General features: G+C 47.5%; 1 protein-coding gene across 2 annotated transcripts; it reads left to right on the top strand.

Annotated features, from left to right (window-relative positions):
• Nucleotides 1-8166: 8166 nt before the first annotated feature.
• Nucleotides 8167-23241, top strand: LOC123344099. Of its 2 annotated transcripts, none has more exons than XM_044979890.1 (8): nucleotides 8167-8221; nucleotides 13859-13926; nucleotides 15980-16070; nucleotides 18088-18225; nucleotides 18899-19596; nucleotides 21287-21377; nucleotides 21499-21645; nucleotides 21813-23241. In XM_044979890.1, exons 4-8 carry the CDS (start codon nucleotides 18159-18161, stop codon nucleotides 22025-22027), a joined length of 1218 nt encoding a protein of 405 aa, XP_044835825.1. In that variant the 5' UTR covers nucleotides 8167-8221; nucleotides 13859-13926; nucleotides 15980-16070; nucleotides 18088-18158; the 3' UTR covers nucleotides 22028-23241. The 2 variants fall into 2 exon arrangements, with proteins under 2 accessions (XP_044835825.1, XP_044835824.1); XM_044979889.1 differs by lacking the exon at nucleotides 8167-8221 and adding an exon at nucleotides 11093-11213.
• The last annotated feature ends 37707 nt before the right edge of the window (nucleotides 23242-60948 follow it).

The raw sequence follows: 60948 nt of genomic DNA, 5'->3' as shown, positions 1-60948 counted from the left end.
TTTCAATGCCCTTACAAACTTAGATGCTTCTCACCACAGGCTGGCTGGTTGCCCTTCAGCCAGGCTCTCCCCTTTGATCAGTGCTTCAGTCGCTTAGTGGTAATGTCTATAGATGGAGGTGGAAGAGAGAGGAAGAGCATGGCAAACCTCTCTCCCCTTTATCAAGTCCTTTCTTCCCTCTTGGCTTTTCTTCCCCCACTTCCCCTTCAGCGTCAGGTGAGCCTTACCTCATTGCACTCCCAAACTGACCAAAGGAAGGGGGTGACTCACTTGCGAGTCCAACAGATCCTCTGTTGTTGCCTAGGCCAGTGTCCTTTGTTCCTGTGAGGCCGGGCTGGGTTTGTCCCATGCATGCCCTGATGAGGTGTGAACTGTCCCGCTGCTTCTGCCTGGGCTTGCTTTAAGCCATGAGGACACATTTTCAGCCTCTTAATTATATACATGAAATTACAACCTATAACATTATTATAACCACGATTGCTATAATATTATCATAACAACAATGTTCAGTGCATCATGAGCCTTCTGAATTGACATGACAAACTTTGCATTAGCTACCACACGATCATATTATAAGGATGAACATGAGTGTGCTGGGTGTTCCCCCGAGGTACAGAACGTGACAGTATACACTACCATGGTAAGTCGACCTAAGTTACGCTACTCCAGTTATGTGATACATGCAAAGAGGGGTGACAAAGGAGCGCACCTCAGTCAGTAGGACCCAGCTGCTGCAGCACATGCAGGGGGGTGGGGGGCAAGCCCACACCCTGCACAAAATGCTGCTTTTGCTTGACACCCCCCTTTACCCTGGCACCCACAATGGACACCCTGCCTGGCTGGCCTCCAGCACAGGCCCTGACTCGGCCCCATCCACACCCCGCGTCTCACCTGCAACTTATGCCTGGTAAGTAACCCCCTAGGAGCCCAATGTTCCCCAGCAGACCCCAGCTTGCGCCAGGTGTAGTGAAGGATACTGCTCTGTGTAGGAATGTGCTACTGATACATATAGATTGTAGTAAACTGCTACCTGATGTAGCAAATGCCTACAGGCAGCAGTTTCTTGCACTATAATGTATGTGAAATTGCTACGTGTAGAAATGTGCTATCTGTAGCAGTTAGTGATATGTATAGATTGTAAGAAACACCTTTTGTAAAAAGATGCTACTTTATTTGTACATGCATGAAAACTTATCATATTTCAATCTTCCCTCATAGATCATGTTTTCTAGACCTTAAATTTTCACAAACTTTATAAGTGTACTCTCTGTGCCATTATCTCAGTCATTAAGATTTTGAATAGAAACATATCCACAACTGATCCCTGGAGACCCCCCACTCATGCCCATCTTCTTTATCATGATGTCCATCTAGGTTTCGTTTTCATAGTTTGTTTATGAGAAGGTCATGGGAGACAGTATCAAAAGCCTTACTAAAGGCTAAAGATATACCACATCTACCATTTGTAGGCTTGTTATACTGTTAAAGAAAGCTATCAGGCTGGTTTTACATGTGAGACTGCTTGAAATACCTTTTTTAGAAAAGTTGGACCTGTTGCTGCTGCACCATTGGTATGTGAGACTGCTATCTGTAGGAATCAGCTACATCAGATGGCCTTTTTTTTTTTAGCAAAGTTGGACCTCTCGCTGCTGCGGGTAGCATGTTCCTACAGGTAGCATTTTCACACACACATACATGCATGAAACTGCAAACTATAGGGATGTGCTACCTGTAACACTGCAATGTGATGAAGCTAATTCCTACAGACAGCAGTTTCTCACACGGTCGGTATGTGAGACTGCGATCTGTAGGAATCAGCTACATCAGATGGCCCTTTTTAAGCAAAGTTGGACCTCTCGCTGCTGCGGGTAGTGAATTCTTACCATTAGCAGTTCCTGAGAGCTGCAAAGGGCTGTGCCTCTTAGCCTTGTGGTGTTCTGAACAACAAGTATTGGCTATTATGCTAACAGAAAGTGAGATGGATTGGGTATGAGCTAAAGATATGACAGTCTTAACTCCTCGGCTGACAAAACATGAAAATAACCTTTTCCTTACTTATGTTTCTGGATGGTACACAGCTGTGGCTGTGCTCAGTTAGGGCCCAGCTGGCCCTGATAAGAGGGCTGTGAGCCAGAAGCTGGAGAAGTCTCACTCTAGCCGTGGAGTGAGTGGGAAGGGGAGTAAGGTACCGGAAGCGGAGCAGTGCTGGGGAAGGGCGAGGGGAGCTGGGGAGCACCAGCCTTTTAAACCCCCAGACTGCAGGCCTTGGTGAAGTCCTATGAAAAGGTACTGGGGCTGCAGAGGGGCAGCCCAGGGATAGGCAAAGGCAGCAGGTCCTAACCCCTTGCTAATTATGAGTGTCCATTACACTACAGTCTGCCCCAGTGAGCGGGGGCTAGATGATGACTGGCAGTAGCCACTGAGGCAAGGTGGGTTTAGGGGGTTACTGCGGGGGCAGCACCCCGAGGTAAAGGGCACCGGGGTCCAGCAGGGATATGGGTGCCAGCGGCAGGCGAGACACTAGCCAGTAGGAGGTGCTCTGTACACTGGCCAGTAGGAGGCGCTCTGTACACTGGAGAGCTAATTCCCTAGACGACCGGCAGGAGGCACTGCACTGGTGAGTCTTGACCTCGCTACAGTGCCATTGGATTAGAGGAAATTTTGTGGCAAGAACCACCAGTAGAGCAATGTATGTGTAATATAACTACATTAAAAACTCCCACCTTAACCTGTTACTTCCCAACTCATGAGGATAAAAGAACTAACGCTGGATACCAGTATATTCTAAACTTTAACTTTTCTTTGTGGGTCAGTTGGACAAGTCTGTACAAACTAATGAAGAAAAATAACCAAATTATCCAACTGACTGAAATCACACAGGCCCAGGTTCAGACATGCAGTTTGGCTATTTTACATCAGGGATCTGAAATATAAAGAGTATCTGCACAAGCAGAACAAATTATAAGGAACCATTGGATCTAACTCTGAGTTGTGAAGAATATGTATTAAGGCTGTAACAACCAACAGAAATGCACTTTTATTTAGAAAACCATGATTACATCGAGTCTTCATGACTAGTGATTTAAATTATTATTTAAATCATATTGATTTAAATCAAATCCACCATGGTTTATGGCCAGTATCACAGCCTTATTTACATGTTTATTACTCAAGAAATCTTAATTGACACTTTCACTGTATGACAAGATGCTTAGTCACCATTCTCAAAATACCCATTAGACAAACCCCAAAAATGTATTTGGTATTGAAAGAACCAAGCCAACATTCCTATATTTTCAGGACTGTTTAAAAAACCTTTTGCAAGTGGAATTTAATGGCTATTGCATTAAACACCCTTAATGAAAACCCTTTTAATATTTAAAAAATATTTATTAGTCCCGTTCCACTGCATAGTAGGTCATACAGTCTATTAATTAAAAAAAACAACTGAATGCACACAAAACATTGAGAGTAGTGAAAAACATTATACATAGTATGTGAAATACTTAATTCCTTTGTAAAGCAAGATCATAGGCAGAAAATCTACCATTGTGCTTTATACAGACTTCCACTTCTGTCACTGTTATGCACACACAAGGAGCAAAGAGGATCACCACCAAAATTACACTCAGAACTGCGGTACTCAGATGTCACCTCATAGCTCTCTCATTTAATTTTTGAGACATTTTTTTAGCCTTTGTCTCCACTGTTAAAACTTAACTTGTCTTGTGTTGTTTTCATTAGTTTTATTAGCAGTGAGAAAAAGGCCTACATCTGCATAATGGGGACACAAGATATATTGTACACACGTGGATTATTCTTCAGTGGTTGATAATATCAGATCCTTCTCGTTCTCAGTATGCTGAGGTGAGCTGAAGTGTCTGTCTTCCCATCATCCATATTGCTAGGTCAATCATTTCTCACTGTTCAGTCCTTGTACCTCAGGTGTTCTGGTTGTTCTTGTAGGTTATCATTGTCCACCTTTTCTTTCTTCCCCCCAGTTTCTGGAAGGCTCTTTTGCTGTCACCTGGGTCAAACGGCACCCACTGCATAGAGGTATCTGATCTTGGTCAAGTAGTCCCCATTGTATAGCACAATCGTTCAGAGGCACAGTTCCTGGGATAATCTTTGTGTGTTTGTGCATTCCTTCAATAAGCCATTAACATTGTCTGGCCTTATCCAACAGAGCACATTTTAAATACAGAGACATGGTCAATATTTTTAGCCTCAGATACAAATGTTACATGCATACAGGTTGGATAAACACAGTCAATAGGTCTTAAGTTTTTCAATGATACCCCACATCAGCCATCTTGCATAAAGTATATATTAGCTATGTCATATCCATATCATAAGCATATTTTCATAAAGAATGTAGAATAGAGTCAGACCCCACATGTATGTTTACTGATCTGCAAATACTAAAGGAGCATGCACCTTTGGGTGCAAATGCTCATGACAATAGTGCAGAGCCATGCAAGCTCCATGATTCTGTGTGAGATGGCAGACAGTGAGGAGGGCCAGGCAAGTTAGTGAGTTTAGAAAAAAAGGTGTAAACATTATGTATACGTTTATGTATGGGATACATATAAAATTAGTGGATGGTTAACAATGCATTATAAGAAGTTTGATCCCATGGCCACAACCATCCGTGTGACCTGTTTGGTACCCAGTATACACTGCCAAACAAAAGCTTCCCAAAATACAGTGGGTAGACAGTGGAATATCTATTCATGGTGCACCTCACTCTGGATCTATACAAGTTCTGCTGAGGCAAGGAGCGCAGGAGGCATGCACACAAGTTACATAGTAACTTTAGTGACTCCATGGTGACATTACTTGAGTTAACCCACACTTAAACTGTAGATATGGCCTTAGGTATATTAAATGTTTGGGAGTATGAGGGTAGACTAAGATTCATTCAGGTGTTTAGGCTCAAGGCATTGGAACTGGCCTTACTGCACCCTACAGGCTCAGGAACAAAGAGGCAAAAAAAATTATTAAAATTTCTTGACTCGAGGGTGTATAACCCATGATTTTAGAATTCTTGTGGTTATAAAGGTATCTTGGGGTTGTAGATGCGTGTTCATTAAATTTTGAAAGGAAAAACTATGAATGCGTTGAACAAAGAATTAGATCAGTCCCTCAGGATAAGTAGATTGGCTATTAGCCAAGATAATCAGGGATGCAGGCCCATGCTCTGCATGTCCCTAAAACCGTCTTTGACTGCCAGATGATGGGAGTGGACAATGGGATGGTTCAATGAGTCATTGACTGTGTCATAAACATCTGGTTTCCACCTTAGGGCTTGGAACCACCGACGGGCATGCTCAGGTGTTAGCCCCATTCTGATTCTGGCCTTGGTTTGAAAAAGTTTATAATTGTTCAGGCGTTCCTTAGGCATTTCAGCCACCACCTCTGCTAAGGGTCCACTGAGCTATGGCCTCAGTTCTATCATGTACTGGTCTGTAGAGATGCTGTACCCAAGGCAGGCCCTTTCGAAATTTTCTAAGAAGGCCTCAGTATCATCACCTGCCTTGTAGGTGGGGAATTTTCTGGGATGGGAAGCAGTACCTGGAGAAGGGTTGTTAGGGTTGGCTGGTACATCCTGCTTAGCCCTTGCTAACTCCAGTGCATGCTTCTGGATCTCCAAAGCCCTCTGGTGGTCAGCCTCTTTGGCTTTTTCTTCTTTTTCCCTCTCCTCCATAGCTCTTTTGTGTGCAGCCTCAGCCCTGACCATCTCTTTATGTTCCTTTTGGCTCTCCTCAGCCTGGAGTTTGGCTAATTCTAGCTGCTGTTGTATGTTTTTTTTTTCTTTGCCTGACATTTTCCCCCTGGTCTACCTTAGCTATCTGAGGGTGGGGGGAACAGCTTGGGATTTTTGGTTACTGTAATGTGACTCTTTAGGAAAAAAAAAACAAGTAAAACAGGTTTTTGTGACTTGCCTTGGCAATATGTTAATGACCCTCCAGTGATCACAGCTGGACAAAAATCCCTTTGTTAGAATCTCTTATCTGTTTGCCTTCAGGGTCTCTCTCCTTCACTGCTTCCCCAGCATCTCAAAGGAGGGGGAAAAATCTGGCTTTTGGTTCCTAAAAAATCCCTCACCGCTGCTCACCATGTCAAGGTTCCTTCCCCACTCTGAACTTTAGGGTACAGATGTGGGGGACCTGCATGAGAAGCTCTAAGCTCAATTACCAGCTTAGATTTGGTCTGGCTGCCACTATTCACAAGCACTCCCTTCCTTGGGTAGCCTTGAGAAACTTCACCAATTTCCTGGTGAACACAGATCCAAACCCCTTGGATCTTAAAACAAAGAGAAATTAACCATCCCCTTTCCTTTTTCCCACCAACTCCTGGTGGATCCAGATCCAACTCACTTGGATCTAAAAACAAGGAAAAATCAATCAGGTATTAAGAAAAAGGCTTTTTATTAAAGAAAAGAAAAGTAAAAGAAAACTCTCTGGGAGAGATTAGCATACCAGCTACTCTCACAGACAACAGATTCAAAACACAGAGGATGTTCCCCTGGGCAAAAACTTAGTACACCAATGAAAATACCCAAATACCCAATTTGATTCTACCTCTAATTGCACAAGACAGGTTACAAAGAAATAAACATAAACCTATTTATTCCTTTCTAAAACTTACTACTCTGATAAGAGGCTGGTTCCTTTATCTTTTTCACTCCGGCTGAAACTGAAAACTAACAAAGGAAAAAACCCTCCTTCCTTTTGAAACATCTTGTTCGGACTATTGGTCTGACCACCAATATTTACACCATTGGTGGATTGACTCAAAACAAAGTTTTGACAATAGGCCAGTAATTCAGTCAGAGTGGAAGTCAGATGATCCAAGAATAAATATCTGCTCTAAAAATTAGAAGAAAAAATTATAATTAAAAACTCAGGGAATTCAGGGAATCCCAGCAGCAGATAAGACAACTTGGGAAACTGCTCGGAGACTCTGTGCTTTCAGATACAGTGATAGGGGATTCTTTGTTTCTGAGGGGATATATGTAAAATGTTTCACTAAATTAAGTCTAAGGGATTATCTACACTGGCAAATTGAAGTGCTCTAACTTGTTGGCTCAGGTGTGAAAAATCACACACACAGAGCCCCCAAATGCAGCAAGTTTGAGTGCTTTAAAGCGCTAGTGTGGACAGGCTCGGTTCCCAGTGCTTGGAGCTAATCCCCTCGTCGAAGTGGATTACCAGCAGCACTGGCACCCGCAACAGCGCTTTGAAATTTGTAGTGTAGACATAGCCTCAGTAGGTTAGATCAGACAAAGAGGAGATGCATTGACTAGGCATTGGGTGCCTGTGCCTTTAAGAGCCCAGCCTGGGAAGCTGATGCTGAGAGGTGCTGTCTGTGAGAGGGGAAATAAGCCCCTCTGCCCCCCACCCATTTTTGCAAACACTGGTGTCTCAGTCACACTGGGGTAACTGTTACCCCTGTGCCCCTGACTGTGCTGAGTTTTGCCCTCTGCCAGCTCCTCACCCCGAGCTTAACTCCAGCTCCTCCCCCCACCCCTGATTTTGCCCTTTAGCCCCTGTCCTAAGCCTGCCTCCAGCTGCTTGACCCCCCCGACCAGTCAATTTCCACCCCCTGCTCGATTCGCCCCCTTTGCCCCTTTTTAACGCCTGTAAATAGCAGTCAGCAGATTTTTTACTAATAAGGGCAGGGTGAAGGGAAATGGCTTCAGCAGATGTTACTGAGCATGCTCAGTTCGTGTGAACATACCAAAAAGACACTTTGCTCAAATAAAAAAGCCTCTCGCCCCCCTCCCAACAAACTATTTTGCAAAGCAGTGGTGTCTCCGTGCCACTGGGGTAACTGTTATCCCCTGTGTCCCTGCCTGTGCTGGGTTTTACTCTCTGCCAGTGCCTCACGCCTGGGCTTAACTCCGCCGCCTCACCCCTGTTTTCCCTTTAGCCCCTTTCCCACTGCTGCCTCCAGCTGCTTGACTCCCCCCAGACCAGTAAATTTCCACCCCCTGCTCCGATTCGGCCGCTTTGCCACTTTTTAACTCCTGTCAAAAGCAGTCAGCAGAATCCTACCGGTATAAGGGCAGAGCGAAGGGCGGTGGCCTCAGAAGATGAACTGAGCATGCTCAATACACCTTAAGCAGCACATTTCTAGCAGAGCGGAGCCTGCGGGAAAGGAGCGTGGTGGGGGAAGAAGGTCGGGACGGACCACCCCTCCCCCACGCCATCGACAGGTGGGGCGCAGAGGCGGCCTCGGGGGATCTGTCTGCAGAGCTGGGGGGAGGGGCTGTTCCGGTGCTGAGCCCCCGCCCGTGTCTGTCTGCAGAATTGCGGGGGGGGGGCTGCCCTGGTGCTGAGCCCTCCCCCACGCGGCTGTCTGTCTGCGGAGCGGGGAGAGCTCTCCCGGTGCCGAACTCCCTCCCCGCCCCCCCAGGGTGTCTGTCTGCAGAGCTGGGGGGAGGGGCTGTCCTGGTGCTCATGGGGGCTGAGGCTGGCAGGGAGTAGGTTACAGCTTTGACAGCCATCACCAGTCTGACAGTGGTACTGGTTCATCTCTTGCGTCACTAAACAGACCAAGGGGTCTCAGTACCCAGCTCTGCCAACTGGGCTGTGGGCTGTTGACCCTTTACTGTATAGCACTTTGCACACTTGATCAGTACTCAGTTGTAGCCCCATTGCAGGGGGGGGGGGGGTGCATTCAGTAAGGATTCCTTGGTTGTGAACTCTACTCTCTTCCCCCTTCTCCCCAGAGCCCAGATTTGTTGATCAGAACAAAGCTTATCTACTTCCCGGACTCACCCTGAGTAGGTTGAATGGGGCATGAATGATTGGGGAGGAGAAGTGGGGTACTGAATTTGTGGAGGGCTGGGTGGTCGTTTTGTGGATATGGCTGTGACAGAGTAGGGAGTGCGGCAGATTGACCTGGGAATGTTGCATGGAAGGTTTACTGGGACTGTCTGCACTGGTGATCGAGCCCTTCCTCTGTCTCCTCCGCAGGAGGTTGACGGGGTTGGTGCTTCGGGAGCCGGAGCTGCGGCTGGTCCTGTCGGCGTACGCCGACGATGTGCTCCTCGTGGTCCAGGACCCGGGCGACTTGGCGCGGGTGGAGGCCTGCCAAGCCGTGTACTCGGCGGCCTCCTCCGCCCGGGTCAACTGGGTCAAGAGCTGGTGGTCGGGGACGGGTGGCAGGCGAGCTCCCTCCCACCCGCGCTTCAGGCCATCCGGTGGAGCATGGGTCCGCTGCTCTATCTTGGCGTTTACCTTTCTGCCACGCAGCCCTCTCTGCCGGAGAACTGGCGAGGTTTGCAGGGCAGGGTGGCGGAGCGGCTCCGGAAATTGACAGGACTCCTCCGGTGCCTTTCCCTCCGAGGGAGGGCACTGGTGCTCAATCAACTGGTCCTGTCCATGCTCTGGTACCGGCTCAACACCCTGGTCCCGGCCCCGGTGTTCCTGACCAACCTCCGGCGGGTGGTGCTGGAGTTCTTTTGGCCAGGACTGCACTGGGTCCCTGCAGGGGTACTCCACCTGCCCCTGGAGGAGGGAGGGCAGGGCCTGAAGTGCCTCCGCACTCAGGTCCACGTCTTCCGCCTCCAGGCACTGCAGAGGCTCCTTTATGGTGCGGGTAGTCCGGCATGGAGAGCCCTGGCGCACGCCTTCCTGCGCCGCTTCCGAGGGCTCCGATACGACCGGCAGCTCCTTTATCTCGACCCGAGGGGCCTTCCGCGAGACCTCTCCGGGCTGCCGGTCTTCTACCAGGACCTCCTCCGGACCTGGAAGCTGTTCTCTGCGACCAGGTCCGTGGCGGCCACCGAGGGGGCAGACCTCCTCGTGGAGCCCCTGCTACACAACCCTCAGCTCCGTGTGCAGGTGGCGGAGTCCCCCGCGGTGCGCCAGAGGTTGGTCCTGGCAGATGCCACCAGGGTCGGAGACCTCCTGGACTACGACCGGGGAGACTGGCTGGATCCCCTGACGCTCGCTCGGCGGATGGGGCTCTCCAGACCTTGTACTCCCCAGCGCGTACTACAGGAGGTGAAGGCCGCTTTGCCGCCCGCTGCTCGGGCTTACCTCGACCGGGTCCTGCGTGAGGGCACGCCCCGCCCACCCCCCACCCCGAGCCCTCCGGACCTCTTCATCGGGCCCCTGCCCCGTGGACCCGACCGGCCCCCCTGCCCCTTCTCTGCCAGCCGGCTGCACGATCTGCAGCCGGTCCGTTTCCAAACCGCGCCAAGGAAACAACTCTACGCGCTCGTGCTCCATACCGTTCACTTCCTCACCCTCGTGTCCCGCCCCGACACCAAGTGGCGGGACCTCTTGCCACCTGTGGAGGGTGAGGAGCCCCGGTGGGCCAGCCTGTACTCCACCCTGGTCCCGAGGCCCGCCGGGGATATCAGCTGGCGGCTCCTTCACGGGGCCGTGAGCACGGGCGTGTACTTGGCGCGGTTCACCCCCGTCCCGGACACCTGCCCCTTCTGCGGCGTGAGGGAGACCCTGGCGCATGTTTACCTAGAGTGCGCCAGGTTGCAGCCCCTATACCGGCTCCTCACCGACATTCTGTTACGTTTCTGGCTGCACTTTTCCCCTCACCTCCTTATCCATGCACTCCCTATCCGTGGCCCCACAAAGTCGCGGGACCTCCTGGTCAACCTCCTCCTCGCCCTGGCTAAAAAGGCCATCCACGCGACCAGGGAGAGGAGGTTGGCCGACGGGGACTCCTGCGACTGTGGGGCCTGTTTCCGGTCCCTCGTCCGCTCACGTCTCCGGGCGGAGTTCCTCTGGGCGGCGTCCGCTGGCTCCCTTGATGCCTTCGAGGAGCAGTGGGCGCTGTCCGGGGTTCTCTGCTCGGTGTCCCCATCAGGCTCCCTCCTTATGACCCTTTGACCTCACTCCTGTCCCTGTTCTTTTATTAGTTGTCCCCCGCACTTAGTGGGTTTCCGTGGCCCTGTGGATCCTCCCCTTAGGCTGGGGGGGGATCCGTTAGGATGGGGCGGGCTTCCGCCCGCCCCCTCTCCCGGATAACCCAATAGTACTTTTTAACTCCTGTCAAAAGCAGTCAGCAGAATCCTACCGGTATAAGGGCAGAGCGAAGGGCGGTGGCCTCAGAAGATGAACTGAGCATGCTCAATACACCTTAAGCAGCACATTTCTAGCAGAGCGGAGCCTGCGGGAAAGGAGCGTGGTGGGGGAAGAAGGTCGGGACGGACCACCCCTCCCCCACGCCATCGACAGGTGGGGCGCAGAGGCGGCCTCGGGGGATCTGTCTGCAGAGCTGGGGGGAGGGGCTGTTCCGGTGCTGAGCCCCCGCCCGTGTCTGTCTGCAGAACTGGGGGGGGGGGCTGCCCTGGTGCTGAGCCCTCCCCCACGCGGCTGTCTGTCTGCGGAGCGGGGAGAGCTGTCCCGGTGCCGAACTCCCTCCCCGCCCCCCCAGGGTGTCTGTCTGCAGAGCTGGGGGGAGGGGCTGTCCTGGTGCTCATGGGGGCTGAGGCTGGCAGGGAGTAGGTTACAGCTTTGACAGCCATCACCAGTCTGACAGTGGTACTGGTTCATCTCTTGCGTCACTAAACAGACCAAGGGGTCTCAGTACCCAGCTCTGCCAACTGGGCTGTGGGCTGTTGACCCTTTACTGTATAGCACTTTGCACACTTGATCAGTACTCAGTTGTAGCCCCATTGCAGGGGGGGGGTGCATTCAGTAAGGATTCCTTGGTTGGGAACTCTACTCTCTTCCCCCTGCTCCCCAGAGCCCTGATTTGTTGATCAGAACAAAGCTTATCTACTTCCCGGACTCACCCTGAGTAGGTTGAATGGGGCATGAATGATTGGGGAGGAGAAGTGGGGTACTGAATTTGTGGAGGGCTGGGTGGTCGTTTTGTGGATATGGCTGTGACAGAGTAGGGAGTGCGGCAGATTGACCTGGGAATGTTGCATGGAAGGTTTACTGGGACTGTCTGCACTGGTGATGGGGATATCAGGGTGTGACTTCACTTGAGGGAGATACCTGTGCCCAGGAGGGGGGTTGGGGCCAGGTGACACCTTTGCCTGGGAAACTGGACAAAGGCTGGAGGAGGAGCTGGCGGGGAAGGCTGGGTAAGACTGCTGGAGTGGGTTTCAGTTGGGAGTTGACTGGGGAAATGGAGGGAGCCTCTGGGCTGGGGTCTAAGCTCCCCGTCCCCCAGATGGACCTGACTGAGGGGGTTCTGTGATCTGTACCTACAAGCTCTGATTTGGACTGTGTTCCTGTTGTCTAATACACCTTCTGTTTTACTGGCTGGCTGAGAGTCACGGTGAATTGCAAGATGTGATGAACTGGGACTGTTCTTAATGTGGTCTTTGAATGCTGAGTGGGGATTGTTGGCCTGGGAGGACGATCTGCATCAGGGCCGGCTCCAGACCCCAGCGCGGCAAGCATGCGCGTGGGGCGGCCCTTTCCCGGGGGGGCGGCAGGCTGGGCCGGCGGACCTGCCGCAGTCATGCCTGCGGGAGGTCCACCGGAGCCCCGGGACGACCGGACCTGCCGCAGGCATGACTGCGGAGGGGGCGCTCGTCCCGCGGCTCCAGTGGACCTCCCGCAGGCATGACTGCGGACGGTTCGCTGGTCCCGCGGCTCGGCTGGACCTCCCGCAGTCATGCCTGCGGCAGCTCAAGCAGAGCTGCCGGACCTGCGAACCGTCCGCAGCTGCGGGAGGTCCAGCCGAGCCGCGCGACCAGCGGACCCTCCGCAGTCATGCCCGCTGGAGGTCCGCTGCTCCCGCGGCTCCGGGGCGCCTCCCGCGCATGACTGCTTGGGGCGGCCAAAAAGGTAGAGCCGCCCCTGATCTGCATTGGGGGATGGGAGACTGGCCTTGAGGAAAGATACCTGAGCATGTAACATGAGAACCCAGGAAGGTGTTAGAGGCCAGGTGACACCTCTGCCCTGGAAGCTGAACAAAGGGTGGGAGAGGAGATGCTGGTGGGAGAGAGGGAGTTTTTCAGGAGGTGGCTGGGGAATGGAGGGAAGCGCAAACGGGGCTCTGATTACCCAATGGGGCTGTGTTGCCCCTGGGACCCCAGGATGGACCTAATTGGGGAGGATCCTGTTGTCCGTGTCTGCAAGACCTTGGACTGTGTTCCTGTCATCTAAATAAACCTTCTGCTTTACTGGCTGGCTGAGAGTCATGGTGAATCGCAGGAAGCCGGGGGTGTAGGGCTTTGTGTCCCCCACACTCCGTGACACAAGAAGTGGGGGGTGCAGGGCCCTGACTCCCTCACACTCTGTGACAGTGGCTCCAGTGGGATCTGTTAATAAAGAAATGTGCAAGCTCTTAGAGTTTGGTAGGACACATTATTGCACTAGACATAATTAAATCATGATGGTGGCTTGGGTCAATAGTCACTGGCAGCATCCTTTATTCTGTTGGGCCTTTACCCTCAGTCGTGAGCATACGGTTGCCAGGTGTCCGGTTTTTGACCGGAACATCCGGTCAAAAAGGGACACTGGCAGCTCTGGCTGCTAAATGTCTGGTTGGCCACGTTAGGTGCGCAGCCAATCATTAAAAGACAAAAACAATCACTTTGCATTCTGCAGCCTCCCATAATGACATCAGTGATTGGTTGCTGAAGAAGTTGGAGTCTGTCAGGGATGGAGCACCAATTGAAAGTAGCCATCTTAGTTTTGATTCCATTCTTGCCTCCCACCCTTAGAAATCCTCCACAATAGGGAGCTTTCTGAAACAAGCAGCTAGATAGAAAGGTTTTACTTCTTTCCCACTCCTGAAATGTTACTTTGAAGTACTCTGAGGGGTGCTTCCATCATCGCCTCCTGCTGCCTCTGGATTTCTTCATTCCTTCCTATGATATAAAGGAAGCAAAAGCTCACTTACTGTCTTGTGATTCTAGGTAACAGGAGCGATGTAAGAGGATTCCAGAGCTGCTCATCAGCAACGCCAGCTTTCCTAATGGAAGAGGTAAAAACTCAGTGTGCTCTTCTCTGCCTTCTGCACTCAAGTTGATTGATACAATTAAAACTGCCACCTCTCCTGATCTTTCAAGGCGTCTTCCTGCTGCCCCGTGCAGAGAGCTCCCTGCAATTCTCCACATATCAACAGGCTGACCATATGTCCATCCAGGGCCGCCCAGAGGGGGGGGCAAAGGGGGCAATTTGCCCCGGGCCCCGGGCTCCGCAGGGGCCCCCAAGAGAAGAGCGGAGGCTCCCGCCTCCGCCCCTCTCCTGGAGCCTCAGCGCATCAAGCGCCGAGTCTCCAGCCGAGCCCCTGAGCCCCGCCCCGCTCAGAGCCGCATGGTGAGGGGGCGGGGCTGGGAGCTCCAACGGGGCCTGAGCCCCGCCCCGCTCAGAGCGGCGTGGGGAGGGGGCGGGGCAGCTGCCTCGGCTCGGCGTGGAGCTCACAGCCCCGCCTCCTCACCATGCGGCTCTGAGCGGGACGGAGCTCAGGCCCCGCCGGAGACGCGCTCGGGTAAGAGGCTGAGGCTGAGGCGGGGGGAGGGGGAAGCGGGACCCGCCGCCGCCGCCGAAGCACAGCCCGGTCTTCGGCGGCGGGGGGCCCCTTCTGTTCCGGGACCCGCCGCCGAAGTGCCCCGAAGGCCCGCGGCGGGGACCCCCCCCGCCACCGAATTACCGCTGAAGACCGGGCTGCGCTTCGGCGGCGGGTCCCGCTTCGGTGGTAATTCGGCGGCGGGGGGCTCCCGCCGCGGGTCTTCGGGGCACTTTGGCGGCGGGTCCCGGAACGGAAGGGCCCCCCGCCGCCGAAGGCCCCGGGCCCCCGGAATCCTCTGGGCGGCCCTGTGTCCATCTGTTAATATTTGTAATGTCTTTTTTTAAGCTTTCATATTTTTGTAGTGATAAATGCAATGGAACATATTGTTCAGAGTACAGCACTTTGCCAACAGTATACATTCAGGTAAAAAATCCCCAAATATATGCGATTGCAAAATGAAACCCTAATTTTAATTTTTCAAAAAATTAAAAAGGGACCAATTTCTAACTCATCTTTAAACTTGTCATCTTTAAACCTACACAAACTATTTTCATTTTAACTTTTTCCTATGGTATATTCTTGAGGAGTAGAAGTAGTCTTGGAAATCATCTATGGTCAATCAATCCTAAAGTCTACCACATTTGTAGTAATAATGAAAAAGAATCCAGGTCAAAGTTTTAAAAACTGACTAGTGATTTTGGGAGCCCAACTTGAGACATCTCAAAGAAGCCTGATTTTCTGAAAATGATGAGCACCTGGCATCTTGCATTCACGCCCCGTTGAGGTATCTCAAGTTGGGCCCCCAAAAATTATTAGTCAGTTTTGAAAATCTTAGCTCTAATCTTTTGGGTTTAGTGAGTCTTCTGTTTGTTCAATGTAACTCAATTATGTATGTTCAAATATATTTAATTATCTGTTTGATTTTGATTGATACACTTTGCTCTTTCCATTGTAACATAGATACAAGTTATTTAATGCAACCAAGAGAGAGTGGTTGGGGATGGGGTATAAGTTATAGAAGGGAGATAATTTCCTGACCGAGACATCTATTAGACTGGAGACTGTTTTGCAAAGAGGATTGGTGGGAATCCATCACATAGGACCTTTAAATTAGACACTGCATCAAACTAGAAAAATCCTGTAGGGAAAATCCTGACCGCATAGAAATGGACAGGATGACAGACAATGTACACATCTTTTCTGTCACTAATTTCTATGATACAGGGGCTTCATTCAATAGGCTTTTAACAATTTAACCATAAAACCACCACCACTCTCACTCTGAGCCTGGATTAATACAGGGCCCATAGTACTTTTATTCTTCATTGCTTTGCAGCTGATGTGCAACATTCATAGAATTTAAGGCCAAAAGTGACCATTGTGATCATCTTATCATAGCTCAGGCCAGAGAATTTTAGAACAACCTTTTTTTGGTGTCAGCTACAAGGGTGTGGGGTTGGTATATGTACACATCCACACTTTAAAAATAAACGTTGTCTCATCTGTGCACTTCCCAATATCCCAGACTCCCCAAGGAACGTTCCAAGATGAGCTGGAGTAGTGTATTTTGCAGCTGGAAACAGGCCTCCTTCGTCTCAACCCAACCCCAAAACAAGGTATGTTGCCTCCCCCAAGATTTCTGGTTAAAATCTAAGCTCAGTGCTGGTTCAGTTAACCCAGAAGCCTTTCTAATTTCTCTGTCTATTGAATTATAATTGGAATTCATTCTAAATGTAAAATGTAATGAAACATTTTGTACTTATTTAACATCTGTTCTACTTTGAACTCCATCTGCCTATCCGCTCTTAATCCTGTGACCTGGACTGTCTCCTTCCTTATGCATTTTTTCTTCTCTCCTCATTTTCCTTTTAGCCCATATGCCTCATTCCTTTCTTCCCCTTAGTTGTGCCCTTCCACTTACATGTTGCTTAGCTAATTCAGGCTTCCTACAGTGCTTTGCAGCTCAGAAGGTGGTTTCACCCCCCCTCAGTGCTTTGATTACTCACATTCTGTATCTGATACTTTATCTGTGGTATAATCCCACAATCTCAAGTGACTGCTGCTGCATAGTATCAATAGAGATGCCTCTTTAATGCTTGTAGCTTTATTTTTTTAAGCATGTTCCTCATTGTCCCTGGAAAAAGATGAAATCACTTAAAAGAGAAACTTTACTGCCCATTAAAATACTGGCTTCAGGTATATTCAGGAACGTTTTAAGAGTTCATACCTGTTGATCCACCAGGCCCAGTATCATGCCTCCAGCAGTGACCACTACTTAGAGGTCCAAAGGAAAGTGAAACTTCCCTTGTAAGGCATCTGGCTGATTATGTCATGGTGCACATGAGGATACAAAATTCCTTACTGAACATTGCAGCCATTGGTTTATGCAGAAGCATGAGATTTGATCATTTATATATTAGAGCATTGTTTCATATGCTATTGGTCATACAAGCATCCTGCAGTCCAGCAGTTTTCAAACTGGGGGTTGGGACCCCAAAGTGGGTCCCAACCCCCTTTGAATGAAGTCGCCAGGGCTGGCTTAGACTTGCTTGGGTCCAGGGCTGAAGCCCGGGCCCCACTACCCAGGGCTGAAGCCAAAGTCCCAGGGCTTCAGCCCTGGGCAGCAGGACTCAGGTTACAGGCCCCCTGCCTGGGGCTGAAGCCGCTAAGCTTCAGCTTTGGCCCCCCTGCCCGGTGCGATGGGGCTTGAGCGGGCTCAGGCTTTGGTCCCCCTCCTGAGGTCGTAAAGTAACTTTTGTTGTCAGAAGGGGGGCACGATGCAGTGAAGTTTGAGAACTGCTGCTCTGTTCAATGCCCACCTACTATGGGGACAGGTACTATAGAAAGATGTATGCAATAATACTATAGAAAGATGTATGCAATAATAATAAGCTATGGAGGAAAACAAAGTCCTCACTCTGAGTTTAAAGCAACATGCCAGAGGCAGCTTTATTATGAGCAATTGCAATATGCACAGGAGAGTGCACACGGTCAGGGATTCCCCCTCCCAAGGCAGGTCTCTGTCAGATAAATACTTAAGGCAAGCATTTATACCTTTTTGTTACAGACAATAATGATCAACAACCACATCTTGTTTATACATATTCCTTCCTGATATCTTACTTTTCTCAGCAATTTTCTGCTACAGTCTGCATTCCATTCTTATCTAACACAAGGTCAAAATAACTTCTCAGTTTTTTCCACTCATCCAGGCTCTGTATTAAAGTCTCACATTATTAAATAGAAGAGTTAGTCTGACTCTTGCTCTTCCTGGAAGACTAAGATGTCTGTGCTTTTCCCAACTTCCACAAAGTACATAAGAGTGCTCCCCCGAAAAGCATTACATGGTGTTGCACCCATTTGTAGAAATCCCTATCTCTGAACCATTGATAAGGGACTAATTCTGTATGTGGTGTAAATATCCAGTGTCCCAACCAGTAGCCATTCCAGTCCCCATGCAGTCAAAGAATAGCGATTGGGACATATCTGTAGTACTGCCGCTTTGAGACTTTTCTCTGATCCGAGTACCTGGCAGAGGGAAGATGCACCATTGTTTCCCTCCCTGACTATGGTTCGTAGGACTCCCTGTGATCCCATTTCTTGTCTTTGTGTCGGTTGGTTTCTCAAATGCAGCAGAGGAGACACAGCACATCCTCAAAGTCCTGCGCTCCCGCAAGGCTGCCTTTGTGAAGAAGCGGCAGGTGATGAACCGCGTGTTTGGGGATTACCGACTGAAGATGGCCGAGGAGCAGAAGAGGACAGAGAAAGCAGGTGAGGCTGGGGCCATCCCTGGAGTCTACGGAACCATTTGTTTTCCTCTGATGTGGTGTCCAGGTGTTAGCAAATGGCCTTTCTTGAGGCTTCTTGCTCAGCCATTCCCATGAGAAATAAACCTTCTTTCCCTCATCCTGTTCTTTAAGGGGCCAGCCAGAAGCCATTAAAATCGAAGGGCTTTTAAGCATATCTAATCCCAGGGCTGAAGGGGATTTTGAGGGTGAAGTAAAGGCTGTATCTGTCTGAACTTCATGGCATCGTTGTGGGGTGGGGTCCAGTGTTAATGAGAAGTTTCATAGTTTTGGAAGCTCTACTAGTGACAGCTAGAGTAAGGCCTAACATGGCACTAAGCAGGATGAAATAGCAGAAGATGGAACTCCTCCAAGAATCCATTCTGGATCTGTGTGTGTGAGATTGGTGTGATGGTGGTGCACAAAGCCTGAATAAATAGAAGCGAGTCCTCCATTCCCTCTGCATGTCAGGCAGTCCCATATGGAAATGCTGCACTTGGTATTTTGCCCACAATACCTTGCTGGTACCAAAATACAATAGCATTCTGCATACACATGGGTTGGGTATCCCTTATAGAAGTGAATTGTTCTAAATGTGGCGCCAACATGGTGGTAAATCAGAGAATTAATAGAAACACAAATCTTCCTCTTTCCTCTAGCCATGAAACCTGGGAAAGCACAAATACAGCAAGGGAATGTGCAGGCTTCAGGGAGCGTGGTGTATAGGAAGCGATCTGGACAGACCTCCGAGTCAACAACAAATTGGTTCACACCATCTGATAATAGCTTCCGATTCAGCTTTGCACTTCCTGAGATGGATCCACAAGCAACCAATGGAACTATGGAAGAGGCCCAGGGGGTAGGTGGCTCTGAACAGAGGCCCTCAGAACTAGAAGATTTGAGTGGAGTGTTGAACTTTTCCACCCCTGGACAACAGCCCAAGTTTGCTTTCAATTTTGTCATCCCAGATAAAGATGGCCCCCTGATGCCATCTGTTGTTACAGGCCAAAGAGCGGAGAGTATAGCAGAAAATGTGACATCAGATGGCTTGTCATCTGCAGGACTAATGACTCATTCAACCCTGTTGGAGGCTAACATGCCTGAGGTTGTGGGCTGTGTGGGTGGAGGATTAGGGAGAGAGGCTCTCATTTTAGAGACCCCAAAACCAGAGATTGCCGCTGAAGATGAGGTTAAGACAGAGAAGACAGCAGCAGCTGGAGCACCCAAGAAGAAGAAGAAAAAGAAATCATCAAATAGTAAGAAGGAGATGGCGGAAGCTGAGGTCAGCAAGAAGGTGAAGGTGGGAGCCAGTAGGTGTGAAGACACAGATTTGTCCCTCCAGGACAAGACCACACAGGTATGTGAATTAATTTCTGGCTAATAAACATAACCTCACTGTTAAGGCTCCATAGTTTCCTTGGAAGGGAAAGTTAATGTATGTGTGAGGTTTCTAAATCTGTGCAGTAGCACAGGCTGGAAATGGATAGCCATTTATTGCTGCTTATCCCATTAGGGTTTCACTGTGACCAGAAACCAAATAAGTGGGGGTGGACTAGGTGGCTCAAGTTGATGTTACTTTGTCCTTCCCTAGAACTGTGTCTGAGAGTCTGCAAGCACTTTGCAGGCATGTAATGATTTAGACCTTGCAGCATCTCTGACTGGTAGGTATTATCCCCATTGTGCAAATGGTGAAATTGAGATGCAGAGAGGTTAACTGACTTGGCCAAGATCAAGACTGTTGCTGGGCTCTTTTCCTGGCTCTGAAGACCTCCTGTCTCTAGGTTTATAATGGCACGGAAAGAGGTTGAAGGCACCAACTGCTCTGAGTCATGTATTAAGGGATCATTAAAGTACACCTTACCATCTGCTAATGCTGCACTGAAGTCTATAGTCTCTGTTATGTTTTTCTTTAAAATGTCAGTGAATTTAAGTCTCCTGAATGGTCCCAGACCAGCAACACTGGAATGTGAAGGCTGCAACACAGTAAGCAGCCATAAGAGCTTCCTCCACCATCCAGCTGCTGTGCCTCAACCCTGACCTTGAGAGCTTCCCCTCCAAGAGTGTGTGTGTTGGGGGAGGGGCGGGGGTTCAGTCTCTGGCCATTCTGTTATTGGCCTCTCTGAGACAGACAACTGCAGTGGTTTGTGCGGTGTGAACAGCTGTCCATTAGGAACTGGACTGAGACCCACAAACTCACCTCAGAAGATGAATCTCAGCAACTACTACCCTAGACCAGACCAGCCTGAGGTGAAAAGCCCCACAGCCCTTTATCTATCTCCTGAGGCGTCCATACCTCAGGTGGGCACTGTATATAAGGCACTGGGGGTAGCTTTCCTAGGTAACCATGACATAAGAGGCTTGGAAGGAGACTGAAAGCCTGTTGGAAAGAAGTTGTGGTTAAGTAGCTGGAACATAGAGGTGATAAGAGCTTGGGGGTTCTCATGAATGTGTAACAGTTACAACATTGCTACTTCAATTCTAGGAGGCAACTCTGCTACTCCCTCTGCCAGTGTCCAGTCCGTTGGCTAAGCTGGATTACACTTAGTGCTTAGATAGCTCCTTCCATTTTCACAGACATTAACTAGCTAACTTACACATCCCTGGGAAGGCAGGGGAATGGGAGACAGGACACCAGATTCTCTTCTCTTCTGGATTTTGTCACTCACTCACTGCAACTTGTGAAGGTCACTTCACCTCTCTCTTCCTTAGTTTTCCCCGCTGGAAAATGACTTATTTTATGTTTGTATAACTGCTGTCAGACCAAAGGCTCCCATAATGTTGGACAAGCATAGGCAAGCAAACCTTCCACATACAGGTGTTGGGAGGCTTCAGTACTGTTTGTGCAAAGGCTTGAGATCATCAGGTGGAAGGTGCTGATCATAAAATGGCATCAAGAATATGAAGAGAAGCCAGCTCTGAGGGAGTGACAACATGAACATGCAACTCCTAAATCTGTAGATCCTTGATTTTCCTTGCTGACTAACAGATGCTGTTTTAGTTTTTGGACAATTTAGTTTCCTCCCCTTGCTGTGTTCTGTTTTATGTAGCAGTCAGATAAACAGCTGTGGAGGGAAGTGGAGTGGTGTGTGGAACAGCTGGAACTTGGCCTGAAGACACACAAATCCACTCCAAAACAGGGTGAGTATGCCAGAGAGTGTCTTGTTAGAAGGGAAGGGAGGCAGAAGCAGTGGTGCAGGGAAAGAGCAAACGGAAAGATTTATATTCTGTGTTTGCATGTCTCTCCTTTCCAATGATTCAGCTGAAGAAGCTCTGCATGCCATCAAGACACTACGCAGTGACAAGGCCGTGCTGGCAAAGAAGCGTCAGGTCATGCGAGCCATGTTTGGAGATTACAGGAAGAAGATGGAGGAGGAGAGACAGAAACAGCTGAAGCTCATGCAGGCAGGTATGAGAAGCAGACTTATATGAGGGATCAGGATGGGAAACCATGCCTGAAAAAAGGGAGCAGGAATACTAATCCCTCCATTATCCATGTAGCCCTAGAGAATGGAATTCTGGTGCATGAGAAGCCTTAATGGTTTTTCTTTCTGTCTTTGTCTTCCCCTCTGTAAGCTGCAAAGTCTGCTCAGGTCATGGAGGTGAGGGAGAATGCCCGCAGAAAGAGCAGCCAGGTCTTCCGGAAGTGTTCAGAGGCGTCCAGGAAAAGCCCAAGTTCTGCAGGATCCCCTTCTCATCTTTCCAGCCATCCAGAGTCACCCCAGGCCTCTGGCACAAATTCATTCGTGTTCCCAACTTCCCAAGAGGAGTTCCGCTTTAACTTTTTTTAGGAAAGTCCCTTGGACATTTATTGTTTTTGTTTAATGGCTGAAAATGTTGCCAAAATCTGTATAATCTTAGGGGGTAGAAGAATGCTGAGCAGGGTAAAAGGATCATGTTGTGGGAAACATGCATAGGTTCATAGTGGAAAGACACTAAGTGCCTTAGATCAAGTGTATGTAACAGCTCTATCTATAATGCATACTCCCCAGGCTCAGTCTGCGGGCTGGACTCCTTTCCTCATACACACCTTTGCTTGGAAACAAATCTGATAAGGAGAAGAGATATGATCAGAGAAGGGATAAGTAAAGGTGAAGAGAAGCTTAGCACTTTGAAGGCAATTCTTCTGTTGTATGCGAAGTGCAGCTCTCATGCTGGCTGTATGGAACAGAGTGATGAAGTAGGATTGAAACTCCTTGTGAGTATCAAAGGTTTTTGTATTAAACATGAAAAAGCGGCATCACTCCCAAAGTTCTAGCATTTTGATGCAGTTTACAAAGACACTACAATAATTTTTCCCATTGCTGTATAATTATGGCAGTCTTTTATTCTCGCTAGTTTTGTGATCTCCATTAGGCAAATGTTGACTCCTTTTTTTTTTTTTTTTCCCTTGCTTCCAAAGAGCCTGGAATTAATATAGCAGTTTACCATAAAATCCTGCTCTCTCCAAAGGTGGCAGGGGATATGAAAACTTCTTCCAAAACTTGGGAGAGCCATTCTGTGGGCATTCACGGGTCTGTGCTTCAGACCTCTGTAAAGCTGTTCTATAAAGCCATGTTCCTTTCCCTGTGCTTCAGCATGGGAGGATCCAGAATGCAGCTGTTCAGTAAAGGGGTACATTACAGTTCCAAGCACCAATACTTTACCTTTGTAAGTTGGAAAGTGGACTGATCACAAGAATGGGCTCTTCCACAGACGCACGTGTGACCCTGAGCGAGTCATTCCAGCTGTAAAATGAGGATACTGCTTGCCTACTTCAAAGACTTGTTGAACACTGGTTAATAAATAACTGCTGTATAAGAAGCAAGCTTACAGCAGTTTTTAACTCCACCCTTGTTGCTTTCTCATGCTTGAAGCATCTCTGGACCATTATCAGTTGTTAATGTATCTCTTGACTGTTTTTTGGTTGAAACAGCACAAACCAGATGCTGTGGGTTCCACAAAAATGTTGTTTCATAGCAAAGACACAGTGGCTTTTAATTAAAAAAAAAATTATTATTTGGAATCTGGGGGACTTTCCTTGTCACTCTTTTTAATAATATGGGACCTACCCTATGTGACTATCCTAGTAAATTATGAGTGTCTCTTGGATACCTTCCACCCTTTGCTTTGATTCTTTGTAGCCTTGCATTGCTGGGCCTTTTGTGGCTTGTGCAGTTGGCTCGGCATGGTAGTACATCTCACAAAGGAGTTGCTTTTGTACTTGACTGAGTGTTAATGAAAGTCTTGTAGCACAAACTGACTAGATAGTCTGGTTTTATAGTGCTGGCTGAGTTACACCGAAAGTAGGAGTTTGTTCTGGTTTTCTTATAATGATCTAACCAGCCTTCTGCTGTAACACCCCACTCATTTCCTTACTGGGGAACTTTCAGCTCGTACTGCCTGTGTTGCTTCCTGGTGTGTAGGCTGCCTCTACAAGTGAATTGTGCAAAATTGAAGTGCTCCAACTCCTAAAGCAGGGATCTCAAACTCAAATCACCACAAGGGCCACATGAGGACTAGTACATTGGCCCAAGGGCCACATCACTGAAACCTTTTCATACAACGATACAAAAGTATAGTAAAAATGAAGAGTAATATAGTATGCTATTAAGTCAATGTACTAACTTTTTAAAACTGTAATGCGAAGGGAGGGTTTAATAAAATATTAAACCTGTAACTATTCCTTATGTGGTCAGTAACACTGATGATGATCGACACTAACAGTCTATCAACATAGCTGTAATGGCAGGAACTTTTTAAAGTAACTGTTCATGCAAAATAAGTTGCCACTTTTAACAAACATTCTTCCCAACTACTCACAGCATGCCTTGCTCCCTCTCTAAGGCGGCAGCTTGGTGCAAGGTGGAGTAGAGCATGCTGGGAGTTGTAGGCCTCTATTGAGCGAGTTTACTCAGCACCAGTGTTGAAGTGTCCGTGTCCCCTAGGAGGATCGGGGATTTCTTTCCCACCCAGGCATTGTTGAGGGTGAGAGATGCGGGGAACAGGCTTGGATTTTGTAAACTGGAAAATCCAAGATCCCTGTTCCCTCCCCTCCCCCCACCTTCCCCTTCCCTTGTGGTACTTCTCTCTGATTCACCTTCCCTTTCCCTCCCTCCCAGTGTTAAAGGAAAAGTAGTGACTGGCTGCTGCTGCTTTCCTAGCTCCCGTTTTCCCCCAGCTTTTCACACTGTGCATGTGATCAATGGGGATGGATTTCAATGGCGGGTGTGTTTGGCCCTCCCTTGAGGGAGGGGAGATTTGAAGAGTGGTGAAGGGGCTGGCCGAGGGTTGGTGTGAGTCAGGGTATAGCTGGAGGTGGGATTGGGGATGCAGGAAGAGCAGACTCAATGGCTTGGTTGGGAGTGAGGAGCTGCAAGGCTGTTTGTCAAGCTTGGGCAGTTTGACTTGGGTAAACTTCAGATAAATGTGTAAACAGCTCATTGCAATGCACACAACAGACATCCCCACCCCCAAAGCGAGAATGACTGTAAACACTGCCTTAAACAGCAGCTCCGAGTGCCTGCCTGCCCTTCTCCCCAGAGCATGTGTGTGGGAACTGGCAGCAGCAGGGCCAGAAGTGGGTTATGTTTTGCTGATCCAGCTAACATCTGCCCTGCCCTGCATCTTCCCTCTCCTTCTCCACCCTCATTCCAACCGCTTCCCCAAAGCCCCCGCCGCAGCTCCTGGCCACTGTGGGTGGGGGAGGGGTACCCCGAAGTTCCCAGCTGCTACAGGTGTCATGGGGAACCACTGCAGCTCCCCAGCCACCTGGTGGCAGAGGGATCCCCACAGCTTCCTGCCAGCTGCAATGGGGCAGGGGGACTCATGGAGCTCCCCGGCCCCCATCATGAGGGGACAGGAGAATCCGTGCAGCTCCCTGCCACTGCAGGGGCAGGGAAACCCTGGAGCTCTGAGCCCCCACAGGTGGTGGGGGGCCCCTGAGCTCCTAGCCACCCCACAGCTGCCCAGCCCCTTCCCATTTTATCATGGATACTTTTTAGTAAAAGTCAGGAACAGGTCATTGGCTTCTGTGAATTTTTCTTTATTGCCCGTGACCTGTCCGTGAATTTTACTAAAAATATCAATGACAAAATCTTAGCCTTACTCATAACATTGCCAAATTTCCAGCTATTTGGGCAGAAATTTTCCATGCCAGCTGTTTGCCTCAGGCTGTAACTTTTTTTTTTTTTTTTTTTTAAAGTTTTAGTTAAAAGTGAGTGGCCATTTCTAAGAATGAGGTTAGGGGAAAATACACTATTTGCTTGTGCTGGAAAAAGGAAAATCTTACAACCATTTCATTGAGAAGTTCTAGTGCCCCCATGTTGTGGAGCAGGGACTTGAAATTTCATTGGGAATGGGGAAGGAGCGTGTATCAGGAATGTGTGTTTTGCCATCCCTGTGAATATCTGACAAAATTTGGCCAAGTTATAAACCTTTGATAAATCTCACTTTGCTCAGACTCAGTGGACGCTTGTTGGAGTTTGATAGCTAAATCTGAGGGGGGGTTTTGAGTGCTTGCTCATGTCCATTCCAATATAGGGTGCGTGCACCATCCCCGGAAGTTTTCCCCCCTATTGGTATGTCGGGTCAACTCTGGTGGCCCCTGGAGTGGCACCTTCATGGCACGGTATATAGGCACCTGCCAACCTGCTGCCTCCTCAGTTCCTTCTTTCTGTTTGTGACAGTTGCTGGAATGCTCTTGTTCTCTTGCTCTGCCAGCGGATCCTCATGCCCATCACCAACAGTGCTGAACAAAAGGACAAAGAAGTTGGACCGGGGACGATCCTCTTTCAGAAAAGCTGCAGACAGAGTGAGACCTGTGCCGGGCTACTCTCACACTGGTGGCAACCAGCCTGCGCCATTGACTCTGGCCCCGGGAAGGGACCCATTGAGTCCAGTGAGCATGGACTCCCCAACTAGGGTGAGCCATAGAGATGACTCAGCCCTGGCCATGCCAACTATGCCAGAGGCATATGAGGCAGCAAAAGGCTTTCAGTCCCTTCCAGCACCTTCTCTGAGCCAAGGCCCATCAGAGGTAGGTCTGGTTCCACAAGAATTGTCCCATGGATGCAAGTGCCTGTCTTGGGCAAGCCTTCAATGACAGTGAGACGCTGCCTGGTATCTCACTCATTCTGTAGAGGCTCCACTCCTCACTGGTCACAGTCCTGGCACCTCTCGCAATCCCAGCACTGATTGGAATCCCAACACCGGACACGACCCCGGCACCATCCCACATTGAGGCACCAGTCATATTCCTGGAACAAATCATCATCAAGGCACCGCTCCTCTCGGGATACCACTGCACAGCACGGTCACCCAGAAGTGGGTCCTTGAGCTCCAAGTTGATGGCAAGGTCCTATACCTTGCAATGGAGCAGACATTGAGCCAGACCATATGCATCCTGTGCCAATGACCTAGGGATTGAGACAGACAACGTAGCCACCTGTCCAGTGGCAGAGGCCACTACAGTGGCCAATGTGGACTTCGTGGGCAGCATAATCCTACCGAGCCTCCCACATGTGTCGGTCCTACTCGCCACCCTTGGAGGCAAGAGTACCTCCACCTTCCCCTTCAGAGAGGGGTGCAGAAGTGGATGAGACCCAGGATACCTCTGCAGGGGACTGACCAGCAACGGAAGACGTGAAAGCCCAGATGACAGTACAAGCCTCCTCATTGTCTTCCCCTGATGAGGAAGTGTCGGGCATGTCCATAACACCCACACAAGATTATTACAAGACCCATCAGGAGCTCTTGCGTCGGGTGGCTCAAAGCCTGAATGTACAAGCAGAAGAGAGAGAGAGGAGTCAGCCCTGGCCCTGGTAGACATACTGGCACACTCAGGTCCAGCTAGAGTGGCCCTGCCTTTAAACTGGGCCATTCTACAGCTCATCAAGGCTTTGCAGGTGGAATGGAAGTACTTTGTGCCCCCAAAGGGGTACGAGTACCTGTATACCCATCCCCCACTGGGTTCCCTAGTTGTGGCTGTTCACTTCGGATTGCTGGGTACTCTGCATGGTGGAAGTGGGATATACCCTGCAGTTCATTTCCTCCCCTCCTTCCTATTCTCACTCCCATTCCCTCTTCAGGGACCCTTCTCATGAGAGGCTTCTAGCCCAGGAGGTACAGTGGCTCCTGAGGGTGGGAGCTGTGGAGGAGGCTCCTTTGGAGTTAAGAGGCAAAGGGTTCTATTCACTCTGCGTCCTGATCCCTAAGGCCAACAGGATTCTCAGACCCATCCTAGACCTGTGGAACCTCAACAAGTTCATGAAGAGGCTGAAGTTCCATATGGTCTCCCTGGCCTCGATTATCCCTTCCTTAGATCCAGGGGACTGCTCTGCCGCCCTCAATTTGAAGGATGTGTACTCTTCTGTGCCTTGGGAAGATGGCTATGTAAAATACCTTAGGTTTGTGGTAGACCACAAACGCTGTCAGTTCACGGTGCTACCTTTCAGCCCATCAGCTGCCCCATGAGTATTCATGAAGTGCATAGCAGTGGTGACGGCCTTTCTCAGCAGGCAAGGAGTCCAGGTCCACCTTTACCTGGACAACTGGCTGATCAAAGGTCGATCCAGAGACGTGGTAGAAGGGCACGTGAACCTCCTACTGTTCTTTAAAAAGGTAATTTTTATTAAAAACAAAAAGAAAGAAAATACATCTGGAATTTAGGCTTTTGCTAGATTTAAAAAACCCACTTACAAAATTTAAACATCAAGAATAACTGTTGAGGTCCAGCTTAAAGGTTACAAGGAAAACAAAAAGCATTTGGGGTTAGCACAGATGAGTCCACAAGCCAATAAGAAATAAACAGAAATAAACCTAATTGCGTCTTTCTAGACATTCCCTAATTTACTTGTATATCTGGGGGTTTCAAATAAGCCATCTCTAGGTATGATCTGATGGTTTTCATATCCGGCTTAAGCTTCTCACAGCATACCTGCTCCCTGTTCTCCTCTTTCCCGTAGAACCACAACACACAGACAAAGGGAAGTTCTTTTTCCCCAAATTTTAAAAAGTTTTAGCCCTCCCATTGGCTCTTTTGGTCAGGTGCCCACTCACTTCCTTTTACCTGTGGGCTTGTTAACCCGGAAGGCTGAATGGCATGTCTATCAAGAGGGCCAGCAAGGTTGTGAAACAATGCTGGCGCAGCCATGCTGGTGCTATAAGGATTATGTGTGCCTTGTCTCTCCTTACCTTGAGCAAGACCCTGTGGATGAGTGGGGCGGGGGGGGGAGAGAGAAAATGTGTAGAGAAACCTCCCTCCCCAGGGAAGGAGAAAGGTATCTGAGCGTGAGCTCGGGTTGTTTCCTAGGTACAAGCAAAACTGGGGACATTTCCTATTGAACCTGGTCACAAACAGGTCCACCTAGGGAAACCCCCACTCTGGAAAACTCCATTCAAGATGTCTGGTTGGATGGAGCACTTGTGGTGATTGGTGAAGGATCTGCTCAGGTGCTCCACCACCCCGTTCTGAGTATCTGGTAGATAGGAGGCTTCCAGGTGAATGGAGTGAACTATGCAGTACCCCCATAGAATCAGCACTTCCTGGCACAGGGGAGAGGAGCAAGCCCCCCTTTGTTTATTTAAAACATCACGGTCGTGTTGTCTGAGGACTGACATGCATTTGCCATGTAGGTTGTGACAGAGCACCTAACAGGCTAGGCTCACCACTCTTAGCCCTACAAATCAATGTCTGGGAGCTAATTCCTCTGGCATCCTGAGGGGCCCTAAGTGAACTCCCCATCCCATGTCCGAGGCATCAGTTACCAGTGTCACTGAAGGGGCGGGCCTGGTCCAGCCACCACTGAAGAGTGAGCGTTATTGCCGAGGGAAGAGTGACCACCTTGTCCAACAGGTTACAGCCTGGTATACATACCAATGCCAGCCATGCTTGGAGAGGCCACAGTCTGAGCTGCGCATTTTGCACCACGTAGGTATAGGAGGCCATATATCCCAGGAACCTCAAGCATCTTTGTGCCATGGTGACAGGAAAGCACCTCGGGCCATTTATGATCTCTTTGAAGGCCCGGAAGTGATTCTCCAGCAAGGAGGCTCTGGACTGGTTCGAGTCGAGAACAGCTTCTATGAACTCCTTTGTATAGGAGAGAAAGTCGACTTATGCTGCTTGTTGTTTTTTAGAACAGGATTGGCTTTTTGGTGTCCTAAGAGAGTTGTGCATATGTTTAATTAGCTGGTGGCAACAGCTGATTTCCTTTGTTTTTCTTCCTCAGCTCTTCCCCGGAGGGGGGTGAAAGGGACTGAGGGTACCCCAAAGGAAGAAATTCCCAAGTGCGCCTTTCTGGTTTCAAAGGGTTTTTTTTGCATTTGGGTGGTGGCAGCATCTGCCCATCCAAGGTCAGAGAGAAACTGTAACCTTGGGAGTTTAATACAAGCCTGGAGTGGCCAGTATTAATTTTTAGAATCCTTACGGGCCCCCACCTTCGGCACTCAAAGTGCCAGAGTGGGGAATCAGCCTTGACAGACCTGTTTGCGACCAGGTTCAATAGGAAATGTCCCCAGTTTTGCTTGTATCTAGGAAATAGCCCAAGCTCAGTCTCAGATGCCTTTCTCCTTCCCTGGGGAGGGCAGGTTTCTCTACACTTTCCCACACACACACACACACTGCTCATCCACAGGGTCTTGCTCAAGGCACACATAATCCTTATAGCACTGGCATGGCTGTGCCAGCATTGTTTCACAACCTTGCTGGCCCTCTCGATAGACACACCAGTCAGCCTTCCAGTGCTGCCAAACTTGATCTCCCAGGAGCATGGACATATGATCCACCCCAGCCTCGAGTCCCTACACTTGATGGCCCGGAAGCTCCATGGCTGAATGAGGCAGAATGGAGTTTCTTGGCATTGGTGCGTGCCGTTCTTATGGATAGCAGAAAGCAATCAATTAGAATGGCCTATTTAGCTAAGTGGAAGAGGTTTACACTGTGGTCACTGCAGAGAAAGATCCTACCTTTGGAGACCCCACTGCCCATTGTCCTGGACTACCTGCTCTACTTGAAAAAGGAAGGTCCTGCGGTATCATCCATCAGGGTTCACTTTGCTGCAATCTCGGCATTCCACATAGTGGTGAATGGTCAGTCGGTATTTTCAAACCCAATCTGCGCCCGATTCTTGACGGGATTAGAGTGTTTGTATCTACAAGTGCACCAATGTTTGCCTCCTTGGGACCTCAACCGGGTAGTGTCAAGACTGAGGGGCCCACTGCTCTTGCTCTACTTATCCTGGAAGACTGTCTTCGTGGTAGGCATTACTTAGGCCAGAAGAGTCTCAGAAATCCGGGCTCTCACCTCTGAACCACTGTATATGAATACGGTCCAACTTTCACCACATCCATCCTTTCTCCTGAAAGTGGTCTCACATTTTCACAGTAGCCAGGACATTTTTCTTCCAGTCTTCTATCCCATGCCTCATGCTAATAGGCAAGAGCAGAGGCTGCTACGCTCTCTCGATGTTAGAGGTGCATTGGCCTTTTACATAGAAAAGACCAAGCCGTTCTGGAAGACCACTCCAGCTTTTCATCACTATCACGGACAGGATGAAGGGGAACCCTGTCTCGGCACAGAAAATCTCCTCTTGGGTCACATCTTATATCCACATGTACTATGACCTAGCTAAAGTGTCATCTCCGCGCTTGACAGCACACGCCACAAGATCTCAAGCCTCTTCAGCGGCATTCATGGCTCAAGTCTCAGTCCTGGATATCTGCTGGGTGGCGACCTGGTCTTCCATACACACATTCACCTCGTGCTGTGGCTTTTGGCACAGCCGTTCTCTGGTCAGTGTCTCAGCGAAACTCCAATCCCACCATCTAACTGATTGCTTGGGAATCAACCACATTGGAATGGACATGAGCAAACACTCAAAGGAAAAAAAGATGGTTACTAACCTTTCCTAACTGTTGTTCTTCGAGATGTATTGCTCATGTCCATTCCACAACCAACCCATCTGCACCTTTGTCGGAGTTGCTGGCAAGAAGAAACTGAGGAGGTGGCGGGTCGGCAGGTGTCTGTCTACTGCACCATGAAGGTGCCACTCCAGGGGGCACCAGAGTTGATCTGACATAGAATCATAGAATCTCAGGGTTGGAAAGGACCTCAGGAGGTCATCTAGTCCAACCCCCTGCTCAAAGCAGGACCAAACCCAACTAAATCATCCCAGCCAGGGCTTTGTCAAGCCTGACCTTAAAAACCTCTAAGGAAGGAGATTCCACCACCTCCCTAGGTAACCCATTCCAGTTCTTCACCACCCGACTAGTGAAAAAGTTTTTCCTAATATCCAACCTAAACCTCCCCCTCTGCAACTTGAGACCATTACTCCTTGTTCTGTCATCTTCTACCACTGAGAACAGTCTAGATCCATTCTCTTTGGAACCCCCTTTCAGGTAGTTGAAAGCAGCTATCAAATCCCCCCTCATTCTTCTCTTCTGCAGACTAAACAATCCCAGTTCCCTCAGCCTCTCCTCATAAGTCATGTGCTCCAGCCCCCTAATCATTTTTGTTGCCCTCCGCTGGACTCTCTCCAATTTATCCACATCCTTCTTGTAGTGTGGGGCCCAAAACTGGACACAGTACTCCAAATGAGGCCTCACCAGTGCTGAGTAGAGGGGAATGATCACATCCCTCGATCTGCTGGAAATGCCCCTACTTATACAACCCAAAATGCCATTAGCCTTCTTGGCAACAAGGGCACACTGTTGACTCATATTCAGCTTTTCGTCCACCGTAACCCCTAGGTCCTTTTCTGCAGAACTGCTTCCTAGCCATTCGGTCCCTAGTCTGTAGCAGTGCATGGGATTCTTCCGTCCTAAGTGCAGGAGTCTGCACTTGTCCTTGTTGAACCTCATCATATTTCTTTTGGCCCAATCCTCTAATTTGTTTAGGTCCCTCTGTATCCTATCCCTACCCTCCAGCGTATCAACCACTCCTCCCAGTTTAGTGTCATCTGCAAACTTGCTAAGGGTGCAGTCCACACCATCCTCCAGATCGTTAATGAAGATATTGAATAAAACCAGCCTGAGCACCGACCCTTGGGGCACTCCACTTGATACCGGCTACCAACTAGACATGGAACCATTAAACATATACCACCAGGGGAAAAACTTCCGGCAATGGTGCATGCGGCGTCCACAAACCTATATTGGAATGGACATGACCAACACATCTTGAAGAACAACAGTTATGGAAAGCTTAGTAACCATCTTTTTCTGTTTGCACTGAGCATGCTCCATCCCCTCACAGCTTCTGTGCACCATCCCCACAGAGCTATTGAGCGTATTCCATTCTAGGGCTGCAGGGGCTGAGCAGCACTTTCCTTGCAATTGCTCCTCTTGGTTGTCAAGAGGCTACTGAAGTGCTGGGCACCAGGACTGAGCAGGGAGATTGTCTGTCTCTCCTGGGCTCTCAGGGTCCACCCTTGCAGGCACCCTGGCAGCAAGGAGGAGGAGGATGCTTTATTGGAATACAGAGGGGTGAGGAATGGCAGCAGGGGATGAGGAGGTTGTGGGTGGGGGGAGGAACTGGGGTCGGGCGGGGAGACAGAGACTGGCCAGGGACACAGGAGCAGAAGGGTCTATAACCATTAGAGTACACTCTCCTCCAGAACCTGGAGCTGAATCCAGAAGTCCTCAGTCTCTACATTCCTCTGTTATCAGCAAATGACTGTGAAATCCATTGGCAAAGTGTGTGTCTAGTGACTGGTCTACATAGGGATAACAGCCTACTACTGCTACCATTCACTCCATTAATTCAAGTGGTAGAGATCTGTGCTGAAGATATAAAGGGTCAGCCCAGGTGTGTGGGCGGGGGGTGAATCAATATAGTTCAATGTGATGGCATTTGTTTTTTCAAGTTTTTTTTTTAATTAGTAAATTACATCCAAAACAATTATTTTAAGAGGATATTAAGGTTGGAGTCAAAAGGTCAGGAATGGCAGAACTGAGGTTGCTGATGCACTGGGGTGAGCCTCTGTCATCATGCAGAGTCAGTAATGGATGGGAGAAGGCCAAAATGGTCTTCCAGTTCAGGGATATTTCTCAGAGAAGCAGAGAGTGGGTTGGAAACAAAGAAATTGGAGTTGTTTTTGCTGATCATTGAGCTGAGGAGCGTTATATGGCGGAGGCAGCCAACACAGTCTCTTTCTCTTTTAGGCTTGGCACCCTCATCTGTAATAATATCCCACAGCAAGGGCTCTGAAACGTAATCCCATTCCAGTCAGGCCCTGGAAAGAGCGGCACCGCCTGCCAAGCTTGGCCCAGTACCATCAGCTCCTTTTCTCAGTTTCCATTTTGGCCGTGATACCCAATGCTAAGAGCTGATTGGCCAGCTTCTTCCTCCTCCTCCTCCTCCTCCTCCTTCCCCCTGGGATTGATTGAAGGAGTGAACTGATTGGTCCCTGGGCTGCCCATGTGATGCATGAAGTAATCAGGTGGACAGCAAAGCATTCGAGTGCCTAGACATTGAAGAACAGCCAACGGAGGAGCTTGGGCTCCCTGCAAAGGTGCAGCTGGAGTTACCTCTGGAGTCCCAGCAACCACTTCCATCATCTGCTTTGACTGCCTCTCCCCAAGGCCGGCAGAGAGAGAAGCCACCTGAAGTCACTCCCACTGAATCTTTAAAGTAACAGTTTGTTTATCATTCACCTGGGCCATTTATCTTTTTTTAAAATAGTGTTAAAGAGAGGGGGGGAAACTGCATTTAACAATCATTGGGGGATAAAATATTTTATATCTTCAATTAAAAATGAATCCTCAATTACAATTTTTTTTAAAAAATCAAACAAAAGAAAACCTTGATATTTAATTAAATCGGCAGCCAAGGAAATAATCAATATTCGATTTAAACATAATAAAAGAAAAGACTTAATATTCAGACACTAAGGAGGAATTGGCCTTGGAGCTACCTAATTTCACATAGAAACTCTAGCTGTGAAGTTCCTGACCTAGGATTCTTTGGGACACTCTTCCCCTGAAGATATTCCCATCCCTAAGAGACTGCATCTAAAAGTTTGAAGCCAGTAAAAAAAAGAAATATTGGTGTTTCGGGACTATAAAGAGCTTGCAGGCATAAGCTTGTAACTTTCTACTGAAGCTGTTTCATTCAAGAGATAGAAGAAATCATTTTTATTTTCCTCTCTTAAAGAAAATATCTGTTTTATTGGCTGTTTACCACTTATATTTTCTTTACTTGGTATTTTCATCCGAAGAAAGCTTTTTAAGCTAAGTTGCTTTAATTTTTTTTTGTTTGTTTTTGAACATTTTTCTTGGTAAATTAAAGGGTGGTTTAATTACTGGTCCTCTTCATAGTAATAGACCTTCCCTCCCCCTCCCCCCCCCCGACGGTGAAAACAGTGAGGCTTGTGAAATGAACCCTTGTGTTGGTTGGCAGATCTCTCTCTTTTTTTTTCTCTCTCTCTCTCTAAGGCACCTATCTTCCTAGTGTCTAAGTGTCAAGATGGAAGAAGTGTGGGTTGTCTACTTGTGCCTGTTCTTGCTTGTCTTGGTGCTCATTTTAATGAAGCGTGACCCAGATTTGGAGGCCGCAAAGAAAGTTAAGGAAACACCAGGCACCCCAGCGCCAACTACCTATTATTCCAGTGGTGCTGGCAAACATCTGGAATACACTGAAGAAGAGATGGAGAAATCCCTGGAGAGGCTAACCAGCATCTTGTATGAGGTAGATGCTAGAAAAAGGGAAACCCACCATGAGCAGAAAACAGCAAAGGCAGAAGCCTATCACCATCACAGAGTACCTGACGCAGAGTCTGAAACTAAAGATCTAATGGGAAAGGGGCCAGGACATTCCCGGCATCTATCCAGCCAGCACAGGGTTCAGGTAATGGAGCAAGGCCACCCAAGAATTTCAGAGTCAGCACTACATTGAGCTCTTGGTTAATATATTAAAGTCCTGTTGAAATATATATATGGTGGGTGGGGATGTGTGTGTATGTATGTAATACACAAACACAGAGGCTTATGCTGTATTTCAACATGATCCAACAGTTCAACCTTAAGCTCCATGTAGTGTTTATTGGATATAGATATTTCCCACTTGTGTGTATGTGTATATGAACCTGATAAATCATCTTATTTTTTACTGTACTTAGCATATAAGTAACTAGGATTTTTTTTATTTTAAGAAATAATGGGCCAGATCCTCAGCTGGTACAAATCTGCAAAACTCCTTAGACTTAAATGGACACAGATGCATTAAAACCAGCTGAGGATCTGGTCCAGTACATATAGATGCTCTGCTGACGCCCATCCTTGCCTGTTGCAGGTATAATGCTGAATGGTGGACAGTGTGTATATATATATATATATATTTGCCCTTGTGTGGGGTGATAATGCATATTATTCTGGTGGTGTTCCTAACTCCTAAGAATATGAAAGATGCTGTTGTAGACTTGCCTTGGGCAAGTAATTTTTTTAGGGGGCTGGGGACAAGTTAAATAAATACCTTTTATATTTTTTTAATCATTGCTCTCATCACAATAAGTCAGATTTTTGTGCTTGAGCTGACAAAGTTTCATGCCAGTTTTGCAAAGCTCTATTACTTTCTGCTAGCAGCTGTTTGAGGCACATACGTCTTCCATTGCCAGTACCCCACTTGTGAGATAACATATTCTTTGCTCAAGGGAAGATATTTCTAAATGCTGGGTCCCTGATGCCCAGAGGGGCAGACAGGCACTTGCTGCTTTGACAAGAAATGGGATATTGATATCGAGGTGCTCCCAACTTCCCCTGGTATGAGTTACCACTGCATACTGCCTTTTCAGTTAGCTAGACTCTGAGCAGCTGACTAAGAAATCCCATTTTAAATTCCGAGTCATCAGCAGCTGACAGAGTGGATGTTTATGGATTAAAATAATCTAACTAAAGGGAGATAGAGGTGGAGGATATCCAAAATGTGAGATTATTTCATGCAGCATATATTGAGAGACCCAATATCTCAGTTAATGACAAACTCCCTGGCATGTGGTTGGTTGGTTGGTTTGTTGTGGTTTGTTTTTTTTTTCTTTTTTTAAGTGTAGGTGCTGTTAGTTTTATTATTTCTTCTTTAGGCTGAAAATGGCAAAGATCTGTATTTGAAGTACTATGGCTCATCTAGTGGAATAATGGCATTACTTTTTGTTTATAGACACGTTAGTAGGAATTGAGATTGTAAAGAAATACCATCATCTTATTGTTGTAGTTTGGAAACAGTGTTCTTAGGGTATCCATCTTCCATTCATTTGCCCAAAAACTAGATTTTTTTCCCCCACCATCTTGATGCCATATATCAGCACTTTTGGGGCTCTCTTGGGGCACTTGACAGAACTATTGTGTGTGCCTCTGAACATCACCTTTATACACCCTTTTATTTTGTGAAATGAATGGTGATCATGGGGAATTAAAGTAGCAGGGGTTGGTGAAGAAGTTACAGCCTGAATCAGTATTTGTCAATACAGGGCCTGCACCTGCTCCTATTGAAGTACCTGGCAAACTACTATCAACTTCATGAGGAATGAGCACAGGGCCAAATCCAGCAGGCTTTTTCTCTGTTGGTTAGCTGGAAACCTTCAATATAATTATAAGTGTTAAAGTAGGGCATAGCATTGTCAGCTGTCTTTGAAGTTGGCTGATGGTATGTGGTGCATGAAGATGTTTTAAATCATTATAGAGCTGTGATTAATGGGCCATTTGGATGCACCAGAAAGTGCAGCTGCAGCTGAAGGCTTTTGGGTCTCGATCCAGGAGGCTCTGAGACACTTGGATCCTTCCTCTGTACTAGCAGTCTGATGGTGTTTTCACCTTTTAATGTCTTATAATAATTCAAAGTGAATTTAGTGTTGGTGGAAGGAGGTGGTTTGGGACCTCTCAGGATTGAAGATCTCCATTTATTTATTGAACAGAGACAGTTTGGAAGACAGCATGCAAGCTTCCCCCATTATGTGCTTCAACCTTCTGCTGAGCTGGCCACCTCTAGGGCTCAGTCTCCATGGTCCACTCTGCCCTGAAAATGCCAGCGGCAGCGCCAGTTCTGCTGGTGATTTTTGAGATGTGGATCATTGTCCATTAGGAACTGGACCAAGACCAATTCATTTCACATGGGTTGCCCAACAACCATTCTATAGTAATGTTAAGGCACCACTGATTTTAACCAGCACCTTTGAGTGAAAAGTGCTGTATTACATTGCCAGGTACCTTTGCCATCTAGTGAGAGGGGAAGTCCACTAGGGCAGGAGTTACCAACCTGTGGCTCCGGAGCCACATGCAGCTCTTCAGAAGTTAATATGCAGCTCCTTGTATAGGCACCGACTCCAGGGCTGGAGCTACAGGCACCAACTTCCCAATGGACCGGGGAGGGGGTTGCTCACTGCTCAACCCCTGGCTCTGTCACAGGCTCTGCCCCCACTCCGCCCCTTCCCGTGCCCTCCCCTCAGCCGGCTGTGCCCCCACTCCTCCCCCTCCCTCACAGAACCTCCTGCATGCCATGAAACAGCTGATCGGGAGTTGTGGGGAGGGGTGCTGGAGTTGGGGGGGCTGATGACATATTACTGTGGCTCTTTGACAATGTACATTGGTAAATTCTGGCTCCTTCTCAGGCTCAGGTTGGCCACCCCTGCACTAGGGGCTTTGCTATTGCTGTTGATTTTATATGGAAGACTCTCAGTTGCTATAGTGATGGCAGCAGTATAAAACCCATAAAAATTCACCTAAAGTGAAACTTTACATCCATGTTTACTCAGTTTGAAACATACTTAGCTCTACTACTGAGCTAGAAACAGCTGTGAGTCTTGAGCTGCCATTTCATCAGAGACTAGGAGCCTCCAGCTGAACTGGGATGCATCTCTTCCTGGCTAGATTTCCATGCTTCCAATGTGGCTGATCATAGACGTTCCAATGGGAAATCTTGGGCCATCCAGTGGAAGTATTCAGCTAATATATCTGCAGCTGTCCCTTCTCCCATATTGTGTGATGCTGGGTGCCAAGAAATCTAGTAGTTTTCCAGAACAGCTTCTGATGACTTCTGGTATCTGATAATGGATGATTTTTAAATATCGTCAGTTGCCACAATCATAAAATTGAAGTCTTGTAAAAGTATATGATTGTGTTAGTGCAACACCCAGTTAAGCTAATTTAACAAATCTAACAAAATTAAGGGGAGCATTTCATTACTAAAGCCTGAGTTTTTTTTTGTAAGAGCTTTGAAGTGACCGACCGTCCCATTTGTAAAATAGTTACTGTGGATGCTCTGAAGCCATTTTTGATTAGTTGGATACAAAATCTCATTTCTGACTATGGATTATCTTTCCTTGGTATTTATGAAACTTGATTGTTAGGGTTTCTTATTTCTGCTATTGTACTATGGGTCAACTGACATTTGGTAACCCAAGTATGTATGTATTTTCCATATACACTTGTGTTGCTCTATAAAGCTAGACTGATACATTCATAGATGCATAGATTTTCAAAGCCTAATGGGGACATTAGACCGAGTCTGACCTCTTGTATAACACAAGCCATAGAATTTCATCCAGTTACCCCTGTATGAAGCCCAGTAACTTATGTTTGACTAAAGTAATCTTCTACTACTGATCTCAAAAAAGGGGTAATAGTGAGATGGCAAAAGTTGCAGATGATACAAAGCTACTCAAGATATTTAAGTCCAAAGCAGACTGTGAAGAGTTACAAAGAGATTTTACAAAATTGGGTGACTGGGCAACAAAATGGCAGATGAAATTCAGTATTGATTAATGCACATTGGAAACATAATCCTAACTATACATATAAAACAGTAGGGTCTAAATTAGCTGTTACCACTCTAGGAAGAGAGCTGGGAGTCATTGTGGAGAGTTCTCTGAAAACATCTACTCAATGTGCAGCGGCAGTCAAAAAGGCTAACAGAATGTTGGGAATCGTTAAGAAAGGGATAGATAGGAAGACACAAAATGTCATATTGCCTCTATATAAATCCATGGTACGCCCACATCTTGAATATTGCATGCAGACTTAGTCGCTCCATCTCAAAAAAGATATATCGGAATTGGAAAAGGTACAGAAAAGGGCAACAAAAATGATTAGGGGTATGGAACAGCTTCTGTATGAGGAGAGATTAATAAAACTGGGACTTTTTAGCTTGGAAAAAAGAGAACTAATGGGGGGAATACAACAGAGGCCTATAAAATCATGACGGGTGTGAAGAAAGTAGATAAGGAAGTGTTATTTACTCCTTCTCATAACACAAGAACTAGGGGTCACCAAATTAAATTAATAGGCAGCAGGTTTAAAACAAACAAAAGGAAGTATTCAGTGATGAGCTGCCAAAATATTAACAACCGGTTCCCTCCTCCTCACCCCACGAGGGGGTCGTGCCCCCCCCGGGACTCCTGCCCCATCCAACCCCTCATGTTCCTTGACACCCCACCCCCAGGACCCCTGCCCCATCCACCCCCCTTCCCTGTCCCCTAATTGCCCCCTGCCACCCCATCCAACCCCTCCTCTTATTCCTGATGGCCCCCCGGGATCCCTGCCCCATCCAACCACCCCTTCTCTCTGTTCCGACTGCCCCTGGAATCCCTGCCCCTGACTGCCTCCCACCGCCCCATCCAACCCCTGGTCCTGACTGCCCCCCCAGGACCCTTGCCCCCATTCAATTCCCCTGTTCCCTGCCCTCTGACCGCCCCGAGTCCCGACCCTAATCCACCCCCCGCCCTCTATCCAACACCCCCTCCCTGCTCCCTGCCTCCCTTACCGTGCTGCCTGGAGATGGGGGCCACATCACCCAGAGTCGGGGCTGGGAGCCACGGGCGCCGGGCCGGAGTTGGGGGCTGGGCCAGAGCAGCTGGCCAGTCTGAAATCGGGGGCCGGCCCGCAGTCAGGATCAGGGGCTAGCCCAGAGCTGGGGGCCGGAGCCGCTGGCTGGCCCGGAGTCGGGGGCCAGCCCGAAGTTGGGGCCGGGGGCCGGCACGGAGCCACTGGCCAGGCCAGAGTCAAGGGCTGGGCCAGAGTTGGGGACCGGCCTGGGGCTGGGGGCCAGCCGGGTGCCGGAGCTGCTGGCTGGCCCAGAGTCGGGGCCGGCCCAAAGTTGGGGCCGGGGGCCAGCACGGAGCCACTGGCCAGGCTGGAGTCAGGGGCTGGGCCAGAGTCGGGGACCAGGCGCTGCCCCGGGTCCGTGCCGCCCAGCCGGCCGGAGTCGGGGCCGGGGCCGTGCCACCCGGCGTCAGGGCCGGGGGTTGGCCTGGAGCCGCACCGGCCGGCCGGAGTCAGGGCCGGAGCCGCCCCGGGGGCTGGCCCGGAGCCGCGCCTGCCAGAGTTAGGGCCGGCCCAGAGTTGGGGACCGGCCCAAAGTTGGGGCCGGGGGCCGGCCCGGAGCCACTGGCCAGGCTGGAGACCGGGGGCTGGCCCGCGGCGCCTAGATGCCTGACTAACCTAATTGCCTTCTATGATGAGATAACCGGCTCTGTGGATGAGGGGAAAGCAGTGGATGTGCTATTTCTGGACTTTAGCAAAGCCTTTGATACAGTCTCCCACAGTATTCTTGCCAGCAAGTTAAAGAAGTATGGGCTGAATGAATGGACGGTAAGGTGGATAGAAAACTGGCTAGATGGTCGGGTTCAAAGGGTAGTGATCAATGGTTCCATGTCCAGTTGGCTGCCAGTATCAAGTGGAGTGCCCCAAGGGTCGGTGCTGGGGCCGGTTTTGTTCAATATCTTCATTAACGATCTGGAGGATGGTGTGGACTGCACCCTTAGCAAGTTTGCAGATGACACTAAACTGGGAGGAGTGGTTGATATGCTGGAGGGTAGGGATAGGATACAGAGGGACCTAGACAAATTAGAGGATTGGGCCAAAAGAAATATGATGAGGTTCAACAAGGACAAGTGCAGAGTCCTGCACTTAGGACGGAAGAATCCCATGCACTGCTACAGACTAGGGACCGAATGGCTGGGCAGCAGTTCTGCAGAAAAGGACCTAGGGGTTACGGTGGACGAAAAGCTGAATATGAGTCAACAGTGTGCCCTTGTTGCCAAGAAGGCTAATGGCATTTTGGGTTGTATAAGTAGGGGCATTTCCAGCAGATCGAGGGATGTGATCATTCCCCTCTATTCAGCACTGGTGAGGCCTCATTTGGAGTACTGTGTCCAGTTTTGGGCCCCACACTACAAGAAGGATGTGGATAAATTGGAGAGAGTCCAGCGGAGGGCAACAAAAATGATTAGGGGGCTGGAGCACATGACTTATGAAGAGAGGCTGAGGGAACTGAGATTGTTTAGCCTGCAGAAGAGAAGAATGAGGGGGGATTTGATAGCTGCTTTCAACTACCTGAAAGGGGGTTCCAAAGAGAATGGATCTAGACTGTTCTCAGTGGTAGAAGATGACAGAACAAGGAGTAATGGTCTCAAGTTGCAGAGGGGGAGGTTTAGGTTGGATATTAGGAAAAACTTTTTCACTAGTCGGGTGGTGAAGCACTGGAATGGGTTACCTAGGGAGGTGGTGGAATCTCCTTCCTTAGAGGTTTTTACGGTCAGGCTTGACAAAGCCCTGGCTGGGATGATTTAGTTGGGTTTGGTCCTGCTTTGAGCAGGGGGTTGGACTAGATGACCTCCTGAGGTCCCTTCCAAGCCTGAGATTCTATGATTCTATGAAAGGCATTCTGGATTTGACTTAGACTAAGACTTGAAGAGATGGAGAATCCACCACTTCCACAAGTAGTTGTTCCAGTGGTTAAAGCACAATAAAGTGGTATACTGGTATAGATCTTTCACTTAATTTTCTGCTCATAAAAGTAAGGGAATGAAAGTACCAAGTAAAGCTGGACATAATGGGCATAACCTAAAATCCGCTGAAGTCAGTGGAAAGACTCCCATTAACTTCAGTGGACTTTGGATCAAGTCTAATATGGGCAGATGCCATGTGGACTCCTCCTTATAGGGCTGTGGACTTCATGGGATTTGGATCAGGCATATAATTTGGCCAGCGTACCTCAGTTGTGACCTAAAGCACCTTATCTTACTCCGTCTTCCACCAGGGCTAGTCATTCTGTTATACAGACAAACTCGCAAAGAACTAGAGTTGTTTTTGTAATTCATGGCAGTTACCCAGACCATTGAATAGGTGCCCCTTAAAAAAATAAATAAATCCGTATTTCCTTGGGATCTCCAATTGTCTTTACACTGAACTTTACACTTGATTTTTAGATAATTTAATAATTTATTTTACAAACCATCTCTCTCCTCTCCATACTTGTGGAAGTTGAACAGTCTAGTAACATGAACCACTTGTTAAAATTCAAACACAAAAAACCAGGTGAAGGGATTAAATACTCAAATATAACGGGCGGGAGGCTTACGTGGGTGTAGGTCATAAATGTGGGATCAACATCAGTCATACATATTGTGAAAATGCAACGCAAATGGGGGGAATCCCGCTCCACTGAAGTCTCTTGGAGCAGAGTCAGACTCTCAAGTTGTTTCTTTAAAGGTGGAGAGAAATGGACTGAGACAGATGGCACAGAAGATGCCCCTCCCTCCCCCCAGGAAAAGTGGAATCCCCTGCTAATCACCTCCTTGTTGTTTTTGCTAATCTTAAGGTACCCTAAAGAGAAGTGTCAGGGTGCACATACCCATTAGGGCAAGGCAGAAATAGGAAGTCTTCAGTATAGCCAAGGGCTTTAAAAACCAAGCATGCCAACTTAGTCATTTAGGGCTGACGGGCTAGTGTAATAACCCAGCTAATGACAACATGGGGGTTGTGTCCAAATCTGCTTGGCTGGAGATTGGGGTAAGGCTCCATAATAGGGGAAATTAAAATTTGGCATGAGCATGTCTTAGTCTGTCTCCTTAGAGTATTTACAACTAGAGTCTGTGCTGTCAATCATTGACTGTAAAATTAAATTAAGATATCAGTGGTGTAAATCCATACTAACTTCCTGGCTGCGTAACTGAGACCAGAATATGGACCTGTGTGTCAGGTGAAGTCACTTCTTTCAGTGCTTACAGCCAGTGCTCCTGAACCAAGTAGCTTTTTTCCAATATTAGGGCTATGGCTGTCCTAAACATGGGTCTCCTTTAGCAGGCCTCAGAAAGCTGTACCCAGGAAACTGCTTTGTGACAGTGCTAATATAAGTCTAAGTCATATGTGTTTGGCATTTATTACAGCAAGTGGATGGAACTGCAAGGAAGTATTTATTATACATACGTGATGGTGTTGCCTCCTGTGGTACAAGAATGGGCCCCTCTCCTTCACTCACCCCACATTTAAAGAGACCAGTAGGCTTTCTATTAACTGACTTCCGATGACTTCCAGTTACTTCAAATTTTGCAGCAAGGAACTCTATTGCTTTTATTAAATTGAGGAATCCATCCTGACACACACACACACACCACCCCCTTTGCTTGCTGTAAGGTAAGGCCTAGGAGCGGAAGATCCAGTAGGATGATAACATCTTTTGTGGGTTCAGAGCTCATCATAAGTAGAAATCATTTATTACAGGTCCAAAATTTCTCGCTCCTGGGACCAGGGCCTATAGCTCAGCTGTTGGTGAGCACAGGCTTTATTTGTAATATAGCAGATTATGCTTTATAAACTTGCAGGATTTAACTTCCATTTGGCTATGAAATCAACATGTAATCTATGAGGCCCTGTAAGAATCCAGAATATCCAAGCAGTTTATAATGTCAGCCAACAATCAGCAATGCTGATGTGAGCACATCAGCTCTGCAAGCAAGGAGAAGATGGCAACATCAACTACTTTTTAGTTAGGTCTTTCAGTAGTTTGTGCTTTGGGTAAGGCAGCAGGCAGGACTTCTTGCAGGTTTGCCCACTACAGTTCACTATTCAGAAGATGGAGGAATAATAAAGAACCTAATCTTAGATTGTAAACTCTCTGGGGCAGGGGCCACCTTTTTGTTCTGTGTTTTTGTACAACGCCCTGCACACTAAGGTCCTGTGCCATGATTGGGGCTGCTAGGCACTATGGCAATACAAATAAATACGGTCTAAAGAGAGATCCCATTTTTGTCACTGTTTTTAATCATGTTGAACCAACCCGATGTTAGTAGATCTAGAATTTTACAGTGGAGGTATAGGGATTTGGAGTGGGTGTGGTTTGGTATGTAAATTAGTAAGAATATTTGAATTCTAAAGAAAAGAATGTTGTTTTGTCCCAAACAAGTTCGTTGTGCTTTTTTTAACTAGACCTGAGCCTGAATCAAAACCACAGATCCGATCATTCCTAAAACTTAGGGAGTGGTTGAAATCAGATCACAGATCTGAAGTTTGGAAATGACCCCACCTTTGTTTGTACTGCATAATTGTGTGACTGTTTTATGTGAACATATTTCAGCTTTGGGTCGTTTGCTGCATGTCTTATCACCGCTGAGTGGTTAATGAAGCATCTTAGCTGTATGGTGTTTGTTCTGCTCCCAGCTAGATGAGTGTAGCTGCAGTAAGAGGAGGCAAGTGTGATGCAACATGAGGGCGTTTGATTGTGGGATTGAGAGCAGTTGGGGGGAGTTAGGAGCTAATCATAACTAGGGAAATTTTGCTTGCATGACTTATTTTAATTCTTTTTGGTCCCGGGATTTTGCAAAGTACAGGGAACGAAGAGTGCAGTCATATGCCCTTGGCCAGCTCCTTTAATTGAGTTTGTACCTGAGCTCTGGCCAGGAGTTTTGGAAAAACAGTCCTACCACATGTTCCTGTGTTGTTAAGCAATGTGTCCTATAAATACTCAGTGCATTTATTGAATTTATATTTTTTGCCACTCAAGCAGTATGAAAGGAAGGCAGAAAATTGGGTGGGTTTTTTTCCCTTCTGAGACTGAACTGCCGTAGGGGCTGATCCAAAGCCTGCTGAATTTAAGTTTCTAATTTTTTTTGCCACCCATTACCAGTAACTGCTAATGGGATTTTTGCTGTTTAGTTGTGTACACACACACCTCTCTATCAATGCTGATTGGACACTACTGTAGGGGTATGGCTACACTGGCGATTTGCAGCGCTGGAAAGCCTCCACCAGCGCTGCAATTAGTAAGTGGCCACACCTGCAGGGCACTTCCAGCGCTGCAACTCCCTGGCTGCAGCGCTGGCCGTACACCTCACTCAGCATGGGGAATAAGGATTCCAGCGCTGGTGCTGCAGCGCTGGTCATCAAGTGTGGCCACACACCAGCGCTGTGATTGGCCTCCAGGGTATAAGGATGTATCCCAGAATGCTTTTATAAATTACTCTCTTTGTTTTGTTATGCAGCCTCTCTTTGTTTTGTTGTGAACGAGCTCCGCGGAGCTCCGTTGCCGTTGCTGCTTATCTAAAAAACAAACAGAGCTCCTGTTTGCTGTGATCATCTGTACCTGGCTGTAAACAATCAAATGAGAGGCAGGCAGGGAGCGAATGAAACAGCGGGGAGTCGTGTTGGCTGCAGGCTGTTTGCAATTAAGAGTTAAGACTAAGGGGTCGGAAAAATGTTCTGATTTTTCAAGGCAGGAAGCTAAACACACAGTGTTGGCTCCAAAAATCCACTCTCTCTCTCCCCCCGCTCCCTGTCACACTAGACCCCACTCCACCCCCCTCTTTTGAAAAGCACGTTGCGGCCACTTGAATGCTGGGATAGCTGCCCATAATGCATCACTCCCAACAGCGCTGCTAATGCTGCAAATGTGGCCACACACCAGCGCTGGTAGCTGTGAGTGTGGCCACACACCAGCGCTGCTCCTACACAGCTGGATGACCAGCGCTGCAAACCGTAAGTGTAGCCATACCCTAGGTGAGAGAATGGGAGAAAGTTGAAGACTGGCTTTACCTATCAAAAGAGTCATCATGAATGCTCTGCATGAAGTGCATTTTAACAGCACCATAGCAGATCTACTTCACTTTTGTCTCCACTGTAACAATGCTTTAGAAATTCTCCTTCATCAGCTCATGTACTGGCCTATCAACATGGAGTGAATACAATTTGGCTTTATTAATATTACGATGTGTATTTTGTTGGAGACCAAAATTCACTTAAAACAGGTTTGTACAAGACCTTCAAATTATTGGTTATTTATCTAGCATCATGGCACTTGCTAGGTAAAAATAAAATGACTAAGAAAGTCCCTGTTCTAAGGATTTCCATGAGATTAGGGATAAAATAGTCTGGTGGCAGATGTGGAGGGGTGAAGACAACATAAGGCAGGAAAGGAGTGGGGGATTAGAGGCTGCAGAGTAGTTAGCACAGTGCATGGTAAAGAGAAATTGGTTGTATCTTGGACTTTAGTTTGGTTCCTTTTTGTAATAAGATCTGAGGGAATGAGCTATATAGCATGGGAGGTTAGATTTGAGAGGACTGGGGAAGAACATTTTGAGAGCAGCAACCGAGGTAATTTTAGATAGGGCTCAGAAATTATTCCTTGACTCAGTCAGCCTGCTTCCTACATCAGTTCTGCTTAAGTCTTATCTAATCTGCACAGCCGGTGACCTGGCCGCCTCTGCTACAGATTTGGCAGGAAGAGCAGAGGGAGCCATGTTTTCCTAGTACAGCCAATGTAATAAAAATTCATATAGGAATATAATGAGAGAACCAGGACTTTCAGTACAAAGCACAGGATGTCTCCATCTTTGTTTCTTCTAAAGGATTGTTCTTCTCTTGTTAAAAAACTGGGTGACATTTTCTTTTCATTGTACTGTCATTGGAGCTCACTGAATGGGAAGCATTTCTTGGGCAGAATCTGTTACATTCAAATTGGCATTGCTATTAGCAGTTGTCATAATGTGCAGGATACTCCGCAAGGAGAATCTCAAGGCAGTTTGCTGCCCATCCCACAGGATCCATTGGTTTCCCCATGGTAGGGGGCAATCTGACCCATAGCATGAAATATCAGCACTATTGGCCCGATCCACAGCTCTAAGGGAGTCTTTCCAGTAAATTCAGCAGGCTTTGGATCAGGTCCTAGAGTAGTCCAGGTCTGGAGGAAATAGCACCTCCACCCCAATTTTCTGCCTTTTGTTTCATACTGTTTTAACATTGGAGGAAGAATTTTAACAAAATGTCTAACTTGTGCCTAGTAAAGTTCTTGTGATTGTTACATTAGCATTAAGGTAGGATAGAAATTGGTCGTTAGTGTCTCCTACTGGATCCATATCCCAAAGTACTTATGCTACAAATACAACCAGAGGTGCCCTTTGGGCACTGTAATAGTTCTCAAGAGTTGATGTCCTTGCCATCTGTGTCAGAGGGGAACTCTCTTCTTCAGCTCTTAGTTTTGAGAGAACCTTTCCCAATGATGTAAATAACAATAACAAAAGTATAGTAAAGCAGGTGGGTGTATATCACAGAGGTTAGAGTAGAGGCAATAGGGAGCCTTTTACCTCTAGGTTGCTGCTTCAAAAGCTACTAGGTTGATAGTGACTAAAGATTCTTGCTGTCCAACTATTCAGTGTTTGTGTGACTGTTTATGATCTCAGTCCAGGTCTTCGCAAACACACGTCAACAAAGGTACGAACTGAGATGAGGACAATCTTTGCGGAACCCAAGGAGTAAGATAGCATAGAGACTGTTACTGTCCATGACCGACCTTTTTGTGGCTACCCAGAGGATTTCAGCCTCCAGGGCTGTCGGACTTAGCACTTTTAAACAAGCACCAAATTTCCTTTATTTTAAAAAGGCATAATTTTTAATTTTGAACTTAATTATCAAATGCAGGTCACAGTTTTTCCAGTGGTGAGAAATGCTGCTCATTTTGTTTCTCTTCTGGTTACTGCACTCTGCTAACTTTATTTTGTTTGTTATAAAATTAGCCTATTGCACCCTCTTTAGAGGCATGGACAGAAAGTCAAAACAACACACACATATTCTCACTGATTGACATGTCAGACAACATAGACTTCAGCTACAGAATAAAGCTCAACACACTCCCCACAATCTCCCCATTAGGCAAAATTGTGAGTGAACAGGCCAGCTTTGCCTGAGAGGTGAATACATTCAAACTATGATGGTCCAATAGGTGGAAGCAAATTCCAAAGATGATATCTTAGATGAACTAGTCACCAGATCCATTAACCGATAGCCTGTTTGTAAATCTGGATAGCAGTTATCCCAGTTGTGCACAAAGAAAGAAACTGTATGGCTCAAGCTTTCTTATCAGATTTAGCTCCCAAGCTATTTATTCTACCTGTTCTTGGTGAAAAGAGACATTGCCTTGTTTATGCTATTCTTTTGTCTCATAATTGGAATCAAACAGGAACTTAGTTCCACCCCCAAAGAGCTGTAGCAGTCAAAAATAGACTGTTTGATAGGCTGAACTGATGAGGGACTGAGCAGGTGTATTGGACATTTAGACCTTGGCATTTCTGCCTGATGGGAAGAGTCTCTCTGGTCTGAAAGAACATATAAGGTGAATTCTAGGTCAAACCAAGATAGCAGGTTGTTTCAGCCAGCCAATGAAAATTAACCCAGTTTTGACAAACCAGGCTTCAAGTTCTCTTCTAACCATGGGCACTGGAATGGAAGCTAGCACAGCAGCCAGCTAGCCAAAACGTAATAATGAAGTGTTTATGTCAGTGCTCATAGTGACAGATTTACAGCTAATCGTATATCTTTCTTCAGGTTCTAGGCAGCTGAAGTGTCAGTGAAAACTGATGATGGAGTAGAGAGGGTCCTGAAATAGCACACTGTCATAGAGGGAGATGGGGAAAATAATCTGTTGGGGCAGAGCCATAGGAGAGCAATTATAGAACTAGAGTGTGACGTTATTGATATAAACTGGGACCATATAGAACATGGTTTGCAACCACGGTCCTGTAACTAGCTGTAGTGAGACAGACCCAAGGAGGGGGAGCTCTCGGGATGCAGTCAGTGATGTTTGTGTCATCCCTTCCTGCATCAATTTTGCGTTGGGGGTGTGATGTATTGATATAAACAGGGACCATATAGAACATGGTTTGCAACCAAGGTCCTGTAGTGGCACCAAATCTTAGGTAAAGGGGGTCATATAAGGTGTCTAAGACCAGGTTATGGGTTGCTGGTTATGATTATGCTGTCTGTATGTCTGTGTATCATTTTGTAGTTGAAGTTATAAGTATTGGCTCTGTACTGTCTGTATTTTGTATTTGTGCTCTGCTTCTGGGTGACACCCCAGACAAGTTGGTGTTAGCTCTGCCTAGCCTGCTTGATGGCCCATTAAGGACCATCAGCTACACAATTGACCCACGGAGAGAAGGCAGACACACCTTGTGACTCAGCAAAGTATGCAGGGACTTGCCCATGTGACTCCAGACTCCATTTTGCTGTAATTTTCCACAGTAAGGACAAAGAGGTTCTTACACCTGGAAAAGCCTATATAAGGCTAATGCCTCAGCTCCATCTTGTCTTCAATCCTGCTTCGTACCTCTGGAGGGACTTTGCTACAAACTGAAGCTCTGCACAAAGGACTGATGACCCATCCCAGCGGGGGATGTACTCCAGAGACTTGATTTAAACCTGCAGTTTACTCCATCACTGCTACAAACCTGAACTAAGAACTTTGCCATTACTGTATGTAATTGATTCCATTTAACCAATTCTAGCTCTCATCTCTACCATTTTCCCTTTATGAATAAACCTTTAGATTTTAGATTCTAAAGGACTGGCAACAGCGTGATTTGTGGGTAAGATTTGATTTGTATATTCACCTGGGTCTGGGGCTTGATTCTTTGGGATCGAGAGAACCTTTTTCTTTTATTGGGGTGTTGGTTTTCATAACCATTCATCCCCAGGACAAGTGGCACTGGTGGTGATAGTGGGAGACTGGAGTGTCTAAGGAAATTGCTTGTGTGACTTGTGGTTAGCCAGTGGGGTGAAACCGAAGTCCTTTTTGTCTGGCTGGTTTGGTTTGCCTTAGAGGTGGAAAAACCCCAGCCTTGGGCTGTGACTGCCCTGTTTGAGCAATTGGTCCTGAATTGGCACTCTCAGTTGGGTCCCGTCAGAACCGCATCGTCACATAGAGTAAGATTCATTAGGCGGCAGACATGTGAGAAGGCTCTTTTCAAGCAGGTGGTAAGCCTGTGCCTTTCAGCTGGCATCACTCTCCTTCCTCAATAAGCATTTGCATCCATCTGGAGTTAGTGTTCTGGAATGAATGCTGTCCATGTTTCTGGCCCTTTGTCCCATACTTCAGCCACTTGAATGTTCCTGTTAAAACTTTGCTCTTTGAAAACCTGCTGACTTCCCACCCCTAGACTGCTCCTTCTGCTTGTTTCTACAATGCCTAAATCAGCTCTAAATTTGTAACACAGCAGCAAAGTCACTGGTGAAAACCCTGGGTGTATCTGCAGCTGATCTGAAAGCCAGCTCTTGCTTTACGCTTGTTCCAAGCAACGTGCCATCCCTGTGTGCTATAATAACACACTGTTTGAGGGCCATTGGCTGAGCTGTAGCACACATTCTGTGAGCAGTGAAGAAGGAATCTTAGACTCCTGCTCTTGCAGGGAAGGCTGATGTCACATGCCACTGCTCAACATGGGCAATATTTAGTTACGCTCATGCCCCCACAGGAATGTAAGGCTATACTAATATGATCTAATATGATATGGGGGAACCCTTGGAAGCCTTGAACCCAAAAGGTCAAATTAATGTCATGCCATGTCTTTGCCAGTGACAGGGCTTCTGGAAGTGCAACTAGGGAGAGATAATCAGCTGTAATTTTACCACCTGTGCTATATTTTTTCTCTCTTTGTTCAGTATCTTCCACCGGTTGATAATTTTGTTATAAAAACTTCCATCTCTGTATGCTATAGGGCAGCATACTGGGTCCAGGGCAAGCCAACCTTCTACATCAGACTTTCAGTGTATTGTCTGATCTATGTAGGTTCTTACCTACCTGCCACTACTGCAGTATGAGTGACAGGGAGAGATCAAGAGATCCATCTAGCCTCCTGCTAGAGAGGCCGATGCCAACAGCAACACCTGCTTTAGGAGCCCCATCGAGACATTTAGAAGGGATGGGAAATTGAACTGTGTTTTCCTCACCCCAAAGGTCAGTTCCAGATTGGCAGTGCATGTTTTCTGGGCTAGCGATAAGTACAGACTCCAGTGCCAAGGCATGTTCAGGGAAACCAAGTTAGTCACAGCAGCCCTTCAAAACAAATGAAACTAAGGGAGTTCATGTGAGATTCCTGTTACAGCTAGAGAGTGACATTGAGTGCCTACTGTTGAGGAGTCCTCCCTCCCCAGGAGCTCTTACCCAAAGAGCCACAAGCTGTTAAAGGCTTCAGAAAGTAGGTGGCAGGACTGGTGGCAAATCCATGGATATTGGGATGGAGTTGGTCCATAAGGGCAAAATATATCTAATTTCAACATATTATTATCAAGGGGCTCAGTATCATACAGAACGTCCAGTAAAGATAGTCCTTGCCCCAGATAAATACCTACCACTTTTTATCAGTAGATCTGAAAGCACTTAACAAAGGACATCAGCATCTTTATCCCCGTTCTACAGATGGGGACGTAAAAGAAGTGAAGTGACTCAACCAGGTCACCCAGCAGGCTAGTGGTAGACCTGCAAATAGAATCCAGGATTCCTGAGTCCTAGTCCAGTTCTCAAAGGCCACAGTACCTTTTTACAGTCTAAGCAAGAGTGATACAGAAGCAGAACACAGTGGGAAACCCAGAGAGGATTTTATGTTTAAAATCCAATTTATATGACTGTATTATGGACTCTTTTTATGGGCAATGCAGATTTAGATTCTAATGCACGGTCAACCTGTGGAACTTGTTGGCAGGGGATGTGGTGAAGACCAAAACTATAAAAGAACTAGATGAATTCATGGAGGACAGGTCCATCAATGGCTATTAGCCAGGATGGTCAGGTTGCAACCCCATGCTCTGAGTGTCCCTAGTCTGTTTGCCAGAAGCTGGGAATGGGTTACGGATAGATCACTTGATGATTGCCTGTTCTGTTCATTCCCTCTGAAGCACCTGGCATTGGCCACTGTACTGGGCTAGATGGACCATTGTGCTGACCCAGTATGGCCGTTCTTATGTTCTTAATAGTTATTATAATTGTTTATATTACGTTACTGCCTACTGTTGACTGGGGCTCTACTGTGCTAGACTCTGTGCAGGCATCTAGAAAGGCACAGCCCCTGCTTTGAAGTGCTTACACTGTAAGTTAAAATAAAATGCAACAAGTAAGGGAACAATAGGGAAAATGATGTTGACAGTACTAAGACCATGTCTACACTTACAGGAGATCTGAGATCAATGCAGCAGGTGTTGATTTAGCGGGTCTGGTTGACTCCAGTACTCCAGCTCCCTGAGAAGCATAAGGTAAGTTGGCAGGAGAGCGTCTCCTGTCGACACTGCGGTAAGTCGACCTAAGCTACGTTGACTTCAGTTACTTACCGCAGTAGTGTAGGCAGTTATATGATCCAGCCATGTGCATCTGTGTGCAATTGATTCAATTACATCATGTTGTTGTTAGCTTTTTCCTTTTGGGGGGAGAGAGGAAGTAGAGTTTTTGTTTGTTTTTTTTAATTTAAACTTCTTTTATCTTAATTTTTATTTTTTAAACCTCAGCCTAGTTTGTATATTTTTTAATTATTTTTATCACTACTGTTTCTGTTTTTTCTTAATTTTTAAATTTACTTCCACTTCACAGACTCTCGATATCACACTTATTATTATCCCAAATCCACAAATCCTCAAGCACCAGTGTGTTAGGGGTCACAGAATCAATGAGTTTCTACTTCTTCTTTCTTTCATGTGACAATGGAAAAGCAGTGGGCTGGGATTATAATTGAATCTTAAGATTCAAAAGCCATTCTTATGCTTCTGGACGAGCTTGGTGGATCCCACTATTACCACCATGGTAAGCATGAACGGGACAGTTATCTGTGATGTTGCATGATTTGTACCTCACCACAGTCACAATTTGGTGATTCTTTAATTTTTCCCTTAATGAAGGAGATAGCAACACCTTCCATATATTGTCTGAATGCAGCTTAGTGCAGTCCACAGCCTACAGGGAAGACAGAACCCTGGGATTTCTTTTGTTGGGTTTTCAATGAGGTCTTTGTTTGGGACCAGCCCACAATTTGAACCAGTGAGTTCTAGCATCCTTTCTGTTGGCCTGTGGCATTGACACATTGATCCAGCAAGCTTCCTGGATATGAGTCAGGAGAGTGACTGTGAATTGAGGTCTTGGTGTATTGGCAGTTCCGGAGTGGCCAGAATCTTGTTTAACTTCCAGACCACTGCAGCATCTCACCTGATGTTAGCTAGTGTGATGCCCACCTAAAGTAAGAGCTTCAGTATTAGCATTGATGCGAGAGAGTCATTAACAATCCTGAGTGCAGCATTCATTTCAGTGTCAATGAGATTGGTGTGGGAGCTGTTGCACCAAACTGGTATGCAATACTCCACTGTTGACAAAACCTGGGCTTGTACTGACGTTCGAAGCTTGTATGTATCACATCCCCAGGATGTGCCAGTAAACTTCTGGATGATGTTAACCCTCATCCTTTATCTTCTTTGTGGTGTTGTCAAGGTGTTGGTGATGGCTCAGCATCCAATCAAGGGTAGCTCCAAGGTACCATGGGTTGTGGTCATGCAAAAGAGGTAGACTATAAAAGTCCACTTTCAGCAGACTTTGGCATCATGGTTGTTCAAGTGGAAGGCAGAAACAAGTGTTTTCAAAGTGTTGGGTTTCAGTCACCAAGCTTTGAAATATGTCTCAAGTGTCCAGAGTTCATTGTTCATGACCTTTTCTGTAGCCTTGAGAGAGGACGGTTGTGTTGTTAGCACAATGTCATCCACATAGATGAATTTATGGGATGATGTGACCAGAACATCACTGGTATAGAGATTAAACAGTGGAGGCATTAAAACAGATCCCTGTGGGAAGCCATTGTTCAATCTCCATAATTTGCTAGAATACTCACCAAGGTGTGCAGTGAATCTTCTGTTACTCAACATCTCGGTGATGAGTCTGATGACTGATTAGCATGGGAGAGCTAATGATAACTTCAGCAGGAGACCTTTGTACCATACAGTATCGTATGCTGAAGAAATATTAATGAATGCTGCTGCTGTTTTTAGTTTTTGCTGGTAGCCAGATTCTATGTAGCTGGTTAAAGCCAGCATCTGGCCACAGCAGTTGTGACCGGTTCTAAATCCAGCCTGCTCTTTGGAGACCAGTTGCTCCAGAGTTGGCTGTAACCTTTGAAATAGGAGCTGCTCCAACAGTTTATAGCAACTGTTAAGGAGGAAGATGGGCTGGTAGCTTTTTGGGCCAAGCTCTTTTCCAGGCTTCAAAATAGCTATGAGCTTGGCTACCTTCCACTCTTTCGGTATTATGCCAGAAGGGTGGATGTTGCTGAAGAAGTCTGCCAGCCAACTTCTTGCCTTCAGGCGAAGGTTCTTCAGCAATTTGGGGCATATTCTGTCCATTCCTGCCACTTTCCTGGACTTAGTGTTGGAGACCCATGTCCACTTCATCTACTATATAGGAGGCAGAAAGGGATGAAGACAACTGGCACTAGTTTGATGCCCAGTAAAGTTGTTTGTGGACTTGTCACCTGATGTTTTTATCCATTGCACGTGGGAGTTGACAGTTAACTATGTAGCAATGGCATTCGCACTTACTTGAGATGATTGGTAGGCTGCTGGAACCACACTGCCTAGAAGACAGAGGAGCTTCTGGGCTTTGTGGCTTGACCTTGTGAAATCAAGAGCTATCATGGTTTCACACAACCTTTTCCTACTTTCTGAGTTCAAAGACTCAAGCAGTGCCATTGCAGTTTTGGGGCTTTTGTTGCCATGATATTGCCAGAAGAGTGTCTCGCTCTGTTCTGTCCAGCAAGGAGTGAATGCTTTTCTGAAGGTCCTTGCAATCCTCGATTTGGTGGTTGATATTAGTAGGCCTACTAAGCAGTGGTAATGAGCTGGGTATGGTGAGATCCAGTTTATCAAGCCCTGTACAATCACTGCGTAGCAGGACCACACAGCAGACTGTAAACTCCAGTGCAGGGAATCGAATGAGTGGAACATGTAGATCTACGGAAATCATGACTGGACAGCGTTGGCTGTTGGGAAGGTCATCGAGAATTTGTAGATGACCTTGTAGATGATAGAAGGTGGCCACTGATGTGATGTGACAAAAAACAAAGATCTGGAGTGTATCACTTCCTCCATCGGGCCAGCCTGAACGGGCCCCTGTCCTTGGCATCATTAAAGGAGGTGCTGTTCTTCTGTGAAAGCCCAACATGTTATCTGTGTTCCAGCATGGTCATTCTTGTTATAGCCCCATAGGCTATGATGGCTATTGGAATAGCCAATGTGGATGGTATGATGGCTTGGTGTTGGTAACACTGGTCATGGCCATTCCATTGATGGTGGCTTGCACACATTTTCAAATGTCAGATCACCCATCTTGATGGCAGTTGAGTAGGAGTTCATGATAGGCATGATCTGGATGGAATCCTTAAGGTCATGTTTTATGTACATTGTGAGTCCATACTTGGGGTGATGGCTTCCAGATACAAGGACATATCAATTGATCATCTGTTGGCAGCCTTCATTCTCCAAGTGTGTTTCTTGTAATGCAAGGACATTAGTGTTTTGAGTGTTCAGCATCATTGTGATGTAATAATACTTTGCATTGGATAGTCTCTTGATATTGAACTGCATAATCTGCAGCAATGGGCCTATTGGAAGGGAGGTTTGGCCCTGACGTGTGCCGTTTATTGCCATTGCTTTTCTGACCTGGAGGTTCTTTGAGGATGTTCGGTCACTGATTTGATGACATTGGTTGTGTTTTTGCACATAACAGGGAAGACCGCATGAAGGTTGTCATCTCCTCCCCCATGTGACCTGGCGCAGAACTTCATAATCCAGTTTGGCCTCATTTCCTCTTTTTAATACATCTTTTTCTATGTAGAACTGGCATTCTCAACCGCTGGTACACTGCACAGGAGGTGAATTGTTGTCTTTGATGGAATGGAAGGTACTGTAATGAGCTGGCTTGCGTCTGTCTGCATCAGTTCCCTCTGTTGGCTGAAATTAGAATTGCTCAACTTCCTGTCATAGGTTCTATACTGCTAACTGTATATGGGGATTCACCTTTAACTCAAGAATTGTCTATTGTAGAGCAGGAGGTTCTAAGATTAGTTGTCTTGCGGTTCTTGAATAGGTGTGATATGCAGCATAAAGGTGTGTGGTTTGACTTTCTCTTTCTGCTGGACAGCAGATTATGGAGGGCACTCCTAGCTGGCCTCTGCAGCCAAGAGTCCTGACTTGCAATCTAGAGAATCACAGAGTTTAAAGTCAAAGGGACTGCCAGATTGTCTAGTCCAGAGGTGGGCAAACTACGGCCCACGGGACCCTCTTGCCTGGCACGTGAGCTCCTGGCCCGGGAGGCTAGCCCCCGGCCCCTCCCCTGCTGTTCCCATCCCCCGCAGCCTCAGCTCACTGCACCGCCGGCGCAATGCTCTGGGCAGTGGGGCTGTGAGCTCCTGGGGCAGCGCAGCTGCAGAGCCTGGCCTGACCCAGTTCTCTGAGCTGTGCAGTGGCGTGGTTGGCTCCAGCCGGGCAGTGCGGCTGTAGTGTTGCCAGCCACCGGTGCTCCAGGCAGCATGGTAAGGGGGCAGGGAGCAGGAGGGGTTGGATAGAGGGCAGGGGAGTTTGGAAGGGTGGTCAGGGGGCGGGGGTGTGGATAGGGGTTGGGGCGGTCAGAGGGTGGGGAACAGGGGGGTTGAATGGGGACAGGGAGAAGGGGTGGTTGGATGGGGTGGGGTCCCGGGGGGGCAGTCAGAAATGAGAGGAGGGGTTAGATGGGACAGCGGGGGACAGTCAGGGGTAGGGGTTCTGGGGACAGAGAGCAGGGGAGGTGGATGGGGCAGGAGTCCTGGGGAGGCATCAGGGAACGGGGGGGGGAGGGGTTGGATGGGGCAGGAGTCCGGAGGGAGCCGTCAGGGGGTGAGAACGGGTGGGGGGAGGCAGGTAGGGGCCGGGGGCTGGGCCACACCTGGCTTTTTGAGGAGGCACAGCCTCCCCTAACCAGCCCTCCATACAATTTCCAAAACCTGATGCGGCCCTCAGGCCAAAAAGTTTGCCTGCCCCCGTCTAGTCTTACCTCCTGTATATCACAGGCCTCCGACACCCCCCGCCAGCAACTGAAATCAGTTTCCTGTGGGCTGTGATACTTTGGACTCAACTGTTCTGTGCCACCGGAAGAGAACAGGAGGGACTGAGATGCACCAGTGCGCAAGGCCCCTGCAATAGCATGGAAATGATTAAGTGAGATTGTGACATTCTATACCTTGGGGGAGTGTGCTGTAACCCCCATATTCCTCATTTTTATACAATTGTGGTCTTACATATAAAGCATGACTTGTAAGGTATCAAGGGAAAGTTTATGATATGCTGAATGTAATTTCTCTATCCATATATGTATATCACTAATGCATATGAAATTATGAGAATTGTGTAGTATGGTTGTCACTAAAACATGCTGTAAGTTGGGAGAATCAGCTAAATATTAGCTCCACAGAGGCAACAGCAAGGAAAGTAACCAATGCCCGGGTAGAGTGTCAAACAACTCATCAACAGCCATTGTCCAGCAAGAGCTACAATGCAATGACTCACCTGCATGAGGCCCCACTAGGGGAATTGCTCAACCTTGCTTGGAGAGACTCAGTAATTCTCACCTGACTCTGAAGGTGTGGGGGGCAAAGCCAAGAGGGGAAAAAAGGACATGATAAAAGGGAGAGACATTTGCCCTGCTCTTCCTCTCTTCCACCTACATTTACAGACACCACACCAAGCGACTGAAGCGCTGATCAAAGGGGAGAGCCTGGCTGAAGAGCAACCAGCCAGCCTGTGGTGAGAAGCATCTAAGTTTGTAAGGGCATTGAAAGTGTTAAGATCAGCTTAGAATGCATTTTGCTTTTTTTTCATTTGACCAAATCTGACTTCTTATGTTTTGACTTATAATCACTTAAGATCTATCTTTATTGTTAATACATTTGTTTGTTTATTCTACCTGAAGCAGTGCTTTTGGTTTGCAGTGTGTCAGAGGTTCCCCTTGGGATAACAAGCCTGATACATATCAATTTCTTTGTTAAATTGATGAACTCATATACGCTTGCAGCGTCCAGCGGGCATAACTGGGCACTGCAAGATGGAGGTTCCTAGGGTTGTGTCTGGGATCGGAGATATTGGCTAGTGTCATTCGGTTGCACAATCCAAGGAGCAGCTTACATGCCAGAGGCTGTGCGTGAACAGCCCAGGAGTGGGGGTTCTCACAGCAGAGCAGGGTAAGGCTGGCTCCCAGAGTCAAGGATTGGAGTGACCTAGCAGATCACCAGTCCAAATAACACCCGAGGGGAACATCACAGAGATGCACCCATATGATCCTGGCAAGTGACCCGCACCCAAACGCTGCAGAGCAAGGCATACTCCTCACCCCCAGGGTTACTGCCAATCTGACGTAGGGGGAAATTCCTTTCTGACCCCACATATGGTAATCAGTTAGACCCTGAGCATATGAACAAGAACCTGCCAGTCCAGCACCTGAGAGAGACAATGCTCAGTATCACCACAGAGCCCTGGCCCACTCCCCCAATGTCTCATCTCCAGCCATGGCCATCCCTGATGGATGGATTCCTTCAAAGGAAGAAAAAAAAATCTCCAAATACATTGGGGGAGAATCCCTTCCTGACCCCTCCAGATGGCCAGCTGAAACTCTGAAACTTGAACTTTAGGAACATAAGCCATAAAGCAGAATCGAGCCCCAGGGCTTTTGAACCCTGCCCTGACCTGCACCATCACAAGCAACCTTGTCATACAACTGCATTCATAAATTTGTCCACAATTTCTATCGGGAGGCTGTTCCAGAAGCACACCTCTTTGATGGTTAGAAACCTTCTAATGTCCAGCCTGGATTTGTCCATGGCCAGTTTATAGCCATTTAGTTTTGTGCTAACATTGTCCTATAGCTTAAATAGCCTTCACCCTCGCTGGTATTTATCCCCCTAATGTATTTTATGCTGCAATCGTATCCCCTCTCAGCCTTCTTTTTGCTAGACTAACCAAGCCAAGCTCTTCCAGTCTCCTCTCAGAAGACGGGCCCTCCATTCCCCTGATCATCCTAGTAGCTCTTCTCTGTACCTGCTCCAGTTTAAATTAATCTTTCTTGAACATGGATGACCAGAACTGTACACATTATTCCAGATAAGGTTTTACTGTACAAAGGCATTAACACTTCTCTATCTCTACTGGAAATGCCTTGTCTGTTAGATGGGTTGGGATCTGAGTTACTACAGAGAATTCTTTCCTGGGTGCTGGATGGTGAGTCTTGCCCACATGCTCAGGGTTTAACTGATCGCCATAATTGGGGTCGGGAAGGAATTTTCCTCCTGGGCAGATTGGCAGGTTTTTCGCCTTCCTCTGCAGCATGGGGCACGGGTCACTTGCTGGAGGATTCTCTGCAGCTTGAGGTCTTCAAACCACAATTTGAGGACTTCAATAACTCAGTCATAGGTTAGGGATTTGTTATAGAAGTGGATGGGTGAGATTCTGTGGCCTGCATTGTGCAGGAGGTCAGACTAGAGGATCATAATGGTCCCTTCTGACCTTAAAGTCTATGAGTCTATGAGTCTGATGCATCCTAGGATTGTGTTTGCCTTTTTCACAGTCACATCACATTGTCATCTTGTGATGGACCCACATGCCCAGGTCTCTCTCTTCCTGTGTCAATTCCAGTGGATGAGCCCCCAGCTTGTAGCAGAAATTCTTATTATTAGACCCCACGTGCATGACCTTGCACTTTGTACTATTGAAGGTCATCCTGTTTCTGTATCTTGTGTTCAATGTCATTCAGATTTTTCTGTATAATGTTCCAATCCTCCTCTGTATTGACGATGCCTCCCAGCTTTGTCTCATCAGCTAATTTCATTAGAACACTTACATTTTGTGCCAAGATCATTAATAAAAATATTGAATAAGGTTGGGCTCCACTACTAACATCCTTCCAGTCCCTTTGTTTCATGGTGGTGGTGTTTTTCAGGGTCACACTGGCAGATGCACGAAATAGTGTCACTGTTTTGTATTTTAAAAAAATGTCATAGGCTTATAGTGTGTCTTCTACTTGATGGAATGGAACCAGGTGACTGTGTGGCATAGCCCTAATACTGCTAAAGGTAAAGAGATTTTCCTTTAGCTGAAGTGGTAGCCGTCTGTGCTTTTGGAGCAGAAGGATGTGAATTCTAGCCCCACTGCTGCTGCAGCCATAGGGTATGTCTACCCTGCAGTAAAAGACCTGCAGCTGACCTGAGTCAGCTGACTCAGGCTCGCGAGACTCGGACTTCAGCATGGGCGCCAACTTATATGGGCTCTTGGAGCTAAAGCCCCAGGAATATTCATAATCAGGGGCTCTGCTCCACCAATATTTGGAGCTAGGTTTTTCCCCCCCGAAGCTTCCCTGCCTGAATGTAAAGAGAGCGCACAGCGAGTGTCTCTCCCTTGCTTTTGCTGCCATAGCCTAAGGCTACAGCTGCAGCATTAGCATAAGAACAATGCTAACTAACTGCTGCTGTAGAGGGGGAGGGGAGTGGAGGGGGCCTCTTCTCCCCTCCCCTGCCCCTACCTGGAGGAGACGCGAACGGGACTTCCAGCCAGGAGAGGGACATCACTCACCTTAGCAGCTGCTGGGGCTTCCGTGAGTGTTTGACCCTATGATTTTTTTTATTATGTTTGAGTGTTTGACCCTATGATTCCCCCCCAG

This window comes from Mauremys mutica, chromosome 11, assembly GCF_020497125.1.
Source record: "Mauremys mutica isolate MM-2020 ecotype Southern chromosome 11, ASM2049712v1, whole genome shotgun sequence".
Lineage (NCBI taxonomy): Eukaryota > Metazoa > Chordata > Testudines > Geoemydidae > Mauremys > Mauremys mutica.
Note: the sequence above shows the minus strand (reverse complement) of the source record. Positions and strands in the feature narration are given on the sequence as shown.

What these genes read in the sequence shown, in the direction of transcription:
- LOC123344099 (XM_044979890.1), top strand. Translation starts at nt 18,159, where the DNA reads ATGAACCGCGTGTTTGGGGATTACCGACTGAAGATGGCCGAGGAGCAG. An exon ending in CAAATCCACTCCAAAACAGG is followed by an intron (nt 21,378 to 21,498) that starts GTGAGTATGCCA and finishes CCAATGATTCAG; the next exon opens with CTGAAGAAGCTCTGCATGCC. An exon ending in GCTGAAGCTCATGCAGGCAG is followed by an intron (nt 21,646 to 21,812) that starts GTATGAGAAGCA and finishes CCCCTCTGTAAG; the next exon opens with CTGCAAAGTCTGCTCAGGTC.